The sequence below is a fragment of the Polypterus senegalus genome, chromosome 3, assembly GCF_016835505.1.
Source record: "Polypterus senegalus isolate Bchr_013 chromosome 3, ASM1683550v1, whole genome shotgun sequence".
Lineage (NCBI taxonomy): Eukaryota > Metazoa > Chordata > Cladistia > Polypteriformes > Polypteridae > Polypterus > Polypterus senegalus.
Window position 1 is genome coordinate 195,180,355 of NC_053156.1, and position 72,089 is coordinate 195,252,443.

A 72,089-nucleotide genomic window follows, 5' to 3' on the forward strand; every position below is an offset into this window, starting at 1 on the left:
ACAATCTGCAACTCAACATCAACAAGACAAAAAACTGGTGGTGGACTTCCAGTGTGCCAAAATGCCTTCGAAACCAGTCACCATTCGAGGGAGGACATGGAAGTGGTGCAGAGCTGCAAGTACCTGGGGGTCCACATAAACAAACTAAACTAGTCTGACAGCACAGTGGCAGTGTACAAGGGCCAGAGTAGACTGTACCTGCTAAGGAAATTCTGGTCTTTTGATGTGTGCAGCAAGCTGCTGAAAATATCCTACTAGTCCATATTGGCCAGTGTGGTGTTCTTAGCCACCATCACCTGGGGAAGCAACCAGAGTACAAAAGAAGAATAGTGCCTGAACAAACTTATCAGGAAAGCCTGCTCCATCAAAAGGACAAAACCCGAGCACACTGAAAGCTGTTGTGAAAAAGAGGATGATGGCAAATATGGATGCCATCATGAACAATCCCCTCCAGGAGGTGCTGTTTTAGAGCACTTTCAGCCACAAGCTCATTCTAGTACAGTTTGCTAAGAAGCACCTCTGGGGGTGTTTTCTGCCCACAGCTATAAGGCAATTCAACACTTCCACCCAATGTACTTAAGTTTTTATTTTTATTCATTTATTTGTTTATCTATCGATTGTTTTTTACATTTCTGATGCTATATGCATTTTAATTTCCCCATGGGATTAATAAAGTTATCCAATCAATCTAGTATGGAAATATAATATATTATATTGGTTATTGCTTCTTGATTCAAATGCTGCTGTTTTAATTGAGCGCATTGACCTACTCTATGTGATTATTTTTTTTTTGTTTTATGACAGCTCATGACTACATTCTCTGTACTCTGTATATAATCAATTGTTAAGAATCTCGCCTAATTATGTTAAAATAACTACATTTGAAAAAACAAATGTAATAAAAGAGTGCCAACGAGGGTCTAGAAAATATTGGAAAAAGTGGGATAACTGACAGTTTGTCATCAGCTAAACTAACAATCTGCTGTATATCTAAGAATGTGACAGACTCCATCACTTTATTTTACATCTCAGGCTTTTATATCTCTAAGCATCCACTAAGAAAGAACATTTCAATATATCAATATTTAGAGCTATATTACCAAACAGAAAAACGAAATACGTCAAAATCTCAGAAATACTTTGACCTATTGAAATTTGGTGATGTTATAGAAAAAGTCGGCCTGTTTTCAGTATTTATTAATATTATGAAAACGTACGTGCTCCATCATGCACTGAGATTAAGCTTTATGCAAATGAAGGATGTAGCAGAAACAATTGACAGGCCACATAAAACAGCACCACTAACCAATAGAGTGGACTGATAACTGAAGAAGTGGTGCGTCCAGAACACAAAATTTAAGAAAAAAAAAAAAAAAAATGACATGATCGCATTTGGTATGAACAATCAGGTGTATAATGAAGGGAACATGCAAAGTTCAAAGAAAATGCAAAGCACAATGGCTTGTAAATGTGTTATAAACATCAAGTATCATTGCCAGTCTCTGTGTCAGTGAGCACAAGTGTTGCTTCACTAGAGGGAGAGAGAGAAGTAGCGGAATAAGTGGCATCCTCAGATCCAAGACAAGCCTTTATGAACTGCCTCAGTTTAAACTTAATGGTTCCTTACGAGCTACTCTACTGTAATATACATTCACTTCTACAGACTTGTTAAAAGGAACATCCACCTCACCCACTGAAATCCTTTACATCTACATCTACTTACTTTGAACAGGAATGGTCTCCAAAATTCTTTCCATATACAATTGCATCTGCGGACGTTATAGGGAAACCTCATACAAATGATGAAAAACACAATACATGATTACATGATGAAAACAAATGAAAATCGTGATAATGATAATATATACTCAAATTTCATATTCTTCCAACTGATTACCCATTTCAGTTCAAATGAAAACACTTCCTTTGTAAAACTGTTTTGTGTAATGACCACTAACAAAAGCCAAGTCACTGTGAAAAGCAGGTAGGGATGTAATGCAGGATTTTTAATTTTTTTTTAACTCATGGACAATTGTACATAGCATGTTCAAGAGTAAGCAGTTCAACTGACTTAATATTATTAGTTGACAGATGCCTTTATCAAAAGTAACTTAAAATATCTGAGATGGAATAGGTTAGATTTGTTTTTCCAGTTAGAACTATGGCAGATGAAATGATTTGCTCATGGTCACACAATATCAGTACCAGAATTTGAACCTCCAACCTCCAGTCCAAAGTCTTAACCACTACAACAATATCAGCCCTTGGGTGGGTGTAGTACAGTACAGTCTGAACCCCACCCACATTACCCACCCTCTTCATTTGCTATATATTGCCTATGATTTCAGAATGTCTAATCATTTTCCTCTGATGAGGACACCTGGTAGGTGTTGAAAGCTCAGGAATAAAAAGACTATTTTAAGATACGAAGAAGGCAGCTTCGCCAGCGTCTGTGTGTCAGAACCCTTTTTTGGAGGGGGGGGGACGGGACGTTAGTATGCATCGTGGTACACTGCAGGGCTATGGCGCGTCTTTATGTGAAAACAGCCGTGTCAGATGGGGTTGTATGGATTGATTCTGAACGCGACTGAGAGAATAAAAAGTGAATTAAACAAAAAAAACAAAGCTAATCTTTACAAGGATCATAAATTACACCGGCTGTTACAGACTGAAATCAAATGTATGGTTTTATTCTAAAATAGTAAGACTAAGAGCAGTTTACTTTTTAAAAATGGAGTGGTGCAGTATCAAACTCACGACCTTTTGATTCCCAGGCGGGAACTGATTCGATTGCACCACGGAGGCAGTTACAATAAATGGGTGTCAGGTGTCAATGTCGCATGTTAAGGCGGCTTTTTGTTTCTGCAGTTATATTTTTGAATAAAAGTGCAATTATTGTGTTATATTTGTACCTCTTGTGAAAATATTTCTTTGATATTTGGACTTCAGGCTTCATGCATTATATAGTTTATGCCTACATTTTGTCATCTACTACTAGAATATAAAAAATGTTTCTGTTTTAACAATGTGTTTACACAGATTACTGTAGAAACAGAACAGACATGAAATGCGTGTGTTCCAAATAACGATCTATTATTTCCACTGTAAAACTCCACTTCACTCCCAGATACTCAATCAAGGCATAAGCTGGGAGAAGTTCGTGCACGTTCTAAATTGGTGGGGGGATGGAATAGCCGGCTGCTTCTAGCTTCTCTTTATCACAGCACATTTAGAGGACAAAGGACACTGGCGGAGAGGTGTGAAGGGATCTAAGAAGCGATTTAAGGTGGGACGGAATTACGAGTTTTTTCGTAGGCTCTGGTAATTCTAGTGTTAAGGCGCTCCATTATTTTCAGCCAAGCAATACGGTGCAATCATATTTGCTCAGACCCGACAGACCGGGATAAACATCTGCAGGAGCTCAGACAAGATTTCGTCAGACAAGGTTACACCCCCAAAACAAAAGACACTCAAATAAGAAGAGCTACTGACATACCCAGAGACAACCTTCTGGAATATAAAAACAAAGACAAACAGAACCGCATCCCCCTTGTTGTCACCTACAACCCACATCTTGAAAAATTATAAAAGAACTTCAGCCAATGCTAAACAATGACCAAACACTGAAAAATGTATTTCCTGAACCTTCCCCCTGGCATACAGACAACCACCAAACCTTCAGCAACTAATTGTCTGAAGCTCCCCAAGTGAACCAACAGAAAATGGCACATCTCCCTGCCTACAGAAAAGATGTAAAACGTGTGCCTACATTTATATTACAGACCGTATAGTTATAACACACTGCTGACTTTAACATCACATAAAGGGATCATTTTCCTGCAGATCATCTAATGTGGTCTACCTAATTCTCTGCATGAAATGTCCTGACACTGCACTCTATGTGGGAGAAACTGGACAAACACTCCACCAGAGAATGAATTTACACAGGTTCCACATTAAACAAGGCAACACAGATGTTCCTGTAGCAGCCCACTTCAGCCATGGACACTGTGAGAGGGACTTTAAAGTCACAGTGCTTATGGGCAACTTCAAAACACAGCCAGAGAGAAAAAAATGGGAAGTTAAACTCATGGTAAAATTTAATACATTACAACATGGCTTGAATAAAGACAAAAGTTTTATGGCCAGATATGAGAATTGTTTACATCTCTCAGAATGACACAGACAACCTGTCTACAGATCCACATTGTTTTGAAAAACTCATTACAAACTTGAAAAGACTTTGTTGGACAGTTATCTTATCCACAGATCTTGACCATACATTGTTCTTCTCTCTCTTGTTAAATTAACCCCAGCCTGAATGAATCTATTAATTTTTTACATTTAAGATTTCTCACTTAAAGACTTACCAATGTTGTTTCTTGTCCTAGAGTGTATATAAACACAGGGAACTCCAGTTTCTGTATTACATCTTTCCTGAAAAAGGGGGCCTGAGTTGATTCGAAAGCTTGCATATTAATCATTTTAGTTAGCCAATAAAAGGTGCCATTTTGCTTGGATTTCCTCGCAATTTCCCAGGTAACACAGCTAGTACATTTAAAAGAACAACCTGAAGAAATCTGCCATGTTAATGACAATTTGCTTTCAAAAGTTGGCTAACTTTACTGGAGACTATAACAATAGGCTTGAGTGAGAATAAGTAGGACAACTGACATTTATGTGAGCACACAATACATTTGCAAACTGCATTTCGGTAAACTTTCAATAGCATGGTTCCCAGGCACTTTTCTGAAGAAAAAAAAAATCCTGATGCACCATCTACAAGCTTTAATATCCATGGAAAAAAATATTAACACATATTCTACAATTACATTTTTATAACACAACCCCTAAATTCATTAATTTAATCCAGACAATTTAACCACACATCACACTTCATGAAACAGCGTGAAATTAATCTAAGTCTTTTAATAACGCTTGATTGCTTCCTGTGTTGTTTCTTGATTATGGTCATCCATACACACCAGCAATATCACCATTCATCTTTTGTAATACATAAAATATGACATAGTATATTGAATCAGTCACATCTCACAATATAACTGAACATCCAGAACAAGATGCTACACTTAGCCATGTCTGCCAGTACAAAACCACCCTTAAAACACAAGGGGCTCTCAAGGTATGGTCAGAGTTAGAGACAGAATGTCAATGGGTCAGGCCTATCACTCGTGACAAATACTTTTGCCAGAGAGCTTTTTCTGTTGCCAGTGCAGGGATTTCTAACCTGAAGCAGCATAGTGTGGGTGGTTCCCATATTCAATCAGCTAAAGAGCAGATGACACAGATAGGAATCGCAGTTCTGCTATATGCACCACATTCCTTTCACAGGCGAGAGCAGGTTCACATGTGACAGGCGTGAAAGCGTCTAGAGATAGCATGGTGAGTGTTATGAAGCCTGCAACATCATCCAGCATTACCAGTTTGGTGGTGGGCAGTGTTGGCATAAACTTGTAGGGTCGCACAGACCTCCACATGCTGTTTGCAATGGTACCCTGACTGCTGTTAGGTACTGGGATGAAATCCTCATAACCATTGTCCGACCTTACACTGGTGCAGTGTGGCTGTGCAGGAAAATACCCGGCCTCCTGGGGCCAGACTATGTAGACAATGCTTGGATGCATGCCTGGATGAAAACACATTGTTGCCATAAACTGGCTTGCACATTCCCCAGACCTGAATCCAATTGATAACCTCTTGGTCGTTATTTATCAGTGCACCCAAGTAGTCCCACAGATTGTTCAAAAGCTCAAAGATGCCCTGACCCAGGTCTTGGAGGAGATTACCCAGGACACCATCCACTGTCTCATCAGAAGCATGCCCAGATGTTCATAAAGGCACTTGGAGACCGTACAAACTACAGAGTCACATTATGAGTTGCCATGCTGAAATTTATACAAATTAAAATCAGGCTGTGATTTCAATTTTTGACTTTAATTTTCAGCGAGATGTTGAATCTAGCCATTAATGGCTTGGTGCTTTTGGTTCCCATTCACCTTTGTTACGATGTGATTCGTTGAGAACAAAATGATTACTCAAAAAGTTCCACTTAAATATTTCAATTATCAAGATCTGATGTGTAATTTAAATTGCTCCCTTAATTTTTTTGAGCAGCATACAGTGAGGGAAATAAGTTCTCACTTAAATGAACAGTCTCTAATTTTTAAGGTAGTTTCATTTTAATGGAGAGAGACAGAATATCAACAAAAAATCTAGGAAAAAAAAAACATTACATAAAAGTTAAAAATTGATTTGCATGTCATTGAGTGAAATAAGTATTTGATCTCTTATGAAAAAGCCAGAATTCTGGCTCCTAAAGATTGGCTGTGTGCCCATGTGGCACAAAGTTTACAATCAATCACAGGTACTCCTAACCTCGACTCGTTAGGTGTATAAAGCACACCTGTCCACAGAATCAATTTCTGCCATTACAACCTCACCACCACCATGGGCAAGACCAAAGAGCTGTCAAAGGACGTCAGGGACAAGATTGTAGACCTGAACATCGTCTTAAGTTAGGCAGTTAACATCTGGGCCTGTACATGTGCCTTCTTGAGCAGGATGATCTTGCGGGAGCTGCAAGATTTCAATCCATTATGGCATTGAGAGTTTCCAGTGGTGTTCTTGGTGACTTTGGTCCCAACTGCCTTTAGATCATTAACAAGCTCCTCACGTGTAGTTTTGGGATGATCCCTCACCTCGCCCCATGAGGCAAGATCTTGTATGGAACTCCAGACCAAGGGCAATTGATGGTCATTTTATATTTCTACCATTTCCAAATAATCACAACAACAGATGTCACCAAGCTACTTGCTGATGGTCTTGTAGTCATTCCAGCCTGCCTCATGCAGGTCTACAATCTTGTCCCCAACATGTCTTGGTCTTGCCCATAATGGTGGAGAGGTTGGAATGGAAGAAATTGATTATGTGGACAGGTTTGCTTTATATACATAAAGAGTTGAGATCAGGAGTATCTGTATTTGATTGATTGATTGATTGATTGATTGATTGAGGCACACAGCCAATCTGTGGGAGACAGAATTCTGGCTGGGTTGTAGGGGATCAAATTTTTTAGTCTCAATGACATGCGAATCAATTTAACTTTTATGTAATGTGTTTTTTTTTTTTGGTTGATATTCTGTCTCTCGCCATTAAAATGAAACTACCATAAAAACTGGAGACTGTTCATTTCTTTGTAAGAGAGCAAACTTACAAATTCAGCAGGGGATCAAATACTTATTTCCCTCAAATGTACATAGGAATAGAATGGCTGAATATCACACCTGTCTTCTGGATATGTTTTTATGTACTACAACAGTTAATGCAGAATAAATGTGAATATTTGAATTTTTTTTTAATTGAACCTCAAATAGTATAGCTTCCCTTCACATTTTCTAAGAAAATATTTGATGTGTAATGTGTGTGTTTTGGGGGCCATTCAAAAAATGTTTTAATAATCTGCCACTTGGTCTTTTTTTAGGAGCAAAATGGAAACAAATATAGCCTCAGTACTTAGGTTTATAAGGAATAGGATGATTGAACGACCCTTGTCTTCTGTACAAATTCCTGTATTACAGCAGGTAATTCACAGGAACTGAGTGCAGGACATATTTCCATAAAGTTTTAATTACCTTTCTCCCCTTATTTTTGAAAAAAAAAAAAAAATTGCTGCATTATCTGAAACTTTTCTGGAGCATAATAAAGAATCTGAATATATACAATATATACACTTCATTGTTTAAGAAAGCTTATCTTATGTATTTAAAAATAATTTTTGATCACACAGGATACAGTAGCAGAACCCAAACCTCAACACTCTGAATCCCCAGGTTAGAATTTAAAGTGGAAAGCAATTTCAACAGCAAAGAAACCCCCTGTGATTTTACAAAATACTACAAAGTACTGGTATTGCTGATCCTATGCAAATAAATTAATGTAGCATACTCCCTATGCTTTACTTTTCTGGTGTTCTAATGATGCCATGAGACATCCTGCAGATAACCCACAGGACCATGTAAGGAAAATACCAAATATTTATGAGAATCATTTCCATTGGTGCTTTAACACCATCTCAAATTGGTATTTGCTGTGGATTTAAAAAAGAAACACAACCCTTGATGCTATACCTATTACTTTAGATCATATACCACAGATTCTGACAATCTTCATTTGGCTTTCCACCCCAAGTAGTGCCCTCACTTGGCAGGAAAACAGATAACTAGTTTTTAGAGAAACTGGGAGATGCAAGAAAAAAGCAAAACAAAAGAAACCCAGACTAGAGGCAAAAATCAAGGCTAAATAACAGACAACAGGTTGAAAACCAGGCAAGACAAGAAAACTAATGGCATGAGAAGTCAAATATAAAGCAAGGTTTTATCCACAGATTGGATAAGGCACCGTTCAAAAGACTGACATTTTATACAGTCTGTTGATTAATTCAAGGTCACTACCTCAGAGAACATGCCGCTAGACAAATAGGATGTGACCCTGACAACAGTACACAAAATGGCTTCCATAACTTTTTGCACTTTATAGTTTGTCTCGATGCATGCCCATTGATCACACGGCCCATTGTTAGTGAAGGTGCTAGTTGCGGTCATTATGCATAGGTACTGTTTATAAGGTTAGAGAAACCTGCAGTCAACTGAGACTGATGAAGTCACTTGGATGAGTGATGTAATGTATCTCCCTCAGAAAAAAAAAACACACACTATGTCCAGATGAACAGAATGAACTTTCTAGAATTTTTTTACCTGGATTATTGAGCATGCATCAAGACATTTTGACTCACTTTGGCAAGAATTGCCTAAAGCTTGTACAAGAGTATGAGTAAACAGCACATAAGATGGCAGACTACAGGAACCACCTGAGATTCAGCCTCAGATGTAGACAGAGCGGAATAACACCTAAAAGTCTACAGATAATATTGTCAGTGAATTGTCTCTGAGCTACAAAAATCCTACAGAATGCACAGAGCCAGCTGCTAAACAAACGGGTGAGACTAACTTTATTAATGTTTTGAAATCCAAAGAGGATCAGATCTAACAAAGGCTTTCATCACTTTTAGCTGAGAAAATGCTTCAACGGGTGATTGAATTCACTGAGAAGGCTTGTCTAGCACAGCACAAAAAGTCTAAGACCAGGCAGCAGAGGAAGTTTGATTTACTTGTGGTGCGCCAGAAACATCAGCATACAATAGTAGTGGCCTCTACAACCAACAGAGAGAAGGATGCCAGACACAAACCGAGAATGTGAACAAATGGGTGAAGATTCTTTGACAGACAACTCACCCAAGCAGAGAAAAACGTCCTTGCTAAAGGGTTAAACTTTGTCACACTGAAACAAATCCCACTAGTGGAAATGACAGCCACAGAGTCAGCAATCAGAAACAACAACACTGCAGATGTGGAAGCGGAGAAACTGTAGATAAAAGTTTTGGCATGTCTCAGCAATGCTAAGCCCCCTGCACCCAATATCAGTATTGAGGAGAGGAAGGCTCTCATGGCACTCAGTAAGGACGACAACATCATCATCCTTCCAGCAGACAAGGGGAGGTGCACAATGTTGCTAAACCAGACAGACTATCATGAGAAAATTTTGTCTCTGCTTAGTGACAAAAACACTTATGAACCCCTAAAACGAGATCCAGGTAGTGGTTACAGGAAGAAGGTGATAGATTGTCTCAAGCAGTTAGTGCACAACAACGCTATTGACCAGACCTCATACCAAAGATTATACCCAGGGGAAGCTACAACAAGTCTGTATGGTTTACCGAAGATATATAAACAGGATGCACTGTTAAGACTCATTGTCTGCATGATCAATTCGGCTACATATAACATCTCAAAGTTCCTGGCCGCTGTCCTCAACCTGTTGGTAGGCAGCTCAAAACACCATATTCAGAACACTTTGGAGTTTGTGGAGAAGGTGAGAGATGTCATTATGGAGGCAGATGAAACTATGATCTCATATGATGTTACATCTCTGTTCACTTGCATTCAAGTTATGGAAGCAGTGGAGGTGGTCCGTAAGAGATTACAGGATGACCCCACACTCAGTAAAAGGACCACTCTCAGCACCGACCAATTGTGTCTGCTCTTGGAACTGTGTCTTCAATCCACATATTTCATATACAAAGGCCAGTACTACATGCAGAAACATGGGTGCGCCATGGGTTTCCGAGTTTCACCTATTGTGGCCAATCTGGATATGGAACAAGTGGAAAACAGGGCACTATTATCCTCTCCTGGAACACCACCAAACCATTAGTCCAGTTATGTGGACGACACCTGGGTGAAAGTCAAATCTCAAGAGGTACCACAATTCACTGACCACATCAACTCATTGGACAAACATATACAGTTCACCAGGGAGGACATGAAATGTGACAGACTAGCTTACTTAGCTTGTGAAACTGCCATCAGCAATGGGGGGACATTTGAAAGTTGAAGTGTACTGTAAACCAATGCATACAGATCAGTATTTAAGGTTTGACTCTCACCATCCACTAGAGCACAAAATAGGTGTCATCAGGACTCTACAACACAGAGCAAACACCATACCCACAGACACAGCGGCCAGGGAAGCAGAAGAACATCATATCAAAAAGGCCCTGAGTAAATGTAGTTATCCCAGCTGGACTTTTGTCAAAGCAAGGAAGACACCTAAAGAATGCTCTAAGCAATCCAGGAGAGAGGAAGGACAACCACTGCCTAAGCAAAAGCCTTTGGTGATTCCTTATGTGTCAGGAGTATCAGAACAGCTGAGACGCATTTTTTCAAAACACCAGGTCTCGGTGGCTTTCAAACCCCAAAACACACTATGGCAAAAATTGGTTCACCCCAAGGATCAGGTGCCCCGGCACAGACAGAGTAATATAGTTTACGCAGTTAAGTGCCAAGAGGATTGCAGTGAATCATACATCAGGGAAACCTAATAAACACTGGTGAAGCAGATGGCACAACACAGAAGAGCTACCTCATCAGGTCAGGACTCCGCAGTCTATTTACATATACTGGACAGTGGTCACTCTTTAAATGATGAAGATGTGCACATCCTGGAGGAATGCTGGTTTGAGCAAGGAGTCAAGGAGGTCATTTACGTGAAAAAGGAACAACCATATCTGAACCGAGGAGGTGGCCTAACGGTACATCTTCCACCATCTTACAATGCTGTGATTGCAGCCATTCCCCAACTCTCTGTGAATGGTACTCATGGCCATTGATCAATGGACAATTTGCATATCATTGATCACACGGCCCATTGTTAGTCAATGATGCTAGTTGCGGTCATTATGCAAAGGTACTGTTTATAAGTTTGAAGAAACCTGCAGTCAACTGAGACTGAGGAAGTCACTTGAATGAGTGATGTAACATATCTCCCTCAGAAAAAAGCTATGTCCATATGAACAGAATCAACTTTCTAGCACTTCATAGTTGATCCTGCTTTCCTTAGACATAATCCTTAACACACAAAACAGTACATTAAGAATAAGGTGACTGAAACAACAAGAGACTGTATCCATATTGGCTTTCAAACAGACCTCATTAAAGATGTCGGAAGCAGGAAATATCTGGAAAATTCTGCTATATGTACCAAATCAGCTCAGTTACTCTTTAGAATTTACTATACAGTGTAAATATTTCTCCAGGTCCTGGTTTATTCTTTCAGTTTGCCCATATGTTTCCGGATGATATCCAGATTTTACATGTATCTTACACGCAAAACACTTTCCAAAACTTGTAAATAATCTGCGCAACACTGTCCAGAGCAATAGAAGATGGGAACCCATGAAGGCACACTACTCTTAAAAACAAAAATATACCATTAATTTGTCTGATGGTAGCCCCTTTAGAGGAACAAAGTGAACACTTTTAGAAAATCAATCTTAAGGGAGGGTGGGGGGTTAAGGGGGGAAGAGAAAGAAAGCAGGCTTGATCTATACCTAATCTATCATCTCAATCTTTATAATTATAACTATCAACGTAATAATAAGCTGCATGGCAACAACTCTTGGGGAAATAGGAAATTAAGACCTAAACTATTTCACTTCCAGTTAAGACTATAAAATGACATGAAAAACTCAGAATCAGTGTCTCCATGATGGGACAGTTAACTTCGTAAGCTGGAATGTTAAAGGCCTGAATCACGAATTAAAGAGAAAGAAAGTACTTTCTCACCTAACAGGTCTAAATGCTAAAATAGTATTTTTACAGGAAACCCACTTACTAAGCAAGGATCAGTTCCGGCTGCAAAAAGACTGGACTGGCCAAATGTTCCATTCTAGTTTTACAAAGAAAACTAGAGGGGTGGGAATTCTCATACATAGAACAGTACCATTTGTAGCATCAGATGTAGTATTGGATCCTGAAGGGAGATATGTAATGGTCATGGGAGACTTATCTAACTGTAAAATGATTTTGATAAATGTTTATGCACCTAATGTTGATGATAAGGAATTTATACAAAATTTATTTGCATCCATTCCCAATCTGAACACTCATAAAGTTATAATGGCTGGGGGCTTTAATTGTGTTTTAAATCCACTTTTAGATAAGACTTCCTCCACAGGGGGAACGGCAACTAACACCAAAAGATAATTACAAAGTTTATAACTGATCACAACTTATCAGATCCCTGGAGGTTTTTAAACCCAATTTCAAGAACATATTCTTTCTACACACCAGTACATCATTTCTACTCAAGGATTGATTACTTCTTTATAGATAATAACTTCTTGCCTAAGATTAAATCTTGTAAATACGATGTTATTGTTATTTCGGACCATGCTCCTATGATCTTGGAGCTGAAATTACTAAGCCCCATACACTCACCCCGCAGATGGCGCCTCAACCCGCTTCTATTAGCTGACGAGAATTGTACTGAATTTATATCCAAACAAATCAAATTCTTTCTAGAGACAAATACATCCCCCGAGATCTCTGCAGGAATACTCTGGGAAACTCTTAAGGCCTTCTTAAGAGGACAGATTATCTCATATCTTTCCCACAGAAATAAATCCAAAGCGAAGAAAGTAGCAGAGATAAAAAGCGAAATTACTAAAATAGATGAAGAACATGCCAGACTACCAAGCGAGACTGTACATAAGAGGAGGCAGGCTCTACATTCAGAATTAAACCTTGTATTTTTACAAGCCTTAAATTTTACACCGTTTGGCTTGCTCTCTCTCTCTCAAGGGTGGGGATCGATCTGTTCTTAGCATAATTCTTTTTTTTTGTAAAAACTTGATTGCTATGTATTGATTGTAATAAAATTAATAAAAAAAAAAAAAAAAAAAAAAAGAATTAAACCTCTTGACAACTAAAGAAACTGAACAACTAATTTACAAATCCAGACATCATTACTATGAACATGGAGAGAAAGCTAATAAGCTTTTAGCGCAACAAATTCACAAGCAAGATGTACACAACGCAATCTCGGTAATCACTAACATGAACGGAGATAAAATCATCGAACACAAAAATATAATGCACACTTTAAGAGACTACTATAAATCCTTATATACTACCGAGTTTAAAGAAGACAATATACAATCTAATGCATTTCTGGATACATTACAGATACCACAAATTGACGCTTTTAGTGTGGAGGAACTTGATAAACCTCTGGCATTATCAGAATTACTAGATGCTATAAAGTCACTCCAAGGTGGAAAAGCAGCAGGCCCTGACGGCTACCCTGCAGAGTTTTACAAGAAATTCTCCGCTCAGCTAGCTCCCTCCTATTAGCAACATTTACAGAAGCCAGAGATAACCAATCTCTTCCACAAACCTTTCGCCAAGCACTAATCACTGTCTTTCCAAAACAAAATAAGGACTTATTACAATGTGCATCATACAGACCAATTTCACTTCTGAATAACGACGTTAAAATACTCTCTAAAATCATAGCTAGAAGGATGGAGAAAGTGCTCCCTCGTAATATCACAAGACCAAACTGGATTTATTAGGGGCCGACACTTATCTTCAAATCTTCGAGCCTGTTTAATGTAATATACTCACCAACTAAATCAAACACCCCAGAAATATTATTATCATTGGATGCAGAAAAGCATTCGACATGATTGAATGGAAATACCTTTTACTATTGGAGAAGTTTGGGTTTGGCCCAACATTTGTGCATGGATTAAATTACTGTATACTAACCCAGAAGCTTCAGTTTGCATCAATAACATTTGCTCAGACTACTTTAAACTAGAACGTGGCACAAGACAAGGATGCCCTTGTCACCGCTGCTGTTTGCATTGCCATTGAACCACTGGCAATACATTGTCGAAATACTGATCAGATAAAGGGGATTAGCAGAGAAGGACTGGAACAGAAAATCTCATTATATGCAGATGACATGGTACTGTATATTGGACCCAGAAAATTCTGTGCCTGCAGTCTTAGCAGCACTCACAGAATTTCAAAAGCTCTCTGGTCTCAGAATTAATCTGAATAAAAGTGTACTCTTTCCAGTGAATTCTCAAGCATATAATATTAGATTAGACACCCTACCTTTTATCATTGCAGAACAGTTTAAATACCTAGGGGTAAACATCACAAGTAAACATAAAGCTCTTTATCAACAAAATTTTGTCTGCATGGAAAAAATTAAACAAGACTTGCATAGATGGTCAACCCTTCATCTCACACTAGCTGGAAGAATTAACACTGTTAAGATGAATATTCTTCCTAAGCTCCTTTTTATTTCAAAACATCCCAATATACATTAATAAATCATTCTTTAAGCAATTAGATTCAACAATACCCTCATTTATTTGGAATTCAAAACATCCACGCATCAAAAGAGCGACCCTACAAAGACAAAAGGCAGAAGGCGGCATGGCTCTACCTAACTTCCAGTTTTATTACTGGGCGGCAAATATACAGGCGATAAGAACCTGGACACAAATAGAAGAACATACACAGGCTTGGACCGCAATAGAAGTAAAATCCTGCAGTACTTCTTTGTATTCCTTGCTCTGCGCTCCAATAAACACACGTTATCGGCAATACACTAATAACCCAATTGTGCTCCACTCACTTAGAATCTGGAACCAATGTAGAAAGCATTTTAAGACGGAGAAGCTTCTATCTGTGGCACCCTGCAAGAGAACCACCTCTTTCAACCTTCGCAAACATATGCAGTTTTAATATCTGGAAAAAAATTGGAATTAACTTGCTTAGAGAACGTCTTTGCATCCTATGAACAATTACATTCCAAATTTAACATTCCAGCTACACATTTCTTTCACTATCTTCAAATCAGGAACTTTGTTAAACAGAACCTTCCAGATTTTCCTCATCTTGCACCCTCATCCACGCTGGAAAAATATTGCTCAATTTCAAGGATTAGACTCCATCTCTACAATATATAAAATCATTTTACAATCCCTTCCTTTCAAAGATCCAAGAGGACACTGGGAAAAGATCTCTCAATTAATATATCAGAAAAGGAGTGGAAAGTAGCAATGCAGAGAATTCACTCGAGCTCCATATGCAAAGCATACAATTATACAACTCAAAATTATATATCGAGCACATCTGTCTCGACTAAAACTCTCAAAATGTTTCCAGGGCATGATCCAACCTGCTAACGTTGCAACCAAGCCCCAGCCTCACTGGGTCACATGTTCTGGGCCTGCACCAAATTAACATTATTCTGGACAAAAATTTTTAATTACCTCTCAGACAGCCTTAGACTCACAATCCCTCCTAACCCATTAACAGCTGTGTTTGGAGTTCTTCCAGAAGGGCTTAAAGTGGAGAAGGACAAACAAATTGTGATTGCATTCACTACACTCTTGGCACGCAGACTTATTCTGATAAACTGGAAGAACCCAAACTCTCCTCTTTAAGTCAGTGGGAAACTGATGTGTTATATTATTTGAAATTGGAAAAAATCAAATACTCAGTTAGAGGATCTGTACAGACTTTTTTTAAAACATGGCAGGATCTAATCAGTAATATTTTAAAATAAGTTTATAAAGCACAGAGAATTTATTAACTTAGGTATGTTTACAAGCCTTAAATCTTACACCGTTTGGCTTGCTCTGTCTCTCAGGGGTGGGGATCGATCTGTTCTTAACATAATTCTTTTTTTTGTTTTGTAAAAACTTGATTGCTATGTATGGATTGTAATAAAAATAAATAAAAGAAAAAAAAAAGAAAAAAGAAAAGAAAATCAATCTACTATAACCAGAAATGTGGTATAGCCTTTGAGAGACGTAGATCTGTAACAAAGTCCAGGGAAATCATGATGGCATGAGAAGAGGCTGGAGCAAACACAGTGTAAGTCCAGTGATTTTCTAAACAAGAAGTTTCGCAAATGGCAACATATTATTAGAAGTCTTTTGTCCAGCCCCTCAACCAAAATGTTTTTAATAAATTAATTGTCTGGACAATTCCCAGGTGCCCGAGCATAAGTGATTTCTCAAATTGATTGGGACGAAAAGATCCCCAGCCGGTATATTTATAGTGGAATTTACCTGCCCTTGAACACTACAAACTCAAAATATCTTCCCCATTTGGTACATTAAGCAAGCCAATAATTGTTTCTGTATCAATAATAGATGAAGGATCCTCACAGAAACCATCAGGTTCGTGTATAAGAGAAAGGGCATCCGTCTTTCAGATTTTTCTGCCTGGATGATATGTTAATGTGAAATGAAATTGGCTGAAAAATAAAAGGCCATCGAGCCTGACGAGCATTGATACTTTTTGTCAACTTTAAATACATTAAGTTTTTAGGATTCATGTAGATAAAAGGATATTTGGCTCTCTCTAAATAATGACGGCACTCCTGCAAATCCAACTTAATTGCCAACAGCTCACGGTTTCCTGATAGCAGTACACAAAATAGCCTCCATAACAATAAAAGGCTATAAAATCCCAAATTTCAACCTAAATCATGACAAGTAGCCTTTTGGCTTTTATGTCATAGTCATTGTCTGGCTATGTACGGCCAGTTTTAGAATGTATCTCATTACAGATATCTTGGCATTCATGTTATGATTATGTCAGAGGGGAAAATTTTTTTGAGCACTGTGTGGTTTCTTTTTTCTCTTAGGCAAAGAAATATGCAAATGTTATATTTAAACATCAGTAGATGAAGGGGGCAATAGGAACCCATTGTTGGTACTGGGGTAATAAGTTGAAAGGCAAAATTTCCTAAATAATCAGGTTACTGATTATGATGGTTGTCTACAGGACATAGACAATTGTTGTCTTGCAAAAGAGTCACCTGCTTTGAAATTTGAACTGCTTAAACATACAGTACATACAATATTGTGATAACAGAACTGCTTTCATGCTTGGAAAAGGTTTGTTTTTTTCCTGGCTTGAAAATTAACATGTTTGGGGACATTGGTTTCTAATCAGCATATGTGTACTCTTTGATAGTTGGCAACAATACTATTTGTTTAACCAGTGTTTACATTATTTGTCAAGCTCTGGAAATTGATCCAGTATGTACCATTGTTTAATCCATCATAATGTTGATCTAGGCAGGACCTAAAGCAAATTTTTACTTCTGGGGAGTAGAGTGCATAAAGTGAGGGAAAGTCCATTAAAAACACTGCCAAAACCATTTGCACAGAGCATATAGGCTCACAAGCAAATGATGGTAAATGGCTGGTAAGATGCAAGGCACACAGACAGCAACACCTACCTCCAGGACACCAGTTGTGGGTCCAACGGTACTGAGAAGACTCATGAAAGGACCAAGTAAAGCTGGAGGATGTGAAATGGTCACTCCACAAGGAAGAGACCCTGACTGGGTTTGGACAATCTGGCAAAACTTCTGTTGGAAAACAAGTGTTAGGTGAACAGAGTGCATCCCTGAACAGCTGGACGATTAATTGTTGGGGTAACACAACACCCAAACTGTACTCTGCACCACTAAAGGTTGTATCCTCATTTTAAGTTTAACATAAAAAAAAAAGGTTTTTGTTCATGATATTCTTAGATTCTTATGTTGGTAACTTTTTGGTGTACTTTTGTATTAGACAAGACAATATATTTTGGCATGTTGACACAGGTAGGCTTCAACATAGACTGGCACAAAAATAGGAACTGGCTTTATACTTTCAAATTTATTTAAAAATTTCATAATATACATAACTGTACCACAATGGAGAGGAACCGTAAAAAACCTCTATCGTGAGAAACAAGTCTAATAAAAAAAATCTGTATAAATGATTGTGTTTACTTGAATTAAACAAAATAAAAACAAAAAAAAAAAATGGCACCAAGGCAAAAAGGTTTTCATAACAAGGGAACACACAGCGGTAATCTTAATCCCTAATCCAGTAAACAAAATCAAAGAAAAGGAAAAAGTCCAGCAAACCAATACTCAAATAACAGCACTCAAACATTAATGAACCATTTAAGGATCCACTCCACAGCCTTACAATATATAGACTGGGGGCAGTTGCGATGTCAGTGTGCCCTCGGTTTTTGGGGTTCCACCCACAATACATTAGAGACATAGAAGATAACGTAATACTAGAAACTAAATAACAGAACAATGGCTACAAACATTACATTGCCATAATAAACACATGAAAAAACATTTACTTTTCTGTGTTTTCTTTAAAGAAAAGCCAGTAACACAACCTGGCTTATACAAACAATATCTACATATTGCCAACTATACTTTGTTACTTTGAGTTCACATTGCTTTGTCTTAAAAGTCAAATATGGCCACCCTGATTCTATTTAAAGTATAGATTTATCTGCCGATTTCCTTTCTTCAATAAAGCAGTGCTTATATTGCAGGGAACTTGCTTAGGTAATCCAATTAATGTTTATATCAGGCTTTTGTTCTTGGCCAACACAATTGCCAAATGATTAAAAATAAAACAAACAAAAAAATCTGTGAACCAATTATTAAAATACATAGTTTCCAAATCTAGTACTAGACATTTGTAAAGTTATTTACTAAAACCAGGGATCATCAGAGTCCCATTTTTGCATACCAGTGTAACCTAAAATACATCTTAAGGCAGATGTAGAGACACACAGAATTCAAAGTAGTACTAAATTAAATACTATTCATTTCCACAAAATTGAAACAAGAGAAAAGGGCAGGTTCTGCATCAGAAATATAGAATGAACCTATTTTGTATTGTCATGTGTACATTCTTACTTTATGTTTCCTCAGAGCAGTGACAATGATACATTACCATGACAAAGACACACACACATAAATAGCATGCTATAATATATAAAGAAGCAGAATGTGAGTGTACATAGAAAGAGATACAATATATACAATTTATTTTTGTATAGCCAAAAAGGAAAACAAAACAAACAAACAAACAAACACACAAGGAGTGCTGCAATGGGCTTTAAATAGGCCTTGCCTTTTGACAGTCCCCCAGCATTGACTCTAAGAAGACAAGGAAATACTTAAAAAAAAACCTATTATGGAAAAAGAAAAATGGAAGAAACCTTGGGGAAAAAGCAGTTCAAAGAGAGACCCCTTTCCAGGAAGGTTGGGCATGCAGTGGGTGTCACAAAATGGGGTAAATACAATGCAATACACAGAACAGAACACAAGTAATCCTCAATACAATAGTGCAAAAGATACTTACAAAAATACACATATATATATACACACTGTGTTTTTATATATTGTCAAACATGCACACTTATGACAAGGGAAGCTTTAACTCTCCACGAAATGGGGAGGTGCTGTTGGCTGACATCTACTCATTTTCATTCTGTAGAGCTAAAGACCACCACCCAGAAGACAACGGACTTTATTTCCTCCAACATTCTGAAAGCTCCACCCTTCTACCCTCATGTGCCTTACAAGCATTGAATGCGTTGAACCAGAGGTCAGTAACAGACCCACATGTGACAATGATGGAAGTGCCGCAAAACTGTGATAAATACTGTCCTTTTCTGTTATTGATGCAGTCTGTTTTTCCATTCATTTCTTAATTTGAATATAATATATTGTAGTGAGGGGACAAAACACAAAAAGGTGTTATATAAACACAAAAAGTATATATATATTTCTATTTCTAATCTCTTTCTCTCTCACCATCTCTATATCCATCACTGTATCTATAGAGTTCAACGAGTGACACAGTCCTTGCTTCCACTGTGAATCCCTGCCCCTTCCAGGAAGAGATATAAAATCATCAGGGGCATCAGTAATCGCCATTCAATACAGAACCTGACTTAGAGAAGGGCAGAACAACTCAATCAAGAGTTATCTTTGTTTAGCATCAGCTAATGCCTATTTGTTTAGCATCTGCAAGTGCTTTTGGTTTTCTATCTTTTCAGTCTTTCACAATTAAATACAGATTACCCACAGGCACCCCAACCCTTCCACAGCCTAATGATATTTTCTTCTTACAATATATACATGCATAAATTATAATAGTTATTATGACTGGATGGTCAGTAACTTTCTGAGCCATTTATAGAATCAGTCCATAAAACTACTGGTATAAGTGCCAATGGCCCAGTACCACTTCCCAGAAGTGAAGAGTGAGGAAGAGACTTCAGGATGGCAGAGGACTTTAATGATCCTGTTTGTCTTTCTAAGGCAGCAAATATTTATACATCCCAAGCAGAACGCAGCTGAGTGCCAGTAATATTTTGTGCCATGTTCTCAGAATTCTATTCCTTTATTTATACAGCATGGGTGAACTAATGACATAGCATAAGACTGTCATTATTTAATAGATAACTACAAGACTTACCTCTTGCATCTAGATGATTTTAGTGTAGTTTATTTTTCCATTCTTTGAATTAATGGGAACATATATTTAGTTTAAAACTGAAACACATGAAGGAGGGATAATGATAGGGAGAACACAAATAGATAAATAGGATGGATGTTGCTTATTCCTTAATAAAAGTAACCACTCCCACATTCTTTCCCTTCAGATATATTTTTTTATTATTTTTTTTAAATGTTTTTTTCCAGAAACAAATGTACTATCCTTAGGTTAAGATATACCAATACTCAAGTAACAGCAGGGGAATAGAAAAATTATGGCAGCACTCATTCTCTTTAAACATATCTGACAAGAGACAATTTCAAACAGGAAACACTCTATAATATCACAACAGATAATAAATTTGTGTTTGCAGATGTGTTCAATACTGGAATATTATATTTATGGAAAAATTATAAAGGTGTACTTTTTTCAACTCAGGATCTTATGAAGCTTACTGAGTTGTCCCCTACAACTTACTCAGATATACTTTTGAATTTACCTTGATTACTACTGTACTACAGCAGGAGTTTCCCCAAACATGATTTATTGAAGTTTTAATATGGTCGGATTTACACTTACATCTTCCAGTGAGCTTGATTTTAAGATATTATCCCCCATCCCCTTATCTTAAAGCATTTGAGCAAATCAGTTATGTCATTTTCAGTGATTTGAAAATTCTGATGTGGGTGGGAAGTGACCTTACAATGGGACACCATCTTAAAATATACTACAGTGTTAATTAATGTTAAACATCTAGAACAACTTCACATTTTTGAAATTACAGACATTGAAATATTTTATATTTCATTCTTGCAACATGGTGACCCTTTGGAAGAATTTTGAGAAACTAGATGGATAAATTGACACACATTAACAATGTAGTTCAAGGTAAAGTTTACAAATACTACCTTATTATAGTCTTCAACTGCCTTATATCCTTCCAGTGTCAAAGTAAAGTTGATTGTTTGGTGTGTGTATAAATGCCTTGTGACATACAGGTGTATTTTTAAAGGCTGATTCAGGAACATTTGCTGCCACAACAACTTTATTTTCTTGGTATGACATTTAACATTTATTGTGAGTCTAAAAATAGTCAAAGTAAATTTTAATCGACTAATTCCAGTGTTATAAATTAGCTTTATCTACACATTAACATTGTAGTTTTTTTCTTAGACATGTCATTTTCTTTTCACTATATTCTTTTAGTGACTAGACAGGTTCAACATATTGTCACATATTCAGATATTTTACAGTTTTAGTTGGGAGACAAAATTCCTGGGGCTTTCTCCAGAGCAAAATACGATGAAGCCAGAAACCTAACTCATCTTCCACGCAAAGGTAACCTTAACTTCAATCAGACCCTGGGAAATCCTGCTGGCTTCAGCTTGAGCAGGCCCCAATAACACAAAGCTGGCAAAACAACTTTGTAAAGCCCAAAAACTGTCACAAAAACCCTGTAAGTGGAACGGTGACCATGAACATTAAGCATATTATAAAAGGGGCAAGAAATATTTATAAAGAAAAAAAAGATTTTTCAAAAGCACTCTGAAACAAGGCCACAAAAAAACACAGATGGATTTACCTAAAAATAGGCAATCCCGAGGCAAACATATCAAAACGTAATCCAAGGACAGCAGTCAAAAACACAGCAGAAAGGTCAAATTCCAGTAATTATACAATAAATTAAATTGAAAATATTGGTTTCCAAGGCCTTTATAGGACAGGTGGCAGTTCCAAGAGGGAGTGTGACAGGTGGCTCCATCTCTTGGGGAACCACCCACAAAGCACAAAGAACATAATAGAACACATACTTCAACACAGAAACATTACGAACATAAAATGAATAACTATTATGATTATATTAAAAAAACCCTTTTAAAGAGAAGACAAAAATGCATAAACAGAAAATACAGAACATGAACTGGTAGATACATAACAACCATTGCCTCAAGCACCTCTGGCTCCCTTTTAAAAGTACCTGTTCAGTAACCAGCAGCTGTGTGATCAGAAGAAAGAAAGCTCTTGAATGACTCCACCATGTGCAAAAAGTGACACACTAATGGCCTGTGCATCTACTGTACCATTCAATTCTACATTAAACGGGACTTTCCTATTTAAGGCCCCAACTATTATTTCATGGCATTTAATATTTTAAAACCATATATCCAAGACTTTTAATGAGGATAATGCAAGTAAATTATATTGTAAATTAAAGTCAAATAACATTTTTGAAACTATTATAGAGGTAATGGAGGGCAGGAAGGAAAAACAAACCAACCACAGAAGCAACAGTAAATACACTTTTGGGCCTTACCTTGGCATTTTTAAATATGTGCAAATTTAAGAGGTTTTACATGATTTTACAGCAATAATAAAATACTGATGCTGTATCTTTCATTGTTGATGCCATTGTCTCCATTTAATTAGCGACAGTGATAATTGCACAAAGTCAAAGTATACATCATAATGCAATACAAACAGTAGTATCAGCACACCTCAAAGACATATAATTTAGCATAATGGTTTACCCTTAATGTAAAATTGGGAAATAGAAATAATCTTTGACAGAAAAACAACTCTAAATGTTTTGGGCTTTGTGGTTAAAAGCCATGCATACTTCCTACAGCATATTTTTCCTTGCATCTTGTGGGTTAATGTTCTAAAATAAAAGCCTTTATTACTCCTTTAAAAATAATAAAAAAAAAAAAATCATTTAAATCTTTAGCACAAGCCAGAAAATCAAAAGTCTGAAAATTAACATTCAAAATGGCAGTTTCTCATTATATATTTGCAACCTAACTTTTCTATATTGCTCATTAAGCATTGATTATACAGTATTTTAAAACTAGATAAAACAAACCTGGTATTAATATCTATGTAAACCAAAACTACATGTCCCCGATTCAATCACTGACAAGATATTCTTGGCTACTTGCAGATAACCTACAGAAAAACATTTTTCAAAATGGATTGATCTCATGACCCTGAAGGCTACCTCACTGAAAAGTAAAGCTACAGAAAGAAATTCAATTATAGTGATTTGCTTACCTGAAATAGGCCTTCAAAAACATCCAGGTAAGGAAGCCCAAATCCCACAAGCCTGCCCTCTCTGAGTAGAAGAACCAAAAGGCAGCCTAGCTTCTACTAGAGTGGCTGGCCTGGGCCTATACCATGCTAAAATGCATTTATTTCTTAATCTTCAAAAATTCTTACCTGAAATGTTTCAAAATATTCACAAAAATGCCCCACAAGGGAAGAGAAAACCAATAACCAATGGTTAGTATAGAACATGTCAAGCCAAAATCTTTTCATAAAGGAAACATATTCACAAAAATGCAAAAGGTAAGGAAAAACTCAAAAGAGGCTCAAAGAAGTTATCTAAAAGGCAATCCAGGGCAAACAAATTCCAAATACAAGATTTACAAATGAAAAACAGCAGTATAATATCAAAAAGACAGCAAATTCAGAAATTAGATAGATAGATAGATAGATAGATAGATAGATAGATAGATAGATAGATAGATAGATAGATAGATAGATAGATAGATAGATAGATAGATAGATAGATAGATAGATAACCACCAAGAACTTACAACATACCACTGAGGGACCACAGTTTCCATGAGCCTTTATAGGTCCCTAAACTGAGATTGACAGGTGGCCCTGCCTATTGGGGAGCCACCCACAAACACATGAAACAAGACAGAACATACTGTACTCTCATACACAGAAAGTAAATAGTAATCACAACTGACAAAAAATACATAATTATGCAAATAAACATAAATAACAAATTATAATATTTAAAGGATGATACAGTAACTAAAAGACATAAAAAATCATTTAAACCTAAGCTGGGGGGGAACCCTGGTTAAAACATAGCAGTATGTATCATTTCACTAATCCTCTGCTTTTCGTGGGTTGGCCAATCAATGAATAAACAATTCACCCCTCATTCCATGGACTGCGAGAAGCATCCACAAACACAGATAGCACACCACACACTTTATAGCAGAATGCACAACTGCAAGCTTGTGATGGGTATTTGGTAATATTATAAAGATTAATAAGCAATTATTCAAATTTGTTTTAAATTTGCTATGAATCATTCAACTATATTGGCTGAACAGCCTAAAAACAGAATTGCTTCATCATATTATGGATGTAATACATTTTTACTGACAAGAACCACTTCAAACTATTAATTAGATTTACTCAGTCAAAAATGCCTTCATCAACTTGCACATGTCTAATAAATCGTCCCAAACCACTGGAGTAAATGTAATAGAATGGAGTTGCCAGTTATATACATCTAAATGCATTACTAGCATAACATATTAGATCATCAAAATAACCTGAGCTAAAGTTGTTTTCTGTAATTTAAGTAAAGTAAAAATGACTGTACCATACAGATAAATGACATTTTATCAATAATACAGTATTTAACAAATGAATCAGATATAGACATTGACATTTTTAAAAAAACCTGACAAAAATTTGTTTAATTTTTTAAAATATGACATTTTCCTGAACTTTAATGTTCTTTGTTAGACTATTTTAGCCTTTAATAAAATCAAAGTTATAAAAAAATAATAAGTTTTATTTATATAGTGCCTTTCCAATGCTCAAGGTGCTTCACAGAATCTCATAAAGAAACAGCAGGTATATGTAACATTGGATACAAATGTTTACTGAACAGAATGCTAAAACAGATAGAAACATGATACTAAATTCAGTATTAAAAGAAAAGACTAGCAAATAACTTTATTTCTGATATAACACACACAAATTATCCGGAGCATCTGGACAGAGCGGTAGATATAATGAGGCAGAAGGGGCAGAATGTCAGGTTAAATTAAAAGCCTTCCTGAACAGATAAGTTTTAAGTTGTTTTTTAAAAGAATGAATTGAGTCGGCTGATTTCACTAATTTAGGGAGGTCATTTCAAAGTCTGAGTGCTATGCAGCTGAAAGACCTGTCACCCGTAGAGTGCAGGGTAGTGTGGAGCACAACAAGTTTGCTGGAATCCGAAGACCTTAGCGGGTGAACAGGAGCATAGTAATAGAGAAGGTCATTGATGTAGTCTAGTGTGAGGCCATTTACAGCTTTGTAGGTTAATAATAGAATTTTATATTCAATCCAGTAAGATACAGGGAGGCAGTGGAAGCGAAGCAGGATGGGTGTGATGTACTTGGTGTTGCTGGTTCATGTAAGGATCTTGCAGCAGAGTTTTGAATCAACTGGAGTTGATAAGATTAGAAGCGTCACCTGCCATTTGGGAGTTACAAGAATTGATGTGGGATGTAATAAAAGCATGGACAAATTTCTCCGCATTAGAAAAGGTAAGAAATGAGTGAACATATGATATTTTATGGAGTTGGAAGTAAGAAAGTTTCTTAATGCAGTTTATGTGGGCGAAATAAGAAAGGGAGGTAATCATAAATTAACACCAAGACTCCTTTCCTTAAATGAATATCTGATGAGATCACCGTCAAGACTGACTGAAAAGGAGCTCATTTTCTTAAGTTGCTCTTTACTGGCAATTTGCAGGAGTTCAGTTTTATTGCAATTTAATTTTAAAGAGTTCTGCTCCATCCAGGTTTTAAGTTCACTGAGGCAAGTTGTGAGCTGAGAAAGCCAAGATGAAATTTCACTTTCAACACTGAAATAGAGTTGAGTATCATCTGCATAAAATGTTAACCTTGTCCATAGCTACAAATGATATGGCCAAGGGGAAGCAATTACTGTAGATACAGAAAAGCAGAGGGCCGAGGATAAAGCCTAGAGGAACCCCTTGTGTGATTGGCACTGAGCTGTACCTACTGTTGCCAAGATTTTATCAAACTCTTGCCTGTCAGTCAGAAAGGACTTAAACCACTGGAGATCAGTGCCAGAGATGCCCAGAATGTTCTCCATTCAGGACAACAGGATGTCATGTCTCACAGTATCAAATGCTAACTGAATTAATATGCTGGTTTGTCCATAGTCTGCTACTAAAAGCAAATCATTGGTTGCTGAAGCAGAGCAGTTTCCTAGCTAGGCTGCACCCTGAAACCAGACTGAAAGGGTTCCATCATTTTATCAGAAGTTGTAATCAAGTCAAGTAATTGGTGAGTTGGGAGGCTACAACACACTCAAGAACTTTTGGCACAAAAGGTAAGTGAGAAATTGGCCAAAAATGACACAGATTGTCAGAAGAAAGACCAGACTTTTTAACATTTTAAAAGTGACTGGCACAAAGCCAGTGTCAAGGGATGTATTTATTATTGTTGTAACAGCTGGGATTATGGCATGAAGATTTAAGAGGTGTAGTGGGGATGGGGTCCAGTACACAAGTAATCGTCCTCATCTTACAAAACAGGTCATTAAAAATGCAGATGTGACTGATGAAAAATTTAGAAAAAAAAAGCTATTTAAAAGAGTGGAAAGACAGGGAAAGACATAAAATGATGATAGATGTATGTTAGTTGAATTATTTAAATCTTAAATTTTATTGTAGAAAAAGAGAAGGAATTTTTTGCAGACTTCAATAGAGGAGGTAATTGGGGCAGATGCAGGCTGAAGTACTTTATTAATTAATGAGAACAAAACCTTTGGGTTATCATGGCCACTTTCTATTATTCTGTCATGAAGTGTGCTCTTGGCTACAGTTAGTACATTCCTGTAAGCACTTTGATGGTCAGAGCAGGCCTGGATGTGAACAGTGAGGCCTGTTTTACATGACATTCTCTCAAGGCGTTGGTCAGCTGCTTTCATAGACTGTAACTCTGAATTGAGCTGAATGCTTAAATGAAACATTCTTATGCTTTAAAGGTGCTGTTTTATTGAGTGGAAGAAGGGCTGAGTTATAGTGATCAACAAGAGTATCTAGTGTTGATGGAATAGATGAAGACAGAAAAAGATCAGAAATGGAACTAGCAAGGATAGAAAGACAGATATATTTAAGGTTTTTGAAAGAAATTTGACATTTACACGTAAGAGGAGGGAGAAATAATGAGACAGTGAAAGGTACAGCTTTATGATCAGAGATTCCCAAATCACTGCTATAACTGTTGCTGACAGATACGCCAGATGTACAGATCAAGTTCAATATATGACTGCCAGTGTGAGTAGGAAAATTAAGATGTTGCACCAAGTCAGAACAGTCCAGTAAAGATGGGAATTAATTTCTCAGCTAACATGTAGTAATATCAATATGGATGTTGAAATCACCAAGTAGAATTACTCTCTGCCAAAGGGAAATTAAGCGGGTTAATAATTCGGTCAGATCAGATAAAAAGACACATTGTATTTTGAGGGATGAAAGAGAACAATAAGTAAGACAGAGCCTGGTTTCATTATTAACTTAAGAGCCAGATGCTCCAAAGACAATGGGCAGTCAGTTGGGATTCTTTTGATTTTTAGCTCCACTCTAAAAATTATTGTGACTCCTCCACCTTACATTGAGCTGTGAGGCTCTGTGAAGTAAATGTATTCAGATGGTGTTGCCTCCATGAGAAACTTGAAATTGTTTGGTTTTTACCAGGTTTCTGTCAGGCATAGCATGTCAAGGTTGGAGTCTGTAATGAATTCTGACAGCACTAGTACCTCATCTGAGTTCACCTTTGTTATACCATGTCTTTATTTGAAAACAGCAGTGTCAGAAAGTGTGAAGCGTGAAAGTGACTGAGAGAATAAAACTGAAAAAAAAAACCGTTAACCTTTACAAGTACCATACATTTACATTGGCTGTTATAGACTCAAATCAAATGTATGTTTTTATTGTATAATAGTAACAATAAAAGCAGCTCACTACTCAAAACAGTAATTCTGGGAAGCGGCTGGACTCAAACCCACAACATTGTTGATTATGAGTCAGCAATTCCTACCACTGTACCACCCAAGTGGTAATGTCAGCATCGTACCCTAACCTGATTTCTTTTTCTTCAGGTATATTTTTAAGTAAAAATACACTTTTTTTTGTTATAACTTTTGTGACAGTGTTTATCAGATGTTCTACCAGACGGTTGTGGCGAGTGCCCTCTTCTACGCGGTGGTGTGCTGGGGTGGCAGCATAAAGATGAAAGACGCCTCACGCCTGGACAAACTTGTTAAGAAGGCAGGCTGTATTGTAGGAGTAAAGTTGGACAGTTTAACATCTGTGGCAGAGCGACGGGCATTAAGCAAACTCCTGTCAATCATGAAGAATCCACTGCATCCACTGAACAGTATCATCTCCAGGCAGAGAAGTAGCTTCAGTGACAGACTTTTGTCACTGTCTTGCTCCACTGACAGACTGAGGAGATCGTTCCTCACCCACACTTTGCGACTCTTCAATTCCACCTGGGGGAGTAAATGCTAACATTACTCAAAGTTATTGTCTGATTTTTTTATTTTTTTCATTTTTTTTTCTTCATTTTTATTACTATTTAATTTAATATTGTTTCTTGGTATCAGTAAACTGCTGCTGGATTATGTGAATTTCCCCTTGGGATTAATAAAGTAACTATCTATCTATCTATCTATCTATTGAAAGTGTTCACACATTACACACTTCATGTCAAAATTTTATTTTTACTATAACATGAAAAAAGTTTGTTTTAGGTTTGTGTTCAGCATTTCTTGCATTTCTTGAATTTCCTGCCATCCTGCATTTACATAGATCGTTGTAGACACGGAACACACATGAAATGCATGTGTTAGAAATAACAATATATTATTTACCCTATACATCTCCAAGCACCTCACACCCAGACAAAAAAGACTTGAGCTGGGTGAACATTTTGCCCGAGTTGGCAGTGGTAGGGATTAGATAGAAGGCTGCTTGCTGCTGGTGCTGATCAACACATTTACAAAATAAAAAACGGTAATGGAGAGGCGCAAAGGAATTTAAGGTGGCTCTGGATTTTTTTCGTTGGCTTCAGGTATTCTAGTGGTATGAGATCTTGAGTTAGCCTATGCAATTTTAGCTGACAAAGACTCAATGTGCACAGATCCATAACCAGAGTTCATTTTAACAAATTGCAAATTTGGCACACTGACACTTCTATTTCCAAAGCAATGAATAGGATGGTGTATTCCTGAACAAATGCTGCTGTTGAACTTTTCATTTGCTGCGTGGTGGTGGTGGTGACCTGACTCGCGATGTAAATATTTTGGGTGCCACACAATCCAAGTGTCTTTCTGGACACTCCAGTCTGACTAGTTGCTCTGGACAAACTATTTAATATGAAGGAGTTTGTCACAAGAATACTTTAGCATAGTACAGAGCAATACTTATCTGATAATAGCAGAGAAGCAGCAGAGCACAATGGAGAAGGTGAGGCAGGCTGGGTGGGGTGGCGCAGATGAGTGGTAATAGCAAGCAGCAGAAGTATAGTAGGAGATGTTACAAGATGCACATGAAGATACCAGAATTTAGAGATTCCAATATATAGCCACATACATATAATGCTGGGTATTATAGGTCATGATTGCTCCATTGCCGCAAACTAGGTGGGTGTAAAATCAGATAATTTCTCAGTTATTAATCACATGTAGAAAGAATCAAGAGCAATCCAGAATATCCATTATAATCCAGAAAACAGACCATACCAGGCACCTAGATCGCCACAGTGCAAAAAAAGTTGTCCCAGAGGCTGCAAACCCAGTTAAGGCAAAGTCCATAAATTCTATAAAAATAAATCCAAGTCAATGTAGTTTGAGTCAGATATATCCATAAACTATATATACAAGTGAAAGATGTGCAAGAACTGAAAATATAACGCAGAGTTTAATGAAAAATTATGTTAACAGGGAGGAGTGGCAGCAACCCTATGCAGCCTTTGTTTGTCTTGATTTCAGCCTTTTCATCAAGGAAAGCTTCAGTTTCAGTAAGGGTAGTGTAGACATGTAAACAGTTGTTATCATCTATACCTAATATATACCTGTATAAGCTAAATTTAAGTAAGGAACCCATCCATCCACCCTCTTCCGCTTATCTGAGATCAGGTCGCGGTGGCAGCAGCTTGAACAGAGATGCCCAGATTTCACTTTCCCGGACTTCTACTAGCACTTCCGGGGGAATTCCAAGGCGTTCCCAGGCCAGCCGAGAGACATAGACCTTTTCCAAGTTCACAAAACACATATAAACTGGTTGGAAAAACTTCCATGCACCCTCCATGACTCTGCCAAGGGTATAGAGCTGGTCCACTGTTCCATGACTAGGATGAAAACCACACTGTTCTGATGGACCCTCCTCTCCAGGACCCCTGAATAGACTTTTCCAGGGAGGCTGAGGAGTGTGATCCTTCTGTAGTTGAAACACACCCTCTGGTCCCCCATCTTATTTTTTTCTCCAGTCATCTGAAGTTTTTTTTTTTGTTTTTTCTGTCCACCCTGGCCATCGGACCTTACTCTTATTCTATGTTAATTAATGTTGACTTATTTTATTTTCTTACTGTCTTTTATTTTTCTATTCTTCATTATGTAAAGCACTTTGAGCTACATTTTTTTGTATGAAAATGTGCTATATAAATACAGTGGGATGCAAAAGTTTGGGCAACCTTGTTAATAGTCATTATTTTCATGTATAAATCGTTGGTTGTTACGATAAAAAATGTCAGTTAAATATATCATATAGGAGACACACACAGTGATATTTGAGAAGTGAAATGAAGTTTATTGGATTTACAGAAAGTGTGCAATAATTGTTCAAACAAAATCAGGCAGGTGCATAAATTTGGGCACCGTTGTCATTTTATTGATTCCAAAACTTTTAGAACTAATTATTGGAACTCAAATTGGCTTGGTAAGCTCAGTGACCCCTGACCTACATACACAGGTGAATCCTATAATGAGAAAGAGTATTTAAGGGGGTCAATTGTAAATTTCCCTCCTCCTTTAATTTTCTCTGAAGAGTAGCAACATGGGGGTCACAAAACAACTCTCAAATGACCTGAAGACAAAGATTGTTCACCATCATGGTTTAGGGGAAGTATACAGAAAGCTGTCCCAGAGATTTAAGCTGTCTGTTTCCACAGTTAGGAACATATTGAGGAAATGGAAGACCACAGGCTCAGTTCAAGTTAAGGCTCGAAGTGGCAGACCAAGAAAGATTTCGGATAGACAGAAGCGACGAATGGTGAGAACAGTCAGAGTCAACCCACAGACCAGCACCAAAGACCTACAACATCATCTTGCAGCAGATGGAGTCACTGTGCATCGTTCAACCATTCGGCGCACTTTACACAAGGAGATGCTGCATGCGAAAGTGATGCAGAGGAAGCCTTTTCTCTGCTCACAGCACAAACAGAGCCGCTTGAGGTATGCTCAAGCACATTTGGACAAGCCAGCTTCATTTTGGAATAAGGTGCTGTGGACTGATGAAACTAAAATTGAGTTATTTGGGCACAACAAGGGGCGTTATGCATGGAGGAAAAAGAACACAGCATTCCAAGATAAAACACCTGCTACCTACAGTAAAATAAGGTGGTGGTTCCATCATGCTGTGGGGCTGTGTGGTCAGTGCAGGGACTGGGAATCTTTCAAAGTTGAGGGACTCATGGATTCCACTCAGTATCAGCAGATTCTGGAGACCAATGTCCAGGAATCAGTGACAATGCTGAAGCTGCACCGGGGATGGATCTTCCAACAAGACAACGACCCAAAACACTGCTCAAAATCCACTAAGGCATTCATGCAGAGGAAAAAGTACAACGTTCTGGAATGGCCATCTCAGTCCCCAGACCTGAATATAATTGAAAATCTGTGGTGTGAGTTAAAGAGAGCTGTCCATACTCAGAAGCCATCAAACCTGAATGAACTAGAGATGTTTTGTAAAGAGAAATGGTCCAGAATACCTTCAACCACAATCCAGACTCTCATTGGAACCTACAGGAAGCGTTTAGAGGCTATAATTTTTGCAAAAGGCGGATCTACTAAATATTGATTTCATTTCTTTTTTGTGGTGCCCGAATTTATGCACCTGCCTGATTTTGTTTGAACAATTATTGCACACTTTCTGTAAATCCAATAAACTTCATTTCACTTCTCAAATATTACTGTGTGTGTCTCCTATATGATATATTTAACTGACATTTTTTATCGTAACAAATTATTTATACAGGAAAATAATGACTATTAACAAGGTTGCCCAAATTTTTGCATCCCACTGTAAATGTTGTTGTTGTTGTTAAAGAGGGGGACCACCACACCCGGTCTGCCAATCCAGAGGCAGTGTCCCTGATGTCCATGCGATGTTGCAGAGGTGTGTCAACCAAGACAGTCCTACAACATACAGAGCCTTGAGGAACTCCAGGTGAATGTCATCCACCCCGGGACCCTGCCGCCAAGGAGTTTTTTGACCACCTCGGTGACCTCAGACCCAGAGATAGGAGAGCCCACTTCTGAATTGGAAGACATGTTAGTGGGATTGAGGAGGTCTTCATAGTTCCCCCACTGAGCCACAACGTCCCAAGTCGAGGTCAGGAGCGCACCATCCCTACCATATACATTGTTGACACTGCACTGCTTCCTCCTACTGAGATGTCGGACGGTGGACGATAATCTCCTCGAAGCCGTCCAGAATTCGTTCTCCATGGCCTCCCCAAACTTCTCCCAAGCCAGAGTTTTTGCCTCTGCAACCACCAAAGCCACATTCCACTTGGCCTGCTGGTAGCTGTTAGCCATCTCTGGAGTCCCACAGGACAAAAGGGTCCTGTAGGAATCCTCCTTCAGCTTGATGGCATCCCTCACCACCGTTGTCCACCAACAGGTTCGGGGATTGCCTCCACGACGGGCACTGACCACCTTATGACCACAGCTCCAGTCAGCCGCCTCAACAATAGAAGCACGGAATATGGCCCATTTGGACTCAATGTCCCCCACCTCCCTCAGGACGTGGTCAAAGTTCTGCCGGAGGTGGAAGTTGAAGCTACTTCTGACAGGGGACTCTGCCAGACGTTCCCATCAAGACCCTCACAAAATGTTTGGGCCTACCAGGCCTGACCGACATCCTCCCCCACCATTGAAGCCAACTCACCACCAGGTGGTGATCAGTTGACAGCTCCGCCCCTCTCTAGTAAGGAACCAAAATTGATTATATTAATCAGTGCAGCTTCAATACTATATGCTATGGGAGGGAGCAGGAAGAAACTTACTGGTGGTGGCTTCCTTGCCCTTATCTGTATGAGCTTATAGGTATGCCTATGATGTATCGGAAGAGCTCTGGTGTCCAGTAAGAAAGAATAATTTAAATTAAGCCAATCAATCAAAATGTCACCCAATACAGACGCTAAGCTGTAAGAGTGTACTTTTGTAAGACAAATGTACTAAACTAACTTTTAAGGTAGCTTTTGATATTGTATAATCAATTATTATGTGTGATGATCAGTATGTGCGAAATGTAAGCTATAATAAGAATGTGCTGTGCATTAACTGACAATATAACATTAATCTTTTTATAAGCTGAGAAAAGATTCTTAAATTGTAACTGCCACATAGCCGTGATGGTGCTGAAGAAAAGGGAAGTACATGTTTGCAAAGCGCTGTCTCTGTAAAACTAGCCATAGCTGAACTACATAGCCTAAATTGGATGGGGAACCTGGGATTTTGAGTATGCTGACAGTTCCTCTTATCTAAAGACTACCGTGTACTTATGCATGTACTGATTTGATGTGTCATCTTAAGCTACTTGCAAACTCTCAAAATGAACTGCCATACTTCCTCTTTTTATTCTTGTCAACAAGCTTGAGTATAAAAAAGGAAAGACTTCCTGCTTTAGGAGGCTGCCTGTAATAAACTGAGCTGTCAGGTGCTGCAGCCTCTCTGTTCGCCAAGAATAAAGAAATTGCTTTTTAATTTATATTGTTGTCCGTTTCCTGTCATTCCCTACTTTCAGCAACAACACCAGCTTTAAAATAAGCCTATGCTGAAAACATATTTGAGAAAATAAAGTCTTTTTTCTGTTTTTGGACAGAATTGTTTTTGTGATTTGGTGTCCAAGATCCCCACCCCCATTCCTAAATTTCACTACTAATATCCATATGCATTTATTGTCCCCCACGTATTCTGAAATGTATGAAAAATCTTCTGTTTGCAAATTATACATTTTCTGAGCAATTCCCAACAACACAACACATGCACTGTGAAGAAGAACAATGTCTAACAGTGATTGTACCTGCCTGAAATCCATTTTGGCCTCATTAATGGTAAGCCTAAATGGCAGGCACAAATAGTTTCTTTAGGGTGTGTCCAACTAGGTTATTTGAGTCACTTAGCCATAAAACATTCTAAAACTGCGTTCCTTAAATTGCAGTCTATAGCTCTCTAGGGTTCTGCAAAAGACTTGTAGTAGCTCCACGAGTCATTAGTCATAATACTGCATAAGTTGTCGCCACTGGAAAAGAATTAGTGGTAAACAATAAAGAGACTGAAGTTGATGCAACACTGATTGTGTCTCTTACAACACTGATTTGAGCTCATCTAAATAAGAAAGCTGAGGTTCTGTTGTATGTCATGATAGTTGCTAAACATGTTTATTGTTTGACACAGGCAGCATTGCATTTGTCCCCATGCATGTACACTAAATGTATTAAAATTACTGTGGTCATTTTTGCTGCCACTACTCATGTTGGACTATTGTGTTACACACAGAAGTGGGCTCATGTTTGTAAGGTCAGATTAAAAAAAGACCTGAGATCAGTAATAATTATATTTCTGTCAAAGAAAACCTGTGACCTTGTGCAGTTCTTTAATGATATACATTGGAATATGTAGTTGTGCTGCCTTTCAGACTTTCTTCTACTTTTGCAACTAATCTCTTTGGGAACACATAAAGCAGTATTTGACAGATAAAATATATGGCATAAAGAAGAAAATTAAGGTTTGAAAATAAAGAATTAAAAACAATTTATTTGATAAATTCAGACCTTAATTGGCCAAATTAATGAGGCAGAAAAGAGAAATGAAGATTATAATTCTAATCAACTAAATTTTTCTTTGGTCAGTCATTTGAAAATGTTCTTAATTAAATTTGAAGGGTATTTTCTTACAAGTCTGGATACATTTATTCTCATTGAGCAAGTAAAGAATGATCTATTTACGAATGAAGAAAATATGTTGGCTGATCTTTCCTCAAAAGTTATGTTTACCTCTTGATACATTTTGAGTAAGAATTCATTGTAAATGTGGATCATTAGTTGAAAAGGCTTTTAGTGTGCTACTTACCTTTGCTTCTACATCCTGTACTTACGTGAAAGTAAATATTTGACTATCGCTGAAACCAAACCAAAATATCAGAATAGGTTAAATGTGATGTCTATATAAAGGGACATTTATTTTTAACAAACCTTGTACCAGATATTGATGATTTTTGTGATTCAATGCAAGCGCATCCATCTCATTAAAAGTGTACATTTACATTTATCATGTCTGAAGCTTGAAACAGTTACTGTATTGTAACAGTACTGACAAGTTGCATCAGCATTGGCCTGATCAAGTTTATGCTTTTGTTTTTTTTTGTAAACAGGAGTCTAGATATTGCATTCATCTATTCTTTATTGTGTTTTGAACATTATTAATAACAATTCATATTCTTCCGCAGCACCTTTGGACGGCCCCATGTTGGACATTGCTAGGACACAAGGCTGCATTAGTGGTAGATGGTTCTTGGGGGTCACTCGTCATGATGTCACTAGCGTGATGTTTTAAAAAAACGGTGTCATGCATACCTAATTCCTGAAAGATAAAAATTGTGCATCATTTCATATTGTTACTTTTTAATTATATTGGTTACAACATTGTTTTCTGTCCTCTGATTATGGTCTATGTCACATGTTTCTTGGCACTGGTTACTTGTACCTTTTTTGGCTTATGATTAACTACTCCGTTTTCTGACTATGATTCTGTTATGGTTTCAATTTAGCATCGTTGACAGTTACCTGCTTTGATCATTTTCTATTAATTAGCAAAGACATGGCTTCAAGTCAACACCATTCAGGAGCAAAAATAAAACGAAAGCTTTTAGAAGCAGCTCTAAATGTATTGTATGTAGCTTCCAGCAAACTCACTGATGTTACATCAACTGCTACTACACTTAAGCTAGCAGTTTACTAGAGTAACAATAGTATTATTTGGAACAGCCTTGATAGTGAGTGTTGCACAAATATTATATGATTTTACAAAACATAGCTTATGCATGGTTGAGAATTATTTATTAGGGCCATACTGACCTAAGGACCTATATAGGTTATTAAAGGCTGCTAACGTTAGTCGACATATGAAGTGCTATGAGTGTTATTGCATTCAGGGCACATTTGTAAATTTCTCCTGTCTTACTTACCTAATTATTGACTGAATTGTGGTAAAGCACCATGTAAGCAATTTTGACATGCAAAAAGAGCAATTACTGTAACTCAGATTACTGATTTAGTAAAGGTCTTATTGCTATTTGCTGTCATTGGAATGACAAAATGAAGTTTAGATAAATTCATAAGAGGATGATATATTCATATGTTCATTCTTTTAATATCTTAATATTCAGCTTTATTTGACCCTGTATTTAATGCAATATGTAAGTTTATCAAGCACATTCATTAGTAGTATAAGTAGCTTTTATTTTACCATTCTTTTAGTAGTAGTATTTTGTATATTATTTTTAGTAGTAGTTGTATTTTCTATTATTTTCTTTATTACTATTATAAGTACTACTAGTATTGGTAATGTTTTTGTTCTTGTATCACTTCACAAGTAATACTTCAGCTATATAAAGTACCAGAAAGTAACATTACATTGATACCCTGAACATTATTATTATTATTATTATTACTATTATTATTATTATTACTAGTAATTAGGTCTTCATTTAGAAAGGAAACCAAACATTAGGATATTAAACTGTATGCATTTCCATAAAAAATGAAAAACTGAAGTGTTCTAAGTCTTTGCACCAGCACTTTCTCTTCCTGACATCTCAGAGACTTAGTTGAACACATTTAAAATAATTTTTTACACCTCTAATTGTCTAGGTACCACTAACTTTGATATTGCAATATTTAAAAAAACACCTGGAATTAGTATCATGCCTCAGAACAGCAGATCAACCTCCAACTGTCCATGCCCCCATCCCCAAACATCTATTTAACTGAAAGCAGACATTTCTCTCAGATGTTAAACTGAAAGGAAAATTATCAAAAACAGAACCAAAAACCTGCAATGTTTTAATGCTGCTAAACAGCAGCTACCATGATGGGGGCAGCCAGAAAAAGTTGCTTCACGCACCTGGGCCTTCAATGGGTTGGAGGCACCCTTGGGGAGAAACCAGCAAGTCAGCTAGAAAGCCAACAGAGGTGCTTGAAATGATAAAAAAGAAAAACAAAAACAAAAGACATGAGAAAGAATTGTATGTTAAACATTCATTAAAAGCAACACTTCATTTGCATTGGCCAATGAAAGTTATCTATGATTGGCCAGCAATGATATCTACCCCCAGCTCCACCCACTTCTGCAACTAGCACTGCAGCCAGAGCAGTCTCGATAGATAGATAGATAGATAGAAAGAAAGAAAGAAAGAAAGAAAGAAAGAAAGAAAAAGAAAGAAAGAAAGAAAGAAAGAAAGAAAGAAAGAAAGAGGCACATCCTCTTCCTGAAACCTACCAGGTCCTAGTAGGAAACATTGGGCTGATGTGACATCTTGTTTTAGAACTACCCCCAGAAGCTCTGTAATACCAGCATCATGTCTCAGGCCAGTGGAAAGAAGTGTACTTGTCTTGGCCACTGTTCCCAAACATCTGTTTAAAACACTACTAGTCAAAAGATTTAGAACACCTCAGTTTTTCCAGTTTTTCTTCAAATTTAATCAGCTGAAATTCAATTAATGACCTAAAGTGGTGAAAAGGTAAGCAGTAAACTGCCAGAGGTTTAAATTTAAAGTTTAGGTTAGCAAAAAATGAAAAAAAGACAATTTTAGAAAATTACACATAGGGAGTGTGATGATCTGAGGTTCTTTTTACTGGAGGCAGAGCTGGTGACTTGCACAGAGTGACTGACATTCTGAATCAGAGCAGTTACCACAGTATGACTGTTATATCAGCAACAGGGGACTACTTTGATGAATAAAAAATTAATGATTGCTTGACTTATTTTTTATTTGCCATTGTTTTTTTCTCCTATTCCTTGATTTCATGAGGAAAAAAAGAACATTTCAGAAAATGTTCTACAGCCTTTAAGTAAATTAAGCCATGCAATTTGGACAGACATCCCAACTTCTGTCAATTACTTTAAAACCTTCTGTCTATCCTAAACCAGAGTTGGAGTAGACTTCGTTACTACACCCTCTGAAGTACAACTTGGACAATATTACACTATAGAAAGTTTTAAATTCCAGTGATAGTGGCAAGAAAACAGCAATGAAAATATGAAATGAGACAGAGTATTATTACCCTTAGAAATGTAGGCCTTTCAATTGAAAAAAAAATCTAAGTATCTGTGAGCAATTAGAATTAGAAACTGAAGGAAACTCAGATTATAAAGAGATCTGGCAGACCCCATGTCACATCCCTATCAGAAGTCAAGTTTCTGGAGGTCACCAGCTTGCGTAAGAAGCCCAACAATGCACAACAGCTTCAAGCACAGTTCAACAATGGTAAAAAAAAAACAAGTCTCAGTTTCTGCTGTGAAGTGGAGACTTTGTGCTGCAGGCTCGACAGGACAAGTGGCAATATGAAAGCCATTCCTTGAAGGACAAAATAGGGCCTTTAAATGCCGGCTGTGGACTTCTGCAGACTGGAAGAAAGTCCTAAGGACAGATCAATCAAAATTTGACATCTTTGAAAGAAAAACAAAAATGAAACAGATGAGATAGAAAGGTGTGTTAAACATTTACTAAAAGCAACACCTCATTTGCATTGGCAAAAGAAAGTGATCTATGATTGGACAGCACTGATATCTAGATCCAGCTCCACCCACTTTTGCAGGCTGCACTGCTAGTGGTGCGCTACCCATTAGTCAGGGACATTGTGCAGCCAAAAAGGGTGCCTGAAAGACACAAAAATATTCTGGATATATTGGGTAGCACATATTCTCAAGCAGGTCAAAGTGGAATTATGTTTTCCTTTTAAAGGTATGGACTAGTATTAGGCTGGTCATAACCTACCACCCTTTTATACTGCATTCCACTTTTTGGCCACATACAATTTAGCTGTCTAGAGATGAGATCAGCTGTTGGGGATTTTTAGCCTAATGTTTTATTGCAAAATCAGGGCCACACCAAATAAAGAATTCCTGGTATTGCCTGTGATTCCAGTTGGAAATTTAAAACTACCTGACTGAACACTCAGTGAATCATTATTAAGTTTAGAAACAAAAATTTTATGGTACAGTTTATGTGTCAAAAGTAACAACATTTTTAGTTTTCATAACTTCTGTTTCATTTAAATGAACATTTAAACATCTTCTTTATCATTTTGCAGCCAAAAGTATTAAAGAAAGCAGTGGAAAAATTTTTGGCATTAATTTGAATACTCTGTCAGTCTATAGTTGAGCTTAATATAATGTTTTGACATACCTTTATTCAAGGCTTAAGTTTTTTTTTCTGTTTCTGTTTTTCTTCCAGTATCTGTCTTAGCAGCTCAGTTATCTATCATTGTAACTTTAATTTTAGCTTTTCACTTTCAAGGATAAGTGCACATAGCTATCTGACAGGTGCCATGCAGTAGAACTGTTACAAGTGAAACTGCAGGGTCATTTACATAACCAAGAAAAACTCCAAGGGCTGTGATCTAAAAGTCTTGGGGCTATTTCTGGATATTTGAAATTTATCTTTGTAGTAAGATGTAAGTTACAGCAGGATGTTCCATGGCCTGCTAACTTTCAGCTGATCTGAAATTGTGTCAGATTCGCACACTTTACGTGTTGATTTCCTTTAATGGAAACTCAATGAATTAAACTTGAATTGCATTTGTGACAGCATTCAGTCTTGTAAGTTATGGCATTTAGAGAACACACACTAGCAGTTGGCATATGTGACTATATTTAATTAATAAAAGGTAATGACAATTGGCTATGAAAAGATTTTGAAGAATTTTATGCATTATCAGTGACTTCTTTGCAAGCACAAATATAACAACAGAAGATGATACAATTTTTTTATTTCATTCTTTCAAAGTGTAATTATCTTCTCTTTCTTCCCCTTCTACATTACACAACCTGTGAGGTTTTATAACTGATGATTTTCTTTAAATTTAGCTTCACTTTATTCAATTCAAAAAGATGAAAAAGTTCAATGAAAGTATGCTTTTTAAAGTGTTTACTTAAGGGGCAATACTTGCAAGACATGTCATTCCAACATGAGTGCACCTTTCATCAATGTAAAAAAAACACCTCGTATTTTTGGGTTTCTAGCAGATTTCTCAAAAGGTTTAAATGTATCAATTTCTAAAGACAATGCTTTGATAGTACTGCTTTGAATTGTATACTTCTGTGTTTTGTAAGGACTGTTGTGATAGTGTGGTCTGTACAAGATGCTTTATGAAATAAAGCTTGAGCTCTTATAGCGAAGAATCAATCAGTTATAATAGATACATCTGCTTTGTGGAAGTTCCCTAAAAGACAGAACATTCCCACAAATAAGTGTTGATTCCTGCCTTGCACGTGATTCTGTTAGGTAATGCTGCTTGTGACTCTTCACTCTTCTTGATAAAAATGGTTCAGAAATTAGACTTATGTTCAATAAGAAACTGTGCTTTCAGATGTTTCCAGTTCAATTAGTGGAATCTTGAGTTCCACCTTGGTACTTAAGGTGCTTCTTCTTTTCAAGCCAAACGTAGAAGAATGGATATTCCTGCATATTATGAGGGTACCAAATTGTGGATTTACAGCCTCTTGATGTATGTAGTTATGGTGTGAGGAATGTATTGTGGTTCCTCTCACAACAATTCCCAGGAGGTACCAGCCAATTACCAGTGTGGCAGTATAGTACCGAGCAGTTGTGAGAAGTGCAAGTACTGCATGTTGTGAATGCTAGCAGCCTACAAACACTGCTGTAAGCATGATAAACTCCGAATGCTCTAAACAACAGTTTCTTAAAGTAAGGGTTGTGACCCAAAATCATTTTTTGGCAGACACTCCCTGCTATATTTAAAGGGAATGGGTTGCATACAGTTTGTGTAGTCTCTCCCTATGGATTGGCAATGCACCACTATGACTGCCAATGTTGATTCTCCAATTCTCCAGTGGAGGTTCCCCTGATCTGATGGTCCTCATCAACTGTGTCTCAAAGATACTAAAAATGGCAAAATTAGGTTGCAAGGAAATGCTCTAAACAGAAAAATTTATAAGTGCCAGTATGATGTACCGGTGAGTATTAGCTAATGTCAAGGGTTCTTTCCCTGGCTTATGTTTTAGTCTTTTTCATTTGTTTTTCAATATGAACTATTTATTATGATTGCTTCTGTTAACATTTTTCTGCCAATTTGTAATTTATTCAATATATTTAATGTTTTATTATTTTTGTTGTTTTGTTTTTGTTGTACACTATGTATGAACTGATGCTGGTGAGTTTTCCTCTATTTCTCTATTGCCATTCTTTACTGGCTTTTTGACATTTTTGGTCTGTTTAAGGATTTTGACTTGTGATTTATGTAATCGAACTTGGTTACCGTGGATTGCCTTTTATAAACACCTTTTTTTTTTTTTACTGTTTTTTACTTTTTATAATTAAAACATAATTTTATAAAGATTTTTTTGGCACTTATCTCTGCTCCAGCTGGAATTACTTGGTTTTCACACAGAGAACCCTAGGCATATGGAATAAATTACCAAGTAATGTTGTAGACAGTATGGCTTTAGGACCGACCATCAAAACTCAACCAAATGGCCTGTTATTGTTCTAATGTTCTCCACCTCGTGAGACATTTTCACCCATTTGCTATTTTGTATAGCCAAAATATCAACAATATCAGGATTTTTTTGGGCAGGACTTGTTCTTGCCGGAGAACATCTGTGGAAAAATTAGTACACAAATGTGAAGCTCTCTTCTTCCAACTCCACCTGTGTCCATGTAAACTGGTCCATGTAAGATACTCACCAAACTTACAGATTTGACAATATGTATATTATAAATCCATCTTCCAAACTTCCTTTTTTCTAAGCAGGGTTGTGAAGAAGCTGGAGCCTATCCCAGCAAGCATAGGATGCAAGGCAGCATTAATCTCTGGACAGGGCACAAGTTCAAGGCAGGGTTAATATAGGTACACACATACACAATAGCCACTCACCAGTCTACTTAACCGTCATGTCTTTGGACTGTGAGTGGAATTTGGAGCATCCAGAGGAAACCCACATAGACACAAGGAGAATATGTGAAGTCCATGCAAGGAATACAAGGGACGCAAACCCAGGTCTCCTTGCTGTAAAGCAGCATTGTGTCGCCCAATATGTATATTATATATTTAATAATGGAGTTTAAAACCTTCCTTATAATCCTAATTTGCCACTCTCACACTCCTCCATAATGTGATGCAACAGGTAGGTTGAAGATCCATTTATTGCCTTTTGACAGAAATAACTCCTTAATTTATTTGTTATTTAAAGATTGAATATCTTCACGAAGTTCACGTATAGCACCAATAGAATTAGTCTAATTTTCAGAACGTAGCACTTTAACCTGACCTCTTCTTGAAATAAATCTGCGTCTTGCATGACTATAAGAGTCCGTAACCAATAAATTTGCCATTTCAATAGGTATAGCTCTTAGTAGTAAACAACTAAAAATAATTCCATATCTTTTCATTGTGGTTTTTCCCCTTTTAATTTTAAATGGACCAAAATGTTCTATTCCAATGTTTGTAAATGGTGGTTCATCTGATGTGATGAGTCTGTCAGGCATTATCTGACTCCTTTTAGTCCCATGTAGTCACTTATACTCTGTACATCTGGACAAAATACTTCTATTTGTTGCAATTCACTTAGCAACAAAAGTACAGAATCGGGCTGTGTCATTTCTTATGTATTTCAAAACAGCTGTGTGGTCTGTCCGAAATACTGAACCCTCACACTCATATTGCATTTCAGCTTTTACTATCTAATCCACCTTTATAGCTAGTGTAGCAGCAGTAAGTTCAAGTCAAGGTATAGTGACTAACTTTATTGGTGACACTCTTGATTTTGCCATGATGAAAGCAGAATGCAGTATACATTGATAATTCTTTAAAAGCAGGTAAGTAACTGCCATATCTGTAAAATGACATAGGTGGGCTGATACTATCTTATTAAAATTAGATAACTACACACATCTGTTAACTTTAAATTCTGACAACTGATGTAAATTTAATAATCATTCAAGCAATTTTTAGTGAGAATTTCAGGAATATTGTCATCCCATTGATATTTCATCCTGCATAACTCCTTCAGAATCTGCTTTACTGGAAGAATCAATGGAGCTAAGATTCCCAACGGATCATAATGGGACTAAGGATAGAAAGAATCCCCTGCTTATAAGTGGCTTTTCCTGTACATTAACTTTAAATCTCAGAACATCTGATTCCACACGCCACTGTATTCCTAATGCTCTTTCCAATGTAGGCACATGGTGTTCCAAGTCTAAATCCTTGATTTCACTGGCTCTGTCCTGTTCTAGTATTGACCTCAATACAACATGACTATTTGAAACCCAATTGTTCAGTTTAAATCCACATGAAGCACACAATGTTTTAAAGTCTTGGATTAAGAAAACTGCAAGTTCTTTAAAACTGTGTCTGTAATTCTGGGTTGAAGTCTGAATGATTGTCATCTGAACACTTTCTGAGTGCAAAATGTACACATCTTGGTGATAAAGTACCGTAGAACCAAACAAACGCACATCCATTCTGTACTCTTCTATTTCCTCCATGTAATTTCCATCTGGCCACCAAAGAAATCTTTAAAAATCCATATCTTTTACTGGCACTATTACTAGAACACTCTGGAACACTTCTTCTATATCTGCCATAAAAGTTACTGTTTCTTGTCTAAATCTCATTAACACACCATTAAGAGTGTTTGTCAGATTTGGACCTGTGTGTTTAATGAAATTACCTCAAATGTTGCTAAACAATCAAATATGACTCTTGATTTTTGTTTCTTAGGGTGCTACAGCTGTGATGAGGTATGTACCAAATCTTATTTGACTTATCACTAATTTGTTCCTTGTAATTTTTTCAGTATAACCTTTTTTTCAGCATTTCCCTTAAAAACCTAAAGTAACCCTGATGAAACTCTGAATTTCTAATAAACGTTTGCTTGAAATTATAGATCCTTTGCAGAGCTACAGAGTGATTATTGGGAAACTCCATTTCCCTGTTTCCTCAAAGGAGGACCAATGCAATAATGACCACTGACATGTCTTACTGATTGAGAGGCAAATTCTATAAATTGCTTATCTTTTCTGGACATTTCTGATTTCCCTACTTGTTGACATTTAGGGAAAACAAATTTTATTTGCTGCTGTATAAACTCCTCTAGCCTTCCAACAGAAATCCTATGTGTAATTACCTGAGGCCATTCAGTGTCATCCTTTCAACATGGTGTTCCCTCTGCATTGGTCCACAAATGGTCCAACCATAAGGACCATCTCCCTTATCATTACATGCCATGGCTCCAATGTTTTAGGTATGTTTGTTCCTATTAACAAATCTATACCTTTAATCAATATAAGTGAAACGTATTTCGTTCAAAAATGGCCATTTATCACTCTGTTGTGGGATATTTTTTTTGCTTACCAGAATGTTCTTCTGGGAAAAGACCTGCAGATGCTCAACAACACCTTTGCCATCTAAACGGCAAAATTCAAGCTCCATGACAATGTGTGTACTGACCTTCTTTTCTCTCCCCATGGCACACAGAAGAATATTGGTTTTGTTACCTGTTACTTTTACTTTTGTCATAAGTTCTTCAGTACAGAATGTTGCTGAACTCCCTAGATCTATAAATGTATACATTACAATAAAGTGATTACTTTTGTTTGATTTCACTTTAACTGGAACAATTGCAACAGCACAATTTCTGTTCCCTTTCCCTGTATAGCCACAAATTTCACCGTCCACGTTGACCAATGCACTAATTGCAGGAGATGCATTATTTTCAGCTTCTCCATTAGATGGTGCTAACAGCCTTTACTTTACTATCTAATGGTAAAACAGTGGGGTGTTTCAATGAGAACTTCTGACAGGTTAGTCTTTGGTGACAACTTTCACTTAAGTGGCCCTCTGACTAACACCCAAAACATAAGCTCTTTGACTTCAGAAAATCAAGATTATCGTTGTGTGATTTCTGCTTAAGTTATTTACAAAAATTCCAAACTATGCTCTTTATGACAAAAGATAAACTGTTATTTGCAGAATCTATTTTTACTTCCTTTTCTTTATGCTCTGGCACAGACTTCAGACTTGTAGCAAAAGTACTTTTCTCCTTTTTATACTTTGGGCTTGGCATGCCAATAGTCTTTCCAACAACTTTTTGGTACTGCAGCCTCTTGAATATTTCCATTTAATCAGTGTGAAGCAATATTTTCTTGCCTGTCTACAAAATTATCTATATCTGTAAATTTAGCGTTCCTGTCACTGCTTTCCTGCATTTCACAAGCAATGCCCCTCCATTTTTATTTCAGCTTGTATGGGAGCTTGAAAACAATAGCCTACATAGTTGTTGAGCAATTCATTTCATTTAAGTATTCTACACTGTCTATGGTGTTGCAACAACTAGTGAGAAAAAGTGCAAATGTTGTTAAAGCTTTCCCATCTTCTGATTTAATAATTGGCCAGTTCAAAGCCTTTTCAGCACATGCTGTAGAAATTACGTATTCATTCCCAATGTTTTTATGTAGCAGTTTCTTTACCTTTGGCTGTCCACTGGTATACCGAGGAAGAGAAGACAGTCTCTGCTGTTTCACCAAGAGGTCAGTAATGACATTCTTCTGTTGCATGATTTGAAGCAAGTCCTGAGCATTTGAATCAGTGCTGATTAGTTGATTTACTGATGCGTTCTGATATTAGAGAAATATCTGATTTAGCTGATACTCCTTTCTGTCTTATTGTCTGTGGCATCTCCACATGAACACCAACAAAATCATTAAATGCTTCCTGAGCAATATTAACTTCAGCGCTCCTATTACTTTTAAAAATATCAGTCTCTTCTTGCAGCCTTCTGGATAAATTTCGTGTAGATTCGTGCATACTAAATACTTGTAACATAGCATTGGCTACAGCGATGATTGTTTGTAACTGCAGCTCTTTTTCTTTGCCTTAAGCTGAGCCTCTGCCCATTCAATATCCTTCATTTGCTTCAGCGCATTTGTACAGGCTAGCAGCGATCCTCGTTCAGCTTTTATTATTAATCTAGCAGATTAAGTTGTGGTCAAAACCAAAGTCGGACGACTTATGCTACTCCACTGTCTACCTTTAGTGTGAGCGGAAGTTGCGATAATGGAAGCGCTATCAGTCGGCTGGTTGTCAGCGCCACATTTTCGTGCCTCTTCACACTGATGTTAAACCCCTTTTATCCAGTCCTCCACCTTTAAAACAAAGTATTTAAACTCATTGGACTTTGGCTCAAACCACACAGTTTGATTCTGAATTATTTTTTCTTCAAACGTATATGCCTTTACTGCATTGTTAACATCACAAAACTACACTACACTATAGCTTTGAGAACTACACAGTCAACATTGTGGGCACAATTTCAACATTGCCATAATCTTCCATTAAACTTTCAATTTCTTTTAGCTTTTATGTTAATGCATCCAATTTAGCCTTCCGAGCTCCTATTAGCTGGTTCAGCCTTTCCTCTTGCGCATTAGAAGTAAGCTTAACTACTTTTTTTGCATGTATCCTTCTCTTTGGGATTCATTTTAATCGCAATATTTTCACTAATGTTTTTCAAGTTAATGAAGGTAATACAAATCAACAGTTAAGTAGATGTGTTTGCACTGTTTGTACAAAGCAAAAACCTCTCGTTTTCTCACAAACATGACATGATGGCTCCTTAGCAATGATGCAGGAAAAAAAAATTGTACTTTTTTATTCCAATAAACAATTCTTTCTTCGTTATATTATTTAGTATTTATAATCCAATATGTACTGCAAAAAAGTGTTTTGTTTACACCATTATCTTGGAAAAGTCCAAGAAGAAACAGTTTTTGACTAAACTGTATAGTGGTGATTCTCTGTTAAGTGCTACTTTAAGCATGATTTCTGAAGCGTTAAACTACTAGTAACTTTTTTCATATAATTTAAAGAACTTTATTACAAAACACAGGTAAAGAACATAACTTTTATTAAACTTCAAAAACATATTTGCAAAAATACAATTTCCTTTACTTTAAACCTATATCCAACTAAAATGGTCAAAAAACTGTTGCACCATGTCCTGCTTGACAGCAATCATCTAACCCAACTAACCTTTATGGAATTAAAGCTAGAGGCAAAACAGACTAATAGAGCACCTACTTATTGTACACAAAGACATGGCTAATCAACTGTTACATATACATTAACTAGCAAAATACCCCCGCTTCGCAGCGGCAAAGTACTGCCTTAAAATTTTTATTAAGAAGAAAATTAAACCTTTTTAAACTGAGGGAAAATATACCAATAATTATTTGTTAAGGATCTCTTTGTATACCACATTGTCAGTTCGGCCCTTCAGTTGTAATATGATCAAGCTGTGCGCTGAGCTTACTCGAGCATGCAACGTACAGTTGGCCATGTCAACAGTAATCTTGTTTCAAATCTCACAGTTTGGATTGCTGCTGTCATAATCGGTTTGAGTTTCATGGTTTGTTTCAATTACGACAGTATTTGTAGGACTGTTGAAGAGGCTTCGGCATCTGTCAAGCATTGTAAGTATACAACCGGTTTCATCGATAACTTCACATCCAGCTTTTGAGAGTTTAAACATTCATAAACATCAAAGTGTCCACTACTGAAATCGTCACCTGTTAATCTAAGATGTTTAAGAGGCATTGGCGGTTGTCAAAAGGTGTAAGATATTTAGCCATTTCGGTACACTTGAAAGCGACAACCGAACAATTCACCGGCAGCCATCAACTCACATGCAGATACATAGGTGAAGGGCTTAAGCATTTCACTCTTCTAGTGCTCCTGTGTAGAATAATTATCTCCTGTACCGTCATCAGTCCACACCTTGAACCTGTCCCAGTCATTCAATACATAAGATATAATGTTCCTCCGGATATCAAGAATGAGCCTGATATGGCCGTGCAATATGTAACAAAGAGAATGGAAAAGGTAGGTGCCATCTCCGGGCATGGAAACCATTCGGTAAGTGACAGTTCTTTGATCGATGGTGATCACCTCGATAGACATGTTAATGGGGGTACGGTTGGAATGATAAAAAGAAATGAGTACCTGAACAATGTAAAGTAACTCTAAAATACCTACACAATAACTATAATCATAATAAATGAACAATAAAACAGCAGAGAAGCCATGGATTAAATAAAAAGGCTGTAGTTATCAGCAGGGAGACGTGAATCCCGTGGCGAAGCAAGGAAGGGAATGTAGAGACTGGAGCAACAGATGGCCTTATATAGGCAGGCAGCCAACAACGTGGGAGGCGTTGGGATGGGGGACCCAACGCCACCTCATATGGTGACCGAGCTGCAGGCTCTGGACGTATATATGTACGTAAGTAGGATTCAGTTAGCGTTGGGAACCCGCATACCAAATTTCTTGAAGATGGGCCCATAAGTAACAAAGACCATTGAAAAGTTCAATATGGCAGCTGACAGTGGCATCATACCATCTAAATAAGTACCAGATTTCAGCCTTCTACCTACACGGGAAGTTGGAGAATTAGTGACGTTGGAAAGTTCAATATGGCGGCTGACAGTGGCGTCATACCACCGAAATAAGTACGTACATTGGTTTCGGTTAGCGCAGGGAAGCCGCCTACCAAATTTCGTGAAGATGAGGCCATGAATAAGAAAGTTCAACATGGTGGACCTTGTTGACCGTAATGACCATTACGCATAGAATTTCAAAATGAAACCTGCTTAACCTTTGTAAGTAAGCTGTAAGGAATGAGCCTGCCAAATTTCAGCCTTCTACCCACACGGGAAGTTGGAGAATTAGTGACGTTTGGAAGTTCAATATGGCGGCTGACAGTGGCGTCATACCACCGAAATAAGTACACACATTGGTTTCGGTTAGCGCAGGGAAGCCGCCTACCAAATTTCATGAAGATGGGGCCATAAATAAGAAAGTTTAACATGGCGGACGTTGTCGACCATTATGACCATTATGTGTAGAATTTCGAAATAAAACCTGCTTAACTTTTGTAAGTAAGCTGTAAGGAATAAGCCTGCCAAATTTCAGCCTTCTACCTACACGGGAAGTTGGAGAATTAGTGATGAGTGAGTCAGTCAGTGAGTCAGTGAGTGAGTGAGTCAGTGAGGGCTTTGCCTTTTATTAGTATAGATATAGGCATATTATTATACTAATGGTTCTTACAATCCTATAGGAGTCCTTCAGTAGAAAATAAAACATAAAATCAGAACAAATTGAGTTATATAAACCTTAATTGTACTAGACAGGGCAGTAGTGGATTTGATACATTTGTCCTGGCTAATTTGTCTCCAGGAAATACACAGGCTTAGTTTAGAAAGTGACAATATAATCTCTGGGCTTTATTTTCTAGGTTATTTATGTCCTTGCAAAGTCTACTCTGCAATTTCAGGTTTGCAGCACCTGAACATCCATGACAACAGCTAGAGTATAACTCCAGTTAATTCAAGCAGAAACCATAAAGTAAGCAGCCGCAGTTTGCTTTTATATTGCCCTGTTGGTGGTTAGGTAAGAATTAACTGCTGTTAAAGAAAAAGGAGTCAGCAGCTACAAACTGCTGTCATATTGATCAGGGTCATATGGGAATGCCATTGTCTCCAAGATGATTGTGGCAGGTTCCCTGTAGGCCAGAAACCAACTAAAAGCTCCTTTTGTACACGGGAGTAGTTTTTCTGTTTAAATAAATACATTAAGAAAGATATTGCTTGTAAAAAGCAAGTACATCTAAGAAGTTCACTCAATTGAACAGAAACTGGAAGTGGAGTTTAACAGTGGGTGAGCAGAAAACAATACTCTAGTATCAATTTATAGTTAAAGGAACTGTCAGTACAAGGCTAACATGTAATTTATAAACTCAGATCACCTTGGGTACTTTATATAAGATAAACTTTGTGGTACAAAAATACTCTTAAATATGTTTATTACCCCAGGATTTGCCTTGCAGGCTCTAGTCTCCCGAAAGTAATCATTGTGAAATCTGCTAGATGCTAAAGGCCAAAGATGCGTGAAAAGTTAATCAATGAGACCTACTTATGGACTTTTTCCTTTACTGAAGGCTAAAATATAGCCTACTGATTAGTGCATAGCGAAGAAATTTGACTAATGTAAAATGTCTAGACTTTGAGGAATTGACAAAGGCCATAAATTGCACCTGCAGCTTTTTGGATTAAAGTCTTACACTCTATGCTCTAAACCACACTGTCTGCCTAAACAAATATGTTATATTTATAATCACAAATTGTAAAACATCCATGTGTTGTTTTAAAAATGCTTACCTTTTCTTAGTTCCAAATTAATAGCAGTACAGTGGTAAACAATATCTTTAAAGGTGATACTGAATTGTGCTGCTGAGGCACAGTGCTTGGATTCTTGCTAGACCAGTGGCTCTCAAATTGTGTAGCAGAGTCTACCTGTTGTCCACATGCAAGAATCTAATTATATAAAACAGCAGCTCAACATGACAGTCATAGTACCTGAGCATAAATTGACATTTAAATCACTCTAATATGTTAGTTGCACTCAATTTTTATACTTAAACATGCTTACGATTATGGTTTTATTATATTCTGTACATTGCTAAATTAAAATTTCACTTTCATTTTGTTGTGGACTATTTTTTTTAATGCTCCAATATTTTTTCCACTTTTTTCGCCACCTTTTTTTGGTTTCCATTGCTAATAAAAACAGCCGATTGCTAGGTAAATATTAGAATGAAATCACTGCCCGTCTTTCCATTTTTGTGACCATATTTAAACCACTGATGTCCTGCTTCTGGTGCCCAAAATTGGGGATATTTTGAAATCCTTTGTGTCAATTTTCCTTTCCTGAGCCTCTAGAAACATGACCTCACATGAAGTTTAACTAAAGTTCTGGGTTATGTATTGGGCTTTGGTGATTGGGATTATTTGGTGCTTTTGGTCTTTGACCTCATTACCTTTTTGATTTTCATTTTTTTCTTTATTTCTCAGACAACTTTGTTTTAAACTTTACAATTTTCACCTTGGAATAACGTTTACTTTTCACTCTTATGTTATTCTTGTTGCAGTTGACTTAAGTCACTGTAAAATACTGTAATGAGCACCAAGGTGAAAAACAGGGAAAGCACACAAAATCAACAGCTTTAACTTTTCTTTATATAGGCATTTTTATTGTTTTATTCAAATTAGGCAGCCTCTGACCTCCAACAACAAATGTAATCATAAAGTCTAGTCTTTTAAGTGATGCTAGTTTCTCTCCTACTCCACTCCTACTGTACTTAACCAGTAACCCACTTATTCCACCTTTTCCATCCACTCCTTCCTCTATTTGGTCTCTTTCTCTCTGTTTTCTTTAAATTCCCCTCAATCATTAAAAAAGTGACAGAGCACTGGAATAAAATATGTCAGAGTACTAGCAAAAGTTTTTTTTTATAAAAGATCCTCCCAGAAGTTAACTTTAGCTGCAGGACGAAGACAATTACATCTTAATATGCCTGCCACTACATTATTTTTGGCATCGTCTTTTGAATTTATCTACTGCAGATCTGTGACAGATCATTCAATGGTTCATTTAATGGTGACAATTCCATTGTTAACTTACTTTGCAATCCACCACAATCACATCTTGGATGTCAGTCCACTTATTTTTTGAATTACTGAATCATTTATCTCTTATATATATTTCTCTTCTGGTTCATCCTTCTTCCTCTTCAAACCCAGTCCCGCCCACGCGGCATTTCTCGATTCCTATTCGTCCTCTTCAAAACTCTTCCCCACGCTGCCTGCGACCTCCCATACACCCCCACACCGCTTTTCTTGAGTCCTATTCCTCCTTCGGACTACCGCATTCCCCGCTCCTCTCTTATGACCCTATTGGGTGTCACGTCATCGCCCGATATCTAGCCCGACCGCATGAACTTTCACTTCAGCCATGTCTGTGCCTGGGAGTCTTTTACGTAGCCTGCTACAGGAAGGTACTCTCTGGACCATTGCCATTGGTTTTGTTCCTTGCTATTGGTTTGGCTCTTTGCTATTTTCGTTAAACTGTGACGGTTGTTTCCTAAGCCTTTGTAATAAAATGAACGACAGTATCTTCTCTGTCGATGGGTTTTTGTACAACATCATCTGTATTCTGGAATCCGGCAACGTAGTACAGCAGATTTCGTTGCATCACATTGGGACAGATTTGGGGACATTCTTCCTGTTATTCTTTCCAACGCAAGTCGAGTTATCACAACAAGTCACGAGTACTATCAATACATGGCAACATCTACAGTTTATGGTGGTGAAGCTGAAATTATAGGTCTTTCCGAGATTAGATCTTTCGACTCATTATCTGTCGTCTCCAGAAAAACACCTATTCACAACTACGTCTTTCAAGAAGTATTTCTTTCTTCTTAATTTCTGAATTCCTTTTTCACCGTTTTCCGTTCCTATTCTTACACAGTATAATAATAATATATATAATATTTGAATTATTTATTTTTCTAATAAAGTTTTGATTAATGTTATTGTATTATTCATCTAGAGATGTTAATCTAATAGTACATGGAGCACCAAGATCAGAAAATGTGACACCACACAAAACTCACTTTACACCTCTGTCACTTGGGTATATTTATTTATATTTACATGCTGCCCAACCCACATTTCTAAATCAGCTTTTGTGCTTTAAGGTTAAAGGCAATCACTATAAAGCAACTACCAAGGAGCATTTCATCTGCCATAACTACATATGATAACTCGCAACTCAATTCCCCTCCTTTTTTGGTTTCTTCCACACCTGCCCACTGGTATGGGTTACGCCAGTAGACATAACGCATGCACTTTCAGAAGAGATCATCCACCTAAAGCTAAGTATGTTCAGGTCTGGCCAGTACCTGAATGGGAGACAATCTAGGAAAAGCTTGGGTCGCTGCTGGAAGAGGTGTTGATAAGGCCAGCAGGGGGTACTTACCCTGTGGTATGAATGTGGATCCCAGTGCAGTGATGGGGACACTGGGCTGTAAAAATGGAGTCATCCTTCAGATGAGATGTAAAACTGAGGTATCAACTCTCTGTGGTCATTAAAGGTCCCTGGGTATCCTTCATAAAGATGTCCAAGCTAAATTGCCCTCCATGACCTAGTCATTCTGGCCCCATAATCATCCCCTGTCCCTAAATGGCTAACTATCTCTCTTATTGCTTCATCACCTAATAGCTAATTTGTAGTGAGCATACTGGTGCAATAATGGCAAGTGGTGGCTGAAGTGGCTAACCACTTACTATAAAAAGTTGAGTACTGAGTAAAGCACTATATAAATGTAAGGAATTATTATTAGTATTACTCTCTCTATTTACATTTAACCCAGCCACAGGGGATGCACAAGCCAGTGTGTTTCTTCATGCTGGTCCAAAGTCCGGATAAATGGGGAGGGTTATGCCAGGAAGAGCATCCGGTGTAAAATTTTGCTAAATCAATATGTGGACAACAATAAAATTTCCATATCGGTTTGGTCGAGCCCCGGGTTAACAACGACCGCCAACAATACTGTTAGACAACAGTGTGCTGGCAGAAATTGGGCTACTGTTGGCCGAAGAAGAAGGAGAAGAAGAGGGGGGAGACGTGTCTGGAGGCAGGAGGAGAGGAGGAAGGTAAAGAGAGTGGAACTGAGGGTAGGAATTTTGAATGTTGGCATTATGACTGGTAAGGAGAGAGAGTTAGCCGATATGATGGAGAGAGGGAAGGTGATATATTGTGCGTGCAAGAGACTAAATGGAAGGGGAGTAAGGCCAGGTGGATCGGAGGTGGATTCAGATTGTTCTATCATGATGTGGATAAGAGGAAAAATGGAGTAGGGGTTATTCTGAAGGAACAGTATGTCAAGAGTGTTTTGGAGGTGATAAAAGTGTCACACAGAGTAATGATTATGAAGCTGGAAATTGGAGGTGTGATGATGAATGTTGTTAGTGCATATGCCCTGCAAGTTCGGTGTGCAATGGATGAGAATGCAGTAGGAGTGACGGAAGCATTCAAGGTGGAGGTGAGATTACATCAGGGATCGGCTCTGAGCCCTTTCTTATTTGCAATGGTGATAGACAGGTTGACAAACGAGATTAGACAGGAGTCCCCGTGGACTATGTTTGCTGATGACATTGTGATCTGTAGAGAGAGTAGGGAGCAGGTTGAGGAGACCCTGGAGGCGTGGAGACATTCTCTAGAGAGGAGAGGAATGAAGGTCAGTAGGAACAAGACAGAATACATGTGTGTAAATGAGAGGGAGGTCAGTGGAATGGTGAGGATGCAAGGAGTAGAGCTGGCGAAGGTGGATGAGTTTAAATACTTGGGATCAACAGTACAGAGTAAAGGGGATAGTGGAAGAGAGTTGAAAAAGAGAATGCAGGCAGGGTGGGATAGATGAGAAGAGTGTCAGGTGTTATTTGTTACAAACGGATATCAACAAGAGTGAAAGAGAAGGTCTACAGGACGGTAGTGAGACCAGCTATGGTGGCACTAACCAGAAAGCAAGAGACAGAGTTGGAGGTAGCAGAGTTAAAGATGCTAAGATTTGCATTGAGTGTGACAAGGATGGACAGGATTAGAAATTAATACATTAGAAGGTCAGCTCAAGTTGGACGGTTAGAGACAAAGTCAGAGAGGCGAGATTGCATTTGTTTGGACATGCCCAGAGGAGAGATGCTGAGTATATTGGGAGAAAGATGCTAAGGATAGAGGTGCCAAGGAAGAGGAAAAGAGGAAGGCCTAAGAGAAGATTTATGGATGTGGTGAGAGAGGACATGCAGGTGATGGGTGTAACAGAACAAGATGCAGAGGACAGAAAGATATGGAAGAAGATGATCCGCTGTGGTGACCCCTAATGGGAGCAGCCGAAAGCAGAAAAAGAAGACTCTCTCTATTTATATTTCTTCAAACTCACAGTCTCCCTTATAGCCAACCATTCTCTGTTGCTGTGGTAGACTCTTTAAATCCATATTGACATCAGCTTAGAGAATCCATTTCTGGAAAACACTGTCACTTAGTTCCATGGCAAATGGTACTCCTGCTGCATTAGTGTCATCAATCTGCATTCCGTTACACTATCTTCAGGAATATAGTACAGATCACTGGCCTGGAAATCTCATATAATAAAATTTTAATTTTTCACTAAGTACATTTACAAAAATATATTTGGAAATTTAACAAGTAATTTATGCTATAAAGTGACAGTTGGTGGTCTGCCATACCTTTGACTTTGGCAAAGTTTATCAGAAAAATCTGTAGCACCACTGATATAAACTTCAGTGTACAAGCTACACAAATAACATTGAAAGCCCATCAAGATGAGACTTCTTTTAAAACCACAACTATAATTAGATAATTAACATAAATAACATCATTTAAGATAAAAACATAAATTCAATAAAAGATGTGGTTTGGCATCATTCATTCCCATAGTCACACATCTCCTTCAGAAGATTACACATTTCTTAGCATATATTATTTAAAAATGTCTGAAAAAATAGCTCAAAGGCAAGACTACCTGGGGTTGAGTGCATTACACTGTGCTTAATTATTAAACTAGAAAAATTATAACAATGTCTTGGCTTTCAAGGAGGCATCTATAGTGCTTTTGCTGCATTAATATGATAATTTACTTCCACATATTGGGAATGTTTACCAATAATGTGAATGTTTTACTGTCAGTTTAACTACAGGTTACTTTGCATATGTGTAGTTAATTTTGAAGCCAGGAATAATGATAGCCAGTAGTGAACTTTTAATATTAATTTGCAGATGGGAGGAATTAAACTGAATAAAAAAAATAAGTAGCCAAAAATATATAAGACAGAGTAGAAAATAGCAATGCAAAATTGTAAATACCAGAGCAGCCATCAGTTACATTTCTAGAAATTTATCTTGAGACTAAAAAGAATTATCTCTACCTTATCCAAAATTACCCTTTGACAGTCTGCACTTTCCTTCCTTCCAAGGATCCAGAACATAATAACTGTTGTTCTATGCAAATAATGGATCTTCTCAGGACTACTCTGTATCTACTTTATGTGTGCAAGCAATTGGAAGTGATTTGGATAGAGTATTGCTCATACTTTCTAACTATATTCTCAAGTTTTAAGATCCAATTAAATGGTCCATTCCTATGCTGAAAATTGTGTTTTGTAAAGGAAAAAAAGATATGTTTGGTATATTTCTTCCATTATGTAATTGATGGTTCAGCTTTACAGTGTCCATGATTATATGAATGCCTACAGGTAGCTTCACATTATAATTGGAACCATTCATTTTTACTTATTGGGAAACATATTTCTTGATTTGGATATCAATGAATTAAGAACTTGGTAGAGAAGTGATACAGATCCATAATAAATGGTTGTTTCATTAACAGAGGTACATGTCTGGATTACTGCAGGAGTCCTTTGACTCTGAGATAACTAAGTTAATCAAACTCAAGAGCTAAAGTAAGTGGTCGACTGATTTCTCAGTATTTTAGTAGCCTGCACTCATGTTGAATCTTTCTTGCTGGGTTTCCTGAAAGATGTAAATGGTTTTTTTTATGTGATGAGTGTCTAGGTCACATTTACAGTTAGTAAAACCTAAACACAATTAAAATATCTGACTATGCCATCCAGTGTTGTTAAGAGTCTGGGAAGTCTCGAAATTTAAAGATAATAGTACACAGGTTTCTTTTGTTTGGGCGGTGAGTAAACACACAATGAAAGACACAGCAGCAGTTTCAAGAAAAATAATAGGCAATATAAAATCCATCAAGAAGATAAAAGTAGATAAGAACCTAAAAATATCAGAAGTGAAAACCTTTTAAAAAGAGAGCACACAGTCCACACTCTTAACAGTCTGTTAAAGCAGCAGTAACCGTAGAGGATATAACCTTTGGTACTGTGAATTCCAAGTTGTGAGCTGTGTTACCACAACAATTAATCTTCCATTGTCCTACTGAAACACTCTGCTGAATGCTTGTTTCCCAACAGAAGTCTTGCTAACTTGTCAGATCCTTGTCAGTGTCTCTCCCTTGTGTAGTGAGCATTCTTTTTGGTTCCTTGGTCTTTTGGGGTTTCTCATGTTGCTATGACGACCAGGCATGCCTCGCTACTTGTCTACTATTTTCGCTCGGCCCACTCGTGAGTCTTCCCTCTCTTGCCACAACCAGCATCTCTCTGGTAAAACTGTCTCTTCCTCTCTGGAGGTCGGTGTCACTGTCTGTGTGTCTCAAGTCTTGTCAGCCATGCACCAATGTCTGCCTGCAAGTACCTGTGCTCTGTGCGAGTGATCTTGACAGCATTCTTGGTGGATCATCCATCTGTACACCACTCACTGCCCAGAAGTACTGTATATAACTGCTTCAGTCTCTGTCTAGATCAAATGACGATCTATTAAACAATGGTCCATACCAATTTCCTTTGCTTGGCAATAGTGTAAAAACATTTTGTGTTTACAATGGTTAAAAAATCGTATTGTTGTTTGAGAAGTACATATACCACTGTATGCAGATTAGAAACAAATGTGCCCAGAACACGTTAATCTTCAAAGAAAGCAGAGTTCTGTATCACAAAATTGTATGTTAATGAGATACCAGTCTGGTCTTTAAAGCAGAGGACTCTTGCAAGACATGCAAATATCTATGTCCTGTAGACAGCCATCAACAGTAACCTGTAGCTGAATTATTTAGGAAATTTTCCTTTTACTTATTACCCTGTCTCAACAAAGGGTGCCTATTTTCCCTTCATCTATTGGCTTTTACATTTATTATTTACATATTTTTTGCCTAAGAAGAAAAGAAAATCACCTATATTACAAAAATGTTCTCCTTATGACATTCAGATAATTTGTAATAGTGACAGTACAACTGTTGTTGTCTGTGTTGTGGTTCTGTAAATGAATATGGCAGTGGTATGCAGAGGCTAGAAGATGCCTGGGGTGAACTCCTTGATCGTATGCCGCCTAAGGTGAGGTGCTGTCAAAGTGAATGCTAAAGAAGGCATATGAATATGACAAAGAAAGGCATATTAAATAAGAAACAAACACTTTATTCAAATTAAATATTCATTTAAGTTTGTTTCCCAAATTAGATCTCCTCTCCAAAACAATTGTACTACTTCTTTTTTTACATCATCAGTGAGGAATTCTTTTTCTATGCTGATTAAAGCCAGATTGGTCAGATGCTCTTGTATTCCCCTCAGCTCGAAGGAGAATCACAAAGTCAGTAATTTTGCCATATAATTGAATTGTTGTCCCATAATTATTATAGTAATCTGTAAAGGCTGAACATTTCTTTTTTAATCTCTGTTTTTTTTTTCATCTTCAATTGTGACTGAATGCAAATGAAAATTAGTTTCGAAGGTCTTGAAGATGAACACTGCAGTCTTTAATTTCCGTTTTTGGTCGGTTCATAATCTCTACCATAGCTCTATTCATTTCTTGCTGTGCTGTCAGTCCAATATCTCCTGCTGATTCTCCCAGCATTATTCCTTTTCTCCTTGTTCAGACGATTGTTATTTTCCATTTTTCACAATATTCTTTAGCTGAATGTATTGCATTCTGGATAATCTTGAGTCATTGGGCAAAAATGCAGTTGTACGCCCCACCATTGTTCGGTATGATCATTGTGCAGTGCCCCACTGTACATGCAAATATCTAAAAATGACTGACATTTGCTTCTGATGACTAATGTCAGGAAGGAGTACAGTCGAATATTATTGAATAGAACGTTCCCTGTCTTTCGGCAAGTCATAGTCGGGAATTAAATACGATAATTTACTATTAAATTATTACTTAACTAGCCCTTTTAGCCCATCATTGACAGGAGTTTGATTAATGTAGTCTTCCCTGGCGAAAACAAAAAAAAATTGATTAATGTAGCTGTAGCTTCTCTTTAAAATCTAATGTAGCTGCTTCAATACAGAAAATAATGTATACAGGGCCAGCGCAAAGGGCCCTTATGAAAGAATTTATACTAGAATTATTGTGGATTTTTTTAGTAATAATTCATTGTTAGTGAAAGGTCAAGAACCCCGACCAAACTCCTATGCATGCAAGAATTATAACATAACCCAGATTTACTCTGACTACAAAGACTACATGTTTCTCCCACTTGCCTTATGGGATTAGCTAGTAAAAAAACACTAGCGAATAAATGTGTGAGGTAAACTCAGTCTCAGTAAAACACTTCACTGCACCAAGGTAGGATAAATGACCCTTAACATGTTCACTGCACATACGGGATAGGAAGCAGAACATTTGTCTTGCGCTGAAGCCCTTTTCAAGGTCGTTTGACTCGTGGGTTCAATTTCTTGTCCCATGTGAAATAAACATAGTTTTCATAAGGGAAGAACTCTTTGTGATGCCCAGTGCGAGCACTTCTAGCCCTTAAAAGTTATAGTGCCTTACTGAGAATTAGCTATAATAATTTAAATTTGTTCATATTAAATTAAAATTATTTTAGAAACAAGGCTCTCATAGAGAGCAACACTCTTTTGTTTGGATGCCCCCCCAGATATGGATGCCATATCACCCCCCTCAGCCTCCAGCCCAGCCGCCACCACGCACCTTGAGATATTTTTCCTAAGTCTTATCTTAATAACTGCTGCACTTCAACCTAGTACAAGATAAACCAATTCAATGGGAACAATCAACATCAATAAAAGTACTTCAGGGAGCAGATAAAAAAACAACAGTATAACTGGATTGGACAACCAGTCCTTGCATTTGAGAGTTTCATGTGATTGTTTTCTGATCTTAGCCATAAAAGATGTCTGAGAGGACTAGGTTTTGCTTTACTGCCTTAAATCTGGCTGTAGGTTGCTGCAGAATACACTTCACTGACAAAAGTAGCTTTTGGTTGTTAAGATTTAATTTTGGCCTACTTATTTGAGTGAGATTATGCTTTACAGCCTTGCATGTCTGAAAAAAATCAGCTTCAGGTTAAATCTACTACAAATCTACAGCACACCAGTAACCACAAATTGTTGCAGTTACATAGTTCTAGATGGGTTGTGCTTGAGAAGACAGTTGAGTTTACATATACTTGTACACTATTTTTAATTAGCTTGTGCAAATAAAATACAGGATTTGGTATTAATGTTACTATTACGAACATAGTAAGGTGTTCACTAAGTTTATTTTAAAGGTAAAAAATGATGAAAAAACAGGAAATGGAGGATTCAAAAAGTCATCAGCCTATAGTTAAGAAGCAGGATAAGTTTCAATAGTTTCAATACCATAGAAAGCAGGTGAAACAGATCAACAAAACTAAAACACCAAACCTTTAAGTGAAAATGAATATTATAAATGTCCCTAATCTACCTTGGGTTACTTTCTCCTAACTGTAGCTATTAAAGATGGGGAAAGAGCACTCACTGTATCACGTGACCCCTGAGTCATTAATATTGAATAATAGCTTCCTTGGGATATACAGTGGAACCTCGGTTCACGACCATAATTTGTTCCAAAACTCTGGTTGTAAACCGATTTGGTCGTGAACCGAAGCAATTTCCACCATAGGATTGTATATAAATACAATTAATCCGTTCCAGACCATACGAACTGTATGTAAATATATATTTTTTTTGTTTTTAAGCACAAATATAGTTAATCATACCATAGAATGCACAGCATAATAGTAAACTAAATGTAAAAACATTGAATAACACCGAGAAAACCTTGAACAACAGAGAAAACTAACACTGCAATAGTTTGCGCTATAGTGCTAGGAACCGCTAAAAACACTTTTTTTTTAATGAGTTTTAAGCACAGGGAAAAAAATGAACATTTGAAAAATCCGTAATTTAATAAACCACCAAGAAAAGTAACATTGCTACAATGCACACTATGAACCGATCACTGTAAACAGAACTGAAAACAAAAACAAGCCTTTTCTACCTTATGCGTCCAGCCTTCCCTCTCTCGCTTGCTCGCTCACTCGCTCTCTCTCTCTCTCTATTTTTCGTGTGTGCGTGTGTCTCTTTTGTGAGCCTGGAGCGCCTGTGTGTGTGCCTCTGTCTCGTGTGCCTATGTATGTGTGCACCTCTGTCTCGCGTACCTGTGTGTGTGTGTGTGTGCCTCTGTCTCGCGTGTGTGTGTGTGTGCCTCTGTCTCACACGCCTGTGTGTGTGTGTGTGCCTCTGTCTCGCGTGCCTCTGTGTGTGTGTGTGTCTCTTGCGTGCGCACCTGTGTGTGTGTTTCGAGCTCTCTCTCTCTTGCTCGCTCGCTGCACAGGAAATGCACAGGGAGAGACTGAACATGTACAAACCTAAAGGGAAACTTTTTTGTTCGTATACCGAGTGTGTGGTCATGAACCGAGGCAAAAGTTTGGCGAACTTTTTGGTCGTAAACCGAGTTGTATGTGTACCGAGACATTCGTGAACCGAGGTTCCACTGTACAGTACAACAAAGATTCACATTGCTTATACTCGAAAGGATTACAGAAGTACCTCATTGTTTACATTTTGCTTTATATATTTTTTTGTTTTCCCTTGATTTCCTGTCTTTATCAATTTTTATTTCCCCAGTCTCTTACTTCTATGTTTTATGTTTACACGTGTACAGCTTCATTAAGCATGAAGCCTCTCAGGTACTGCAGTCATTGGGGCCACAGTTAGCTGAGTGGTCTGTTTAAGTCTCTTGTCTGTCCCATTAACAAGCTTTTAAAGGTAGTCTTTAAAAATGTTTTTCCAACACTCTCATTTGGATATTTCTCAGAGAACATGGGGAAAGCATCTGATGAACATGAGGAGCGGCTTTCTCCATTGCTCAAACAGACAAATGTTAAAGTGAGTCTATATAGGCAGACATCTGTTGGTCATTCCACCAGGAAACACCATCAGAGGGTTATAAGAAGAAGAAAAACTACCAAGCTACTACATTTTTTAAGGTAATCATTATATTTAAAGCAATTACATGTGTAATTTATCATTTTTTCAAGTCCAAATATTTTTTGTTAAAAATATAGAATTTTTTTAACTGAAATAACATTTTTTATTTGTTTTAATTTCATTTTTTTTTATTTTAAACCATCCACATCCTTAAATCTATAAAGAACATCAAAAATTTGACGGGAACCTGCCTGACAAGAAATTTTTATTTTTATCAGATTTCTTTTGGATTTCTCATATTTTTAAAACATTCCAGGAAAGTTTTTCAAGGTACAGAGCAACTATGTAAGTCAAGAATTGGTTATGGCCTTATGCATCTACCTTGACTGAAATTGGCTATTGCAGATCAAACACACACATTAACAAACCTGAAGAAGATGAGAAGGCCTTGAAAATTCTTTATGCTGACTGAATAAATGAAGCATGAATGGCCATATAAAAATAAGACGGCAACAATTTTTTTCATGACAGATAAAGGAGTTTTCTGTGAGGAATAAAATATTTTTAACTAGAAGCACTGGAATCATTAGCACTGTATCAATATTAAGGCAATATTATTTACTGATATTATAGCTAGTTTCATTTACTGTATGTTTGTTAATACTATGTCAGTTAATTCAATATACTTACTAATAGCTATACTTATAGCATACACTGGTAGGTTCTGTTGTACAGCTGGTTAAATATTCATGTCGTGGTGTCTTAAAAATACTTGTAACATCAAACAAAGTTCAGTTTCATGCTAGGAGAAGAATGACTATTGCTAGTTCTCTTACTCTCATACTACAATATCCAATTTTTTCCCTTCCACTTTCTAAATACGGAAAACTGCACAATATTCTATATTAATTGAGTTAGGATGGGATTAATAGCATAAGTAATATTGAATTATTAGCATTTTCAGATTTTAGAAATAGCAAGCTTTTATTGCACAGTAGCCTTATTACTATTGTTTTATTAGCATATTATGATGTACATGCTGATATCATTAATAGAATTATTATAAGCAGTGTTGTTAATAGCCTTTTTCTCTTTTATAGGTATGTTGATTTTAAAACATGACTATATATAAGAAAATCTAAAAGTATTTACAGTATTTATATCTGCACCCTTCCACCACTTTTTAAGTTTTAGATCTAAATTTCATTTCCAATACAACTACACTTAACCACAGATGCTAATTTTTCAGACACTATTTCTGTGGCAATAGATATATGGCATCTGCTCAGCCAGACCATGTTTTAGTATACAAAGTGTACTAGTTTGTGCTCTTTATTATAATATTTGTCCTGTATTCCCTTGGCATACACCATCTTGCTCAGGGATGCATTTCCCAAAACTGATGAGTCCTAATGATTAACAAGCAACTGGGGAGGGAATTAACAACAAGTGGTATTGACTGATCACTCCTTTGAGATCCCAAGGATAAAGAAACAGGGTCTCCACTGATGCTGAGGAATGGTAATGGGGACGCAAGCCAAAAAAGATTGACTGTGCTTGTCAGCAACTTATCTCTGTCAACTGAGTAGACCCCACGGGTGAGTAAAGGAGACGAGGTTTGAAAAGAGCACACTGAGGCTCAAGTTTGGAAGGAACTGATCCTTACTTAATGGATTATTTATTCAGGGGTTTTACCCTTCGCAAGGACATTGTTTTTTATTGAAAAAACTCTGCACTGCACCTTATTTATTGTTTTCAACACTGTTTAATAAAGGCACAATAGAATTGTTTATACCAACCTTGCTTCCTTATGTGTCCTCATTGCCCTAGCTCTCCCGGTCATGACTATCAAATTCTGGTTTCAAGGAGGAAATGCCAAAGCTTTGGGAAACCCAGGCATCACACTTCTGGGGACTCTATTCTTATAAAGAAACCCAATGCTTACCAAGGCTGGCATCTTTGGAAAAATAACAAGACAACACATATAAGTCATTGCGCAGTAAGCTATTTACTGGGGCAATTAATGGCTCATCTCCTTTTGGAGCTGCATCTTTTCCAGATTCACAAAATCAAGCAGCTACTGAGTTGGCAAGGTAGAATCTAGCATGAGTCAAACCCGTAAACAAAAGAAATTTTTCAGCACATTAAAGTTTGTTTAAAAAATGTTTAGGAAAATTTCAAATCAAAACAGTTCACACAAAAAAAGAGAAAAAAATTATTGAACACACAGGATAAAAGGCAAAAAAGAAAAAAATGTTTCTTAGACAAACTTAACTTTTAGTTATTAAACTTCACTTACTTTCTGTACTTAAACATTATTATTTCTCTTTGGCAAACTTACATATGCTTTACTTAATATATTCAGCACGTTCTGTAAGTGCTGCACATTCAATACGGACAATATAGTCAATACGGCTTGAAAACTGTTTGCTCTCCATGCCTTACCAACTGCAGGGCAGATCATGAACTTGGACTAATCCGTGGTCATAGGGATAAGAAGTAATTAAAATATTCCATTTCAAATTAGCTTGTGGAGGTAGTATTAGAATCTCCCATAGACTATGCATATGACAATGTTAAACATTTTAACAGATCTAAGAAGATATTTCTATCAATTTAACACATCTTTACTGACTAATAAGTGGCACTTACACCTGTCATAACTAAATTAAAATTCTCTGCCTAAATAGATAATTTAAAATTCTTTGTTATGATAAGGCCTGTTTTCATGCTGTATTATATCAAATACCGATTTGCAAAGACATTAAAAATGCAACTAAATAAAGACTATCTGATGGTGCAGGCTGCTCCATGCTCCCACTTCCAATTGGGAGCCTTTAATCCTCCACCAATAATCATAACTGAGACAAGCCAGGCAAATGAGGACACACACAGGGAGCAAAGGGTTGGTGCAAAGCTTATAAGTACTTTTAATAAAATCTATACAAACAAAGTGTTCAGAACAGCACAGTTCTTCAAATTAATCTTCAATAAATAAGTAATCCATAAAAACTAGTGAAAATGTGTAGAGGTTAAAACCAAGTCACTTAATATTCCAATAAAATGAGGTTAAAATAAAATCCAGAAACAGACCTGATCCTTCTAAAGCACAAGCCCTAATGCTTCCCTCTAAAATGTGACTGCTGACAGGTGCAATCAGACTTTATTTCCAGGCTCGAGTTCTCATTGCCAGGCCCTTGGCAACTTTGGGGTACCGTGCTGAACTGCACATGTCTCCGGCAGCCTGTCCGTTGGCATTTACAGGATACACTGCATATTGGGCCGCTCCTACTGGCTGATGATTGCTCATTAGGAGCGCCCCTTCTTCAGCTCCAGGTTCCTAGCCCTGAGACTCCCCTCCTGACTACCTGCCTCCAGTCTCTCCAGCACAGGCTTCCTCGATCCTGCCTCCATCACCCAGGCACCCCAACCAACCCCAGAGTGAAGCGAGCTCACACACACCTGTGCCTGATTCCTACAAATTCTTGGTTGCGATTATTTATTTAAAAACTGCCTAAAGCCATGGACCACTTATCACATACCATTTTTAAATACTTAGTTACTTACTTTAATCTTCTTCCAATGTCCTGATTTTTAAACTTAACATGAGAACAAGGATTTCACTGTGCTGTGTTATCTGCCCAGTTGATCCAATCTGATTTGCAGTTGAAAGTGTGTTTCTTTTCAAAGAAGCCAGCTTACCAGCAGCAGCTTACCTCAGGGCAGAGTGCTATGTGTTGCACTACAAAACCTTTCTTTCAACTTAGATCAGCTTTGACAACTGCACTACATTTAAAAATGTATCTTGGAAGTCATGTTATTAAACATGGCTTACTTACACTTTGATCAACTGGGGAAAACACCTAAAAATAACATAATGAAGGTGTCATATTTGCATATGATTTTATTGCTGTGTGACAATGCGGGTTCTGCTTCATGCTCCCATCCCTGTTCGGGAGCCCTTGAACCCAACACCGTCGGTAATGTCACCGATGAGCTAGTCAGTGAAGGTAACAATTGAGCAAGGGGATGGTAAAAAGTGAAAAAGTGATTTTATTAAAACAGTCAAACAAAAACAGTGTTCAAATAAATAGTGCAGTGATTTCATAATCTTCTTTAAATAAATCTATACTAAAAAAAGGCAAAGCCCTCACTCACTCACTCACTCACTCACTCACTGACTCATCACTAATTCTCCAACTTCCCGTGTAGGTAGAAGGCTGAAATTTGGCAGGCTCATTCCTTACAGCTTACTTACAAAAGTTGGGCAGGTTTCATTTCGAAATTCTACGCCTAATGGTCATAACTGGAAGGTATTTTTCTCCATTAACTGTAATGGAGTTGAGCTGGAAAGACGTGGGGGCGGAGTTTCGTGTGACATCATCATGCCTCCCACGTAATCACGTGAACTGACTGTCAACGCAGTACGTAGAAAACCAAGAAGACCTCAAAAAGCGCTTAAGAAAACATGCATTATATAATTGAGAAGGCAGCGAAACAATAAGAAGCGAGCGAGTGACATATACTACCATATTCATGAGTGCTGCTACTTCGGAAACAAAGCAAGGTGTAAACCTAAACTTTAAATTAAGTTCATAGACAGGCTACCGCTGGCGTTTCACATGCCCACAGGTAATGCGGGATACAAGTTTAATGAGAGGACGCAGGATATAAACGAGAGTTTTGATCACTTTGTAACTAAGTTAAAATTGCAGGTGAAGGGCTGTGCTTATGCAAATTTCGAGAGACTGTGTTTGTGGGGGATTGACAGTTAAGGCGGGTGGGGGAGTCATGTCATCATCTCCCCTCCCATTTACCTCATTTCGCTCTGAGCTGAGCTCCGAAGCTAACGCCGTCTTCTGAAGCAACTTCGTCACACTGCCACCAAATACTCACAGAAAAATCCACAAGTTAATACACACGCTGTCTCTAGAGTTTCTCCACACTGAATCCTCCAGGCACTACTTACAAAAGGTTACATTGACAATCGTGTTACGTTATTTTTAAAATCTTTCCTTTTCTTAGCACAAGCACAGCTGAGAAGCTTCGATGCATGTGCTCCATAACGCGTTAAAAAATAATGCATTTAATCACACTTTGCATTACAAGCAAAGGGAGCTTTTGTCAATGCATGATTTCCTGGTATGCGATTACATTGATCAGCGCATCCCGATTCATTTTACCCTCGCACCACCTTAGTTTGAGAAGAAGTATGAAAAAATATGAGGTTAACACAGAAAAACAGATCACCAATTCAAGCTTTATGAATAATCAATTAGCCATCAATAATTGTTTTGGTAAAGCCATCCTCCTTCCATTTTTTAATTTTTTCGCCACTAGCCATGATTAAATGAACGGTAAAAAAGTAAGAGCAAAGCGAGGGTGACTTATTTAGGCAGGCATATACAGTATATGACAGCAACACTCATGACAATGTCAATCCTGTTACGTTATTATTAAAATGTTTCCTTTTCTTTTTCATTACTTCTTTAACACACTACTTCTCCGCTGCGAGGCGCGGGTATTTTGCTATATATATAATATATGAATTACCTCCAAATAGCGCTGAGACTTTTGATATCATGAACGTGTGTACAAAAACTGGGGTCTCCTGCCCAGCAGGTGCTTCTGCCTTAAGTCAAAGTGAGCACTTTTAATTTTTTTCATCCTCCCCCTGCGCTATAGCTCAGACAAGTGCAAACACGGGACCCCTTTTCTACACCACGGCAAAATAATATTAAGGTGATTCACACTTTCTTTTGCACGTATATGATTATGAGGTCCTCAGCTCGGATTATGAAGACACGCACACGAGTGGAGGACTGACAGTGCCATCACAGCCGATTAATGGCGGGACGTCTCACCAGTCTACACAAGACCCACGCGACTGTCCCCAAAAGGCGATCATAACGTCAGCGAACACATCTCTCTATACTATATAAAAGAAAAAGGCAACTTTCCTTTCTTTACACCTTTTTTCCTTTTATCCCAAACCAAAGCCTTTCTCTCTTAACACTGCAGAGGACACAAAAATAATTTTCTTTAATTGCCGGTAAGGGACATTACCAGAGGCACAAATTTGAACGTTCACATAGAAAATGTAATTTCTATACCACAGCCGTAGTGTAGCGCCTTTCAAAAGGGATCTACTACCGAGAGATGATCCATATACATTTTAGCTGCTGTTAGTTCAACTTACCTGTTGTGTTACACAGTCTTTAAAATGTAGTTTACCCGCAGCCACTCCAGTAGTGCTCAATGTACCTGTACTTCTTAAAAAGTTAATGTTTTACTGTTTAATAACTTATAGACTATATTTTATTATTTTTCCCTTGCACTCAGTGACCAAAGCTATACACAGACATATAGACACATACAAACATGCACACAATTATATGTATGTGTATATACACACACAAACCCCTATCTAGATTATATATATATATATATATATACACACACACACACATACATACATACATACATACATACATATATATAATTTGTGTGTATGCATGTATGTGTGTGTATATACTGTATGATGTAGATAGGTATGTATATATATATACAGTGGTGTGAAAAACTATTTGCCCCCTTCCTGATTTCTTATTCATCTTTTGTTCTGTTTCTGATCATCAAACACATTTAACCATTAGTCAAATATAACACAAGTAAACACAAAATGCAGTTTATAAATGATGTTTTTTATTATTTAGGGAGAAAAAAAAATCCAAACCTACATGGCCCTGTGTGAAAAAGTAATAACTGGTTGGGACACCCTTAGCAGCAATAACTGCAATCAAGCGTTTGCGATAACTTGCAATGAGTCTTTTACAGCACTCTGGAGGAATTTTGGCCCACTCATCTTTGCAGAATTGTTGTAATTCAGCTTTATTTGAGGGTTTTCTAGCATGAACCGCCTTTTTAAGGTCATGCCATAGCATCTCAATTGGATTCAGGTCAGGACTTTGACTAGGCCACTCCAAAGTCTTCATTTTGTTTTTCTTCAGCCATTCAGAGGTGGATTTGCTGGTGTGTTTTGGGTCATTGTCCTGTTGCAGCACCCAAGATCGCTTCAGCTTGAGTTGACGAACAGATGGCCGGACATTCTCCTTCAGGATTTTTTGGTAGAGAGTAGAATTCATGGTTCCATCTATCACAGCAAGCCTTCCATGTCCTGAAGCAGCAAAACAACCCCAGACCATCACACTACCACCACCATATTTTACTGTTGGTATGATGTTCTTTTTCTGAAATGCTGTGTTCCTTTTACGCCAGATGTAACGGGACATTTGCCTTCCAAAAAGTTCAACTTTTGTCTCATCAGTCCACAAGGTATTTTCCCAAAAGTCTTGGCAATCATTGAGATGTTTCTTAGCAAAATTGAGACGAGCCCTAATGTTCTTTTGCTTAACAGTGGTTTCGCCTTGGAAATCTGCCATGCAGGCCGTTTTTGCCCAGTCTTTTTCTTATGGTGGAGTCATGAACACTGACCTTAATTGAGGCAAGTGAGGCCTGCAGTTCTTTAGACGTTGTCCTGGGGTCTTTTGTGACCTCTCGGATGAGTCGTCTCTGTGCTCTTGGGGTAATTTTGGTCGGCTGGCCACTCCTGGGAAGGTTCACCACTGTTCCATGTTTTTGCCATTTGTGGATAATGGCTCTCACTGTGGTTCGCTGGAGTCCCAAAGCTTTAGAAATGGCTTTATAACCTTTACTAGACTGATAGATCTCAATTACCTCTGTTCTCATTTGTTCCTGAATTTCTTTGGATCTTGGCATGATGTCTAGCTTTTGAGGTGCTTTTGGTCTACTTCTCTGTGTCAGGCAGCTGCTATTTAAGTGATTTCTTGATTGAAACAGGTGTGGCAGTAATCAGGCCTGGGGTGGCTACGGAAATTGAACTCAGGTGTGATACACCACAGTTAGGTTATTTTTAACAAGGGGCAATTACTTTTTCACACAGGGCCATGTTGGTTTGGATTTTTTTTCTCCCTAAATAATAGAAACCATCATTTAAAAACTGCATTTTGTGTTTACTTGTGTTATATTTGACTAATGGTTAAATGTGTTTGATGATCAGAAACATTTTGTGTGACAAACATGCAAAAGAATAAGAAATCAGGAAGGAGGCAAATAGTTTATCACACTACTGTATATATATATATATATATATATGTGTGTGTATATGTAGATATCTATTCTCCGCTGCGATTCTGCTAGTAATCCAATAAAAGAAAAACGTGGAGGTAAAAACACTGCAAAAAAATTCCTTTAAAATGAGGTTAAAATGATCATCAGGAAACAGTCTATAAAAACATCTAGCCCGGGCTTCTTTTATATTGCGTTTAGTGTTGGCGTCTCACCTGCTTCTCCCGGTTGGGCTTTGCAACAGGTGAGACGCTCTCAATGCAGCTGACCTTCTTAGTGCCTACTTCTACTGTTCGGATTGCCCCACCGATCCTTGGCTCTGGTCGGCTCCTCTGGACAGCGACTTGGGAATTCCCCACGACCAAGGCTCTCACGTCGAGAACACCACGTCCCAAGTCTCGACTCCCACTACCTTCCGCAGAGAGTCCTGCGCTTACCGATCACTCCCGCCCTTCAAACCAAACTCTGCGGGAGTGACCACAACCACTACTTCTCCCAGGTGTTGGCCAAACACCTAGGCTGCCTTCAGCTGCCTGCGAGCGTTTGCTCGCCTGCTTCCTGCTGTACCGACTTGCTCTCTCTCTCCTGTTCGTTCGTTCTCCTCACTGCTTCCTGCTGCAACCTTCGTTTATCTGTTTCCGATTTGTTCTCTGATTCTTTTTTCTCGTTTTTCCGGTCTTTCCTTTTCTTCCTAACCGACTCGCGCTTCTTTTAAACAATGAGGGGCCATAGCAGCTGCAGCACATTAGCCACAGGAACAATCACGGATGTGGGCAGTCCCTCACCTGTGCACTAGGTGAGAAACGCTCACACCGCCGATCGCCCCACGGCTTGCTACGGCCACTACACCCCCTCATGAAGCCACCTCGAGTGCGGTGATTATTTATTTAAAAAACGGCCTTTGCTCAGCGAGCTGTGGACCCATAACACCACATGCTGAAATGTAATTTTCTCTCACATCCACAAAATGACAGGAGTTACATGCCTCTGGCATAAATTTCTGGAAAAGTGTGAATATACAACTTTACCAGAAATCAAGCTAGCAAGTACATTTATGAAACTAGTCAAAAGTATTTTCCT

The 72,089-nt window shown here is 37.6% G+C and overlaps 1 pseudogene; it reads left to right on the top strand.

The window, feature by feature from the left end:
* The first annotated feature begins 8,788 nt into the window (after nt 1-8,788).
* LOC120526640 lies at nt 8,789-45,534 on the top strand (annotated as a pseudogene).
* The last annotated feature ends 26,555 nt before the right edge of the window (nt 45,535-72,089 follow it).